This window comes from Pezoporus wallicus, unplaced genomic scaffold, assembly GCF_028554395.1.
Source record: "Pezoporus wallicus isolate ANWC-B61680 ecotype Strahan unplaced genomic scaffold, APGP_CSIRO_Pwel_v1 contig_12814, whole genome shotgun sequence".
NCBI classification, from domain to species: Eukaryota; Metazoa; Chordata; class Aves; order Psittaciformes; family Psittacidae; genus Pezoporus; species Pezoporus wallicus.
Window position 1 is genome coordinate 256,046 of NW_026640662.1, and position 71,514 is coordinate 327,559.

At 49.0% G+C, this 71,514-nt stretch overlaps 1 protein-coding gene and 1 long non-coding RNA gene across 2 annotated transcripts; one reads left to right on the plus strand and one right to left on the minus strand.

Annotated features, from left to right (window-relative positions):
• Nucleotides 1-7,412: 7,412 nt before the first annotated feature.
• Nucleotides 7,413-58,857, minus strand: LOC130604967 (uncharacterized). The gene is made up of 3 exons (XR_008973578.1): nucleotides 58,809-58,857; nucleotides 12,212-12,346; nucleotides 7,413-7,887 (listed from the first exon to the last, which is right to left on the minus strand). It is a non-coding gene; the product is annotated as an uncharacterized LOC130604967 (long non-coding RNA).
• Nucleotides 35,481-48,867, plus strand: WSCD1 (WSC domain containing 1). Its single transcript, XM_057419988.1, has 8 exons — nucleotides 35,481-36,135; nucleotides 38,045-38,159; nucleotides 38,564-38,748; nucleotides 40,957-41,078; nucleotides 45,288-45,453; nucleotides 46,273-46,437; nucleotides 47,076-47,276; nucleotides 48,475-48,867. The coding sequence occupies exons 1-8, from the start codon at nucleotides 35,727-35,729 to the stop codon at nucleotides 48,825-48,827; spliced, it is 1,716 nt and encodes a 571-aa protein (XP_057275971.1). The 5' UTR covers nucleotides 35,481-35,726; the 3' UTR covers nucleotides 48,828-48,867.
• Nucleotides 58,858-71,514: the final 12,657 nt, after the last annotated feature.

The following is a 71,514-nucleotide window of genomic DNA, read 5'->3' on the forward strand; positions in this document are numbered from 1 at the left end:
ATGTGAACCACATGAGTGTCCCCAGTGCCACTGCTGCCATGCACTGGCACAGGCAGGAGCTGCTATCCTGGCACTGAGGACATTCCCCACTGCACAGGGACAGCCACTGCCCCAGATGCAGGACACCCAGCACAGCTATGGCTATGCTGCGCTGTGCCTGCCATGACACCATGTGCACCAGAACCCACACAGCCCGGGTGCCAGCACTGGAACAGGAAACCCACAGCTCATCAGCCATGAAAAGCAATGTTTTTCTGCTGGAAAGTGATGTCTGGCTGGAAACAAGACTCTGGCTACTGCCGATGAAAACAATGGGTTTTGAAAAAACCCTCAAAACACAGAACCTTGAGTCTGTCAAATGGGTCTGGTTTGACTTCATCGAACAGGAGAACCAGAGGGGGCTGCCTTTGAAACAGCTTCTTACTTTGAAGTTGTGCTGTTAGTTATCATTCAGACCATTAGAGAGCACAAACCGGTACAAAGTAGTACCATGTGCTGTACAGATATCAATATTCATGTAAAATACAATCGAATGAGGCACTGATTTAGTCGAACAGAATGATTTTGCTGCAGCAGAGCAACACCGTTTAGAAACATTAATAGCTCAGTAAATCTGGGGGTTTGTTATTTTGTTCCAGTTTGGAACGTTTCAAGGCTGCAAAACCCCATGAACCCAACTCTCTAAACTTTGTTTAAACATTTAAAATTGAACTCCCGGTCACATCCTGAAATTACCATCAATGAATCCAGTCACTCTGGCATATTCGTCAGCTGTATGGGATACCAACCCAGGCTGTTCAAGGATATAACCAGCTGACAAAAACCATTCGGAAACCTCTCCACAGTCCTAGACTGATCTTCCCAATTATTAAGAATAAAGTCATAACCTGGGTGCCTCTTCCTGACATCAGACCTGAAAGGAACTGTAAGCAGTCAGCTGTTACCTTGGCTCACAGGGAGATGTCGGGAGATGCCTTGGCAAAGGAAAGCCAGTCTCTGCTCCCAGCTCTGCCCAGCACAGGCAGAAGAGCCACATCTCCCTGGTTCTCACTTTCACATCTATTAACATTCCAGTTTCCCAGCTGCTTGGCCTCCCTTCAAACCACAATCGCTTCAAAGCGGGGCCCATCCTCACAAGCTCCCTGTGATCTCGGTCAGGGATGGTCCCACTGCCCCAGGTTCACACCTCGCAGCAGGTTTGCTCACTTTTCTCTCCCTGTTCCACATTCCAACCCCATTTCTCGGGCAGCCCTACGTGACCTGCTGCGCTGAACTCCTCCCACCGCACAGGTGTCAGGATGCCAGCTCCTCAGCAGCCATCAGCAGTTCAGACCAACTTGCTTTTTGATCCAAACTTTATAAACCTTGAGTGCGTGTCCCTGGGGCTCCAAGCTCATCTCACGCTGCTCGCAGCTCACACTCCCGCCTGTCAGCCGAGCTCCCCGACGTGGATTCCTCAGATCCCATCCATCCCAGCGCTGGGGCCGGCAGCTGCTGACAGACAGAGCGGACCCGGCCCCGCTGCAGCTCCGCTCCCCACCAGCGGATGCGGCTCATTCCGCTGACAGAGACAATGCCCGCACTGGCGGCAGGCTCCTGGGCACGGCCTTAACTCCTAGTACAGATTTTTATGTACAGGGAATGCTAAGAAACACCAGGAAAGGAGGGGGAAACCCAAGTGCTCACTTGGATGGTTTGAAGCACGGTGGAGATTGATCGCAGCTCTCCAGTGCTGGAAACTCTACCCTATGAATACATAATCATCACAGTTAACTGCTGAACAAAACAGCTGTTCAGGCTCCCCATTGCACGCATTTATCATGGTGGCAATCCAGAGAACAGGATACTGCTTTACAGAGGGAGGTAAAAGTGATGCAGTTTGCAACACACACAGGCATTAAACAACCATAAAGCTCCCCCACCACACCGGCACCGCGCTGTAATGTATGTTGGCATTATGTCAGGAAAAGCAGTTTCCTAGATTCAGCCACATTAATGTTCATCCTAATGAACTCTCTGGAGGAACTGTCATAAATGACAGAATATCATAAAAGAGCTTCGCTCCCAATAAAGGCCAGAGATAGCACACACTGTGATTGTATTCACAGGGCGAGCTCTGATCAGTGATGTTTCGAGGCAGGGCAATGATACTTCTGGTTTATCAGTTATTCATTGGGTTAAGCTTGTCCCTTTCATCTCTGCAGTAGCATTTGAAGTAGGATTCATGGAAAAGAACTTTAAATATGTCCTCCAAAGTTATTAGAGATAATAATTGAAATAGTTCTTTGACTGACAATAAAGGCAATGGCTGAAATTATTCAAGCTTTTAAAAATCAGATAATAAACCAAGTTTTTCCCTACTGGTAATCAGCTCATTTGGCTGCAAAGATCTTTAATAAATTCAGCTTGATTAGCACCAGTCTGGTTCTAGAAGGTTACTCAGTGTTGTGTAGCTTTTTTTTGGTGGGGTTTGTGGGTTGTTTGGGTTTGGTTTTTCTGTTAACTGCATAGACAGTAGGGAGAAGGAAGAGATGGACAGCATGGCTGGACCTACTGACAGAGACATTATGGGTAGCTCAGCAAACATGGAAATCATGCTGGATTTCAGGGAAACCAGACTGGAAGGCTTCAGTGCACACCAGGTGTAAGCTGGATAAAAGCATCCACCAAGTCACTGTGCTTTTGCATGTCCTGCATCATCCCTACGGGACACATACAGAGTGCCAGCAGTTCATCCACACTTCTCTATTCCGGCAAACCCTGCCTATGTAGCAGCACAGCAATCACACCTTAAATGCTCACAATCACATTGCAGCCCTTCCTACCATCCTTTTTGCTGGGACATCCAACAGAAGAACACAATTCAGCAAGCAACTAATAAACATAACAGAAATCACCTATAGCTCACAGATCATTTCCTACTTCATCTTGGGAATGGCGGTACATGCCTTCCCACTCATAATGGATGCTGCCAGAGGACAGCTGCATTCACTGTAGTGGTTGCTCCTCAAGCACATCTTTCCCCTTCTCCTGTTTTGCTTTACTCCCTTTTCAGCACTTTCCTCCCTAACTTCTGCTACTTTTGGTATTTTCTCTCCCCCTCCAGCTTCCCAGCTAACAGCAAATGGAGTGCATGGGATTTCAAGTCACACTGTCATGCCAAAGACACTTGAACGACTGTAATTAATCCAAACCAGCTTCATCATTTCTTTTGGAAAAGAGCAATTTTATATGAATTGTAACTGCAGTCTAGTTACCAGAGAAACAGAGACTCAAGTTGAGATCCAAGTGCCAGCCCCGATGCGGCAGCCCTCTTCTCCCTGGTGCAGGATATAAGCCCACATAACAGAGTGTAGCAAAGAGCAGCCTGACACAGAATAACTTCATCATTTCCATGGCCAGCAGGGGACAAGCCACCAGATGTGCTGTGCTTCACACACACCAAAGCCAATAGCAGTGCTCTGGAACCAGCATGTGCTGGGGCCAATTAAACCCATCTTCTGCCTGTCTCTGACCAGCACCGTGCCAGCAGCGCCAGCAAAGTGAGGTGTGATTCCCACCTCCCTTTCCCAGCTCTGCCCCAGCTCCTCAGGAAAGCAAACACTGCTGCATTTTTACAGTCCCACTCCTTGCCCTCTGTTACTTTGCCTTCTCTGCTAACCCCTACACAAACGAGTGGCCAACACGAGCTAATAGGGCCCCCTGTGAGATTAAAGTAATTTAGCAAGTCGAAGCTATCCTGATCTAATAATCTCACCATCTCCATCATCCTGACAGCACACCCTCAGCAAGCCATTATATTCTAAAACGCAGTGGGGACAGGGGGTGGGAAGGCCTGTCACAGTCCCAATGAGTCAGTGCCACACTCACCTGCAGCTGCAATTGGGCATCGGGAAATTCCTCTGCTGCAGGTCTGAAAGGGAAAAAAAAGGCATAAATAAAGAAAAATCCATCACCACCATCCTCTGTGAGAGAACCCCAGTGCTCAGACATGCCGAGTAATTCATCATCTCCTCATAACATGCACCAGTCCCTTGCTCCTCACCAAAAATAAGCCCACCAAGAGCTGAACATACGGAAGGCAGTCCTGCCTCCATGGAGCACTTCCAACCCTTTCCTCCCCCCAGAACCCCTAACAATAACTATAAAGCAGCCACCCCAAGGACTCAAGCATGTTTCAGTCTTGGGAAGAAGATATATTAGATTGATGGCATAGTTATTAAAGAAGGTTTTCTCCTGTGGTTAGGAGGAAGAAAGCTCTGGAGGCAGTCCAGGGCTGAACCGTTCTAAAGCATTCAGGAGAGCTTTAGCTGATGTCACCCCCCATTCTGAAGCAGAGCCCCCATCAATACACACCAGCTTCCAGCTGCAGTCACCCAGACCTTCCCCAGCCACAGGAACCCAGCACAGAGACCAAGGGGGAGTCAACCCTGGCCTTTTATCCACCTCCTGCCCCACCTGGACCAATTACCCCAGACTGAACCCACCTGAGCCCCCCTCAGCCCCCAGAGCCGCATCACAGCTGTGGGGCCATGGAGGGGCTGCGGTCCCAGCAGAATACCCGGAGGCTCCAGGGGTGCAGGTAGCAGGGAATGACCCCCAGCCGGGCTCGGCTCTAAGCAGGATCCAGGCTGGATCCCACGTGTGCTGCGCTGGGCTGCAGGTTCATTCCATGTGCTGGCACCTGAGTGAGGAGCAGGGCCGGGTGCGGGGTCTCCAGGTTTGAAAGCAGATCTGAATGGGTTTAGGCTCCCCAAACACCACAACAGAAACACAAGCGCAGGCAAAACCCCGTAAGTGCTGCCTTGCCTTCCTCAGGGCTTGCTTCTCACAAATAAACCATCAATTCCTTCCAGAACTGGTCCTGAATCCATGCGTTTCTCTCTTTCAGTTGCTGCTTGAACAAATGCCATGGCCCAGAATACCCTCCATCTGCTGACTGCTTGCAGAAATTCTGGTCTGCTTTTCATTTACCATCCTAATTAAATGCCCTGCAGCCTCCCTCTCGCTTCTCACCTTTCCCTTGTTTATCAGCTCTTCCTTGCCACATTCGCTAATTATTGCAGGCATTTTTGTTTAAGGAAGATTTGCTCCTTTCCTGCCAATCTCCCCTTTCCACTTGACCCTGCAGCAAAGTTGCTTCTCAAAGTAAACACAATCTGCCTGGTCTGCCCATGTAAGAACAAAGACAGTAAGTGGGAAATGAATGGGCAATGGTACAATACATGGTGCAAGTTCTGCACCTCTACCCTCCCCTGAAGGGAGGAGCAGTCAGAGGAGAACAAAAGGAACAGTCCTCCTCCTCAGGTGCCCCGTGCTGCACAAGTATTGACTCCTGTGGGGAGGAAAGGAGCCGAGATGGAATATGAGCACTGTTTATGTGAAGCAGCAGATGGTGGAATTACATAATCAGAAATGTTATATATGTGTATATGTATTTATACACCAATTTCACTGCGGCTGTAGGAAATTACATCTCGGGGACACTGCCTATTGCTAGCTGTGGTGTGGGTCTACAAACTGTGTGACAAGTTGGGCATGTTCCTGGCTGCTGTGTCTCAAGAAGAAAAAAATGAGGGGCAGATTCCATCTCAAACCTTATCCCAGCCGGAGCAAAAAGGAAATAATCTGTGCTAAAACACATCAGAGAGAAAGTAAAGAAATTCCCATCACTTTGCTACATGAAGTGTTTGCAAGATGAGCATTCTGCAGCCGCAGCTAGAATCATCCATAGTGCTTCACAGTGATTTTCCCAGGAAGGACTTTGGACCAATGTCCCCAGCTCTGGAGGGGTTTGGGAAAGGGGCAGAGGGGCCTTTGCTGCAGCAGAACGCGCTGCATCCCCCGCACGTGCCCCGGCCTTCGCTGCAGCTTTGCTCTCCCACCCCTGCATCCCGCTCCCTTTCCAAGGGCTCCCGTCCATGAGCTCTCCAGTGCTGCAACCTGCTTGCAGCAAACCCCGCAGTGCCCTGCAGCAGGAGCACCGCGTGGTTGAATGCCCACTGCTGGAGGGGCGGCAGAGCCACAGCAGGAAAGGGCCCCAGGGTCCATCCAGGGAATTCCTTCCCACAGCTCCCCTGCTCCTAAAAGGTCTCTGTAGCACCAGAGCTACAAACCTCGTGAGGGCAAAACTTCCCAGCACTGACTGCTTTGTACTGAAAGTCCATAGCACAGCTGGTGAAGTCTAAATCTAAATGCCACTCAAAGCAATTAATGTGAAAACCCGCTTTGTCTGACCCTCCTTTTGGAGCATTTCAGGCTTTCAAAGCAGCACAGAAAGAGTACAGCCAGTCCTGCCTCTCCTCCCCGCCTCCGAGACTGAGAGGAGGAATTCTGCCTGGCCTGGCCACAAGCAGTTATTCACATACATAAATAAAGCTTACTCAGGAAGTGGTCTTGAAGGCACTTAGGATAATCCTAGCTGTAAGTACCAAGCTGGCTGCTCAGTGTTTGCCAGACTGGGCTTCAAAATAGCATTTGTTTAATTTGTAAGTGTACGGCTTTGATGGGCGACTCTCCGGGGTCAGGAGCAATAAAGGGCTGTGTGGATCCCAGTGTCGTGCTGAATGACCAGGGCACAGCTCACCACCCAGCTGGAGGCAACCGCCTTCACCTAGAGAGGAGAGAGAAAAACGCTGACCCGTGTTTCCAGAACAGCAAACTTCGACACTGGCGTTTGACCTGTTCCCCAAAACAGAGCAAGCTGAGCTTCACCACAATCATGTACATTAAAATGCGTGTGGTGGCTGAACGTTCGCTGCAGAGCTGGGCCGTGTTACCCGAAAGACACAGCCCCAGGTGCTCCCTGGGCCTTGAGCAAGAGTCACTTGCTCAAAACCAGCGCTGGGGCGTGAGGCCGAGCTGGCTGCCCCCATCCCCAGGAGGGCAATGCCAGGATAACCACCACCAAGGCTCCCGGGGACCCTCGCTCCTGCCCAGACCCCACCGGGAAGGTGCCTGACTCTGCCCAGACCCCTGGGCTGGGACCCCGGCCACACCAATATCCTACTGATGAGCTCCTCGTGTGGCAGTAACCGGCACCTCTGCAATGGGCTCTGTCCCACAGCACCACATCACACCGTGCCCGGTGCCATCCCCTGCGCATTGTGGCTCTGGGGGGAAACCCCGGCTGCAGGGCTTGGACCAGCACCTTCACATCACCAATGCCATCAGGAGCGGACTTCCCACCTGCTCTGTTTCAGCACACAAATAGTTAATACCACCGATCTTTTGAGGACAACTTGCCATTTTGAGAGGGAACCCAAACACCAGCTCTGGAAGCTGTACTGCGCTTGAAAATGGCTGTCGGCCTTTCAGTGCAGAAAGAAACAAGAGCAGGCTTTGAGCACTCCTTAATTTAAAATGTAATTTCCATCCTCTGCCTAGCACTCACGTGGGATTTATGCTATTAAATATTAAATACCAAGACCTTTATGCAATGAGGCAGCTTTATTGAATAAAATTATATCAAACAATGAAATCGCAGGCTTTGCAGATATTAACCATATAATGGGCCTCAGGACATGCTGCAGTGGTAGGACCCAGGGGAGAAGTGTCCTGCAGCCCGTGCCTGGCCTGGAATGCTCCTGGTCCAGGATATGTGGATAACCACACACCAGCGTGTGCCGGGGCCGGGCTCCTTCGCACAGCTGCACCAGTGCCCGTCGCTCCTCAAGTCAGCGAGACTCACATAAAATAAGATGTTTATGAAGTTCTGCTCATTTCCCACTTTGTGTAAAGTCCAACAGCAAATTACAGAGTCTGCTGTGGTGGTTTTTTCCCCTTACACTGCACCCCAGGGAATTACTTTGAATATTCTGCGTGAGGATGGTAATTGCATCGTGGAGCCTGGCTGTCAGAGTGACACGGTGTGATTTCATTCCACGTCTGGATGGGAATACAAGCACTTCTTGAGCGATTACCAAAATTGACTTCTAATTAACATTGGTGCCACTAAATCTCAATTCCCCAGGGCTTGCACATAAACAAGCACAGCAGAACCCCAAATACAGACAAGATAAATGTGCTGCACTAAATAAATGTTCACCAATTTTACTGTGTTTACAGTCTTCGGGAGGGAAGAGGAAACACTGCCCAGGGCTCAGTGGCTCAACTTCAGGGAATTCAGTTTTCCTTCTCCTTGGCCTCAGCCCTGGCCATCAGCTTCTCAAACCCAGTGCTTCCAAACCAGCCTGCAGAGGACCATGCAGCGCACCACCACCAAATGAAAACCAAGGGTGACGGGGCAGATGACCTCACTCGATCCATTTACGATGCCCTTCTAGGTCTGATTTTGCCATAGTCAGGAATAATTTAGGTAACAGATGTAAGTGATAATTTGGATACACTTAAAATATTTTATATGCTTTTTGAAGGAAACAATTTTCTGATGTAATTTCTATTTCAGTAAAAACTTCCAGTTTTGATAAATGTCAGAAACTGCCTTTGAAAGCACTCAAGAAAATTATTATTACTATTATTTTACATAAAGAAGTCTAAGCACAAGCAAGTGGAATTGTCTGCACTCCAGCGCCACAGACAGAATAATGTTACTTTGAGGGGAGTCCTTGACAGTTACAAGCATTTTGGCTGCTGCACCATAAAATTAATAGTATTGACATTTCATGTCCTGCAAAGCAGCTCGATCCCTCCTGCCAGTCAAGTGTCAGCTTGCTGCGGACAGGACGCCAGCGCCACTCCTCGAAGGGCTTAGTTCCACTCCAGGAAATTCCATCCAGCAACCCTTCTACATCTGTTGAATTCGGGATTTCCCACACGAGATTACTCATTCCTGCAGTAGCAGCACCCGCGGTGCCTTGTGAGCCCCTTCCCCTGTTGTCTGCCCTTTCTGTACTTCCAAAAGCACACAAACCTCTTAAAACCAAGAGGAGCTGTCAAAGTGAAGTGTGGCCTGGGAAGCATTAGGATACACAGAAAAGATGTACAGGCAACACTGACACGTAATAATGACAGCTTGATACTGTGGCTATTTTTCTACCAACGTTTTGATGTTTTCACTTAGGGTCGTTATAAATGACTTTTTCTGTCCCTAAACACCAGTCAGAGCTGCCACTAGTAATGTTCTGACCACAGGCAGGTGCAATAAAATTGTTGGAGGTGTTGACACTTAAAGATACAAGCAAATGAACATGATAAACTGCCAAGCACTACGAGCAAGAAACACAGTGCTCTTTCTTTGTAACGAATGGTTACTTTGCCCTTGGTTTTGTGTAGACAATGGCTTTTCAAATCACCTGGGAAAACTGCTGTCAGAGACACAAACCATCAGACCAACAGATCTCAGCTCTCCCCAGGACCCAGCACACGACCTGAGCACACGCTGCCTTCCCACTCTTGGAATCCTACAGCTTCACCCCATCCACCCAAAGAGGAAACGTTCATCGTGTGCCAGAACCGGGACTCAATGGCAGCACTGGGAGCCTTGTGCAGACCAGCAGGAGCAGCTCTCAGTCCCCACAGCCTGGTGGAGCCGGGGTGCCTGTGGGAGCCGCGTCCCCCCAGCTCCATCAGGACGCCCATGGGCTGATGCAGCTCTTGTCATCCCGCTTGGCTTTAGTGCAGGATAATTGGTTTCTGTTCCTTCTGGCTTTGTGTCACCACATCCACTCCAGCCAAAGACAATATTTATGTTATTTTAAGCTTTTGCTACTTAAAACGAACAAATAGCAGCAGAATGAAAACACTGCCATGCAGGAAGCACAACAGAGACTGGAAAGAGGCACTGCATTAAGATGCGCAGGATTTCAGAGTATCTCTCCCTTGGTAAAGCTGAAGACCTCATGGCTCGGTCTCGCTTCCAAGCTCCCCAAACACCCAACACCACAGAGGCAGAGCAAGAGGACACGGGACAGGGCCAACTCCCCTCCACCCCATCTCAGCAGCTTTGTCTGCTGAGACACCAAACCGTGGGCAAGCAGAGGGGCTGAGGCAGCTGCAGGTCCCTCACTGGAGGGTCATGCCCAGGACTGCAGAGGCGATGTTTTCTGGTCCTTCTTTGCTTTACAGAAGGCTTTTACTCAAGGCAGCCTTAGTTTTGCAGCACACTGCACTCAAGAAAAGGAGGAAGATGCTGTTCCTGACTAATATTTTTCCTGGGAATTCAGTGCAGCAAATTCCCTGGAAAAGTGAAAAACTGTAATGGGCAGTGCAAAATAATGTATTGGACCAGAAGTCGTTTGACAAAACTGTTCGATTTGAATTCAAAGAGAGGAAAAAGTATGTCTGGGCCTAAACGAGGCTGTTGACCATGAAGCAGACTTTGCTGTAACTGAAGTGAAAAGGCTAATTCATCAACCTCTAATGAGAATCTCATTGTCATTCATCTTTTATGTGAACATTCGCAGGCAAGAGCCTGGATGTCAGGGGAAAGCCCTGTAATTAACTTATCTCTGTTGTGTAAAAGGTAACAGATCTGAACGATGGGCTCTGTCCCAGCACAGCTGCCTCAGACAAAAACCAAGCAGATTTGTTAGGTCTGATTTCTGCTTTCGTGCTATGGAAAAATAGCTGCAGAAAAATCAGAGCCATGAAAAACACATGGCTTGGAAGGGCAGGAGGAGAAGCCCACCTCCAGGAAATCACATTGGCAAGAGCAACCGAAACCCTCAGAGTGGGGAGTATCATTTGTTTGCAATGGGAGAATTGTATCATCTAGCCTAAGGTATCAAGTTAGGATTAAGACCAAATAATGAAGGAAGTGATCAAAATAATATGCCACGGATAATTTGCCCTCAACATATTCAGCAGACACTGTCAAGGCTCCCTGCAGTTACAAAGTCCTGGCTCACTCGCTGTTGTGATTGCATTAATCAAGGTCCTTTATTTTTCTGGAAGTCCCAGAGGCACTGGAGGACCCGACACCCTGATTGCAGATACAATTAAAATGACTTCCTATGGCAGACAAACTAGAGGGATCAATTTTAAACACAGATATCACACTGAGGGACACAATGCTGACACGGATGCCCAGGCAGTGGTGATCTCCCATAAGATAAAGGTAACTCTGCTCAACTAAGACCATACAGTGGGCTCCCTATATCCTGGACCAGTGCAATGGAAGAGACTTTGGGTGAGAAATGTCACCAACGCTCACAGGAAAGCCAGAAGATTCAGAGGGAAGAAGAAAGGCCGTTCTCTGATAAAGGTTCTTTGCAGGTGGCCATTGTCCCTGGGCAATGGGGCCCTGGGAATGCTGGGGCTTACGTGCCCCTGCACTTGGGGCAACAGGAGACCACTGCTGACAGGGGTGCGCTGTGGCTTATGGCAGCTCAGCACCATGACGAGCCTCACTGCTCACCTCATCTTCATCCATCACTGGAGACAGAGTCAGCCAGCGGAGGATTAACAGTGATCCCATCGAGCGCAGGTTAAACCGCTCCCCTGGCAGGATGGGAGCTTTCCACTTCAGGCAGCACCAGACACAAACCGGCCAGCAGAGGTGTGATAAGGCAGGAGAGGTGGCTGGTGCCTGCTTTAGCATCACCAATTGCAGCAGTTACTCCTCCGTGGCAGGGAGAAGGATCCATCCATTTCCCAGAACAACTGCACAGAGCAAGAACCACACAAAAACACTTTCAGAGTGAAGGAGTTGATGTTCTCCTCATGTGTATGGGAATATTTGATGACAGAGACCTATCAAGTTGTCACTTGCATTGTCACTGTAACTCACTGGGTAAATGGGCTCACCTTTCAATCCTGTGAATGTTTTCAAAGATAAATTTATGAAGTTAAGTCCCACTTTTCTCTTTCCTCTTTCTTCTTCCTTTGCTAAAGCCTGTCACACATTTCAGTTAAAACACTCCAAATCCTCTCCTCCGCTTCCACACCAGTTTCACAAACCAGCTCATTTAACCAGACAATCACATGAAATAACCACCAACCAGACTTTACTTTTATTCTTTTCCCACAAAACGTCCCTGAGCTTGCAGCCTTACACCCTGCATCTTTCTGGGCCTCTCACCAGCCTGTGCCCTCCAAGTGAGCTGCTTTGGGACTGGCTTCTTACATGCGCATTTTTAATGCAGCAGGTGCTCTAATTCCTCTCAAAGAGGAGCTAATCCTTCCCCGGGGAAGTGAACATCCTCCTCCCTGTTTACGGTTGGCACTAGCAGCTTTTTCTTAAACCCTGTTTTAAATAATACAGCAGAGTTCTCATTAGTTCGCTTGGCAGAACAATTGTGTATGTCCTCACCTCAAACTGTCCCCACTCCTCGCTCCTCAACAGAGGCAGCAGTTCGGATGAGTCCATCTCAAAGGAAGCACAGAGGCAGCCAGGGAAGATCTCCAAGGCCATGACCACAAGTGTTGGAAACCTTCTCTGGAACCCCTAGAATGAGGCCAGAAGCAGAAGCCATCATGAACATAGAGTCCTGTTAAACTTCTCAATACTTGCCACAGAAAACACAAAAAATGGGTGATATAAATAACATTCTGTGAAAATGTCTTTAAGAACTGTGATTTGACATATATTTAAGATCATAAACTTCACTCTTTTTAAGGCTTTTGGTAAGACTTGTAATGAGAAAAGACAATTCTGAAGTCCTTGACATTAATAAGTCTATTGTAAAAAGGTCACCTTCCCCTAAGAATGTTTTATTATCAGTGAAGCAGAATAGCTCTGAATATGTAATGACTTTTATCTGATGATTGCCCTGTATTCTTTTCCAAAGAAAGCAAGCGTCAGATGTTGATAATTTACATATAAGTGTTGAAGGGTCTGGCAGCAGAAAAACAAACTGGTTCAGAGAAATTAATTATAAAGCAGCTACAGAAGAGACATGAAAATTAACTTCTCATCTTCATGTGTCTCTAGGAGGAATTAGAAAGCACCACAAGACTGACTGTCCTCCAGAACACTCCTGTACATCGCTCAGCTGGAGCGCAGCACCCGCAGCAGAGTCACTTCCCGTGTAAATCACTGCCAACACTGTTTCTCGTTTGCATTTGGGTTTTCCACTTTGGTGTAGAAACCACCACTTGCACTCAGCAGCACGAGGAGGGTTAGGAGGCACACCCAGAGGATGCACATGATTGTTGGTGACAACAGGAACGCAGAACAGCAGCCAAGACTGCCGGACACAGTGACCCGGTGTCAGTGTCCCCAGTAGCTTCCAGGCCAGGGCAGAGAAGCGGGATGAAAGCAGTGCAAGGCAGCGCGGTGGGGATGGGGGCAGCGCAGCGCGGTGGGGATGGGGACAGCGCAGCGCGGTGGGATGGGGACAGCGCAGCGGGGTGGGGATGGGGGCAGCGCAGCGCGGTGGGATGGGGACAGCGCAGCGCGGTGGGGATGGGGGCAGCGCAGCGCGGTGGGGATGGGGGCAGCGCAGCGCGGTGGGGATGGGGGCAGCGCAGCGCGGTGGGGATGGGGGCAGCGCAGCGCGGTGGGGATGGGGGCAGCGCAGCGCGGTGGGGATGGGGGCAGCGCAGCGCGGGGGGGATGGGGGCAGCGCAGCGCGGTGGGGATGGGGGCAGCGCAGCGCGGTGGGGATGGGGGCAGCGCAGCGCGGTGGGGATGGGGGCAGCGCAGCGCGGTGGGATGGGGGCAGCGCAGCGCGGTGGGGATGAGGGCAGCGCAGCGCGGTGGGATGGGGGCAGCGCAGCGCAGAGCGGGGGTCGCACCGGCACAGCACCGGAGAGCGGCCGCGGCAGGGACTGCCCCCGGAGCAGCCCCTCTTTTGCGGCTCAGTTCGGACAAGGAGGTTTCTCCAGGAGCTGCGGGCTCAGCAGCAGCTGCGCCGAAGGCTCTGTGTTGTTTTGAGTCATTAAATTACATTGCACTTAATTACTCCCAATCTACCACCAGTGAAGGTTTCCAACAAAAGCTGCCTCTGTTAAGAAACCTTTTTTATATCCTAATGATCTCATCTCGAGGATGCTTTTCAAGGAGCATTTACACAACATCACTCCCCGTTTGCCAGGGGACACAGTGGAAAGTAACTGTATTTTTAAAATATTTTCTTCAAGAAAAAAACTGGTTTTCTGAGGGTCCTCTCCAGGACAAAGGCTCTGCCTCGTCCACAGGCCCTGCCTCATCCAAAGGCGGTTTGTCTGGGGACCAATTAGCTGCTGAATTTCATCAGCAAGACAAAGCTGTGCCGATTCATCAGCATTTCAAAGGAAATGCCACGGGTCCATCAACAGAGAGTGGTTCTTAGCTGCAAACCGACAGCTCCTGACTCCACACTGAAAGTCATCCCATGATTCTGCAGGGGTGCAGGACTATGGATACGGTTGGATTTGGGAGGGTTTGCTCCATTTCACCCCAGCACTCGAAAATAACCAATGTACAGTTACTATTACCTGCTTAAGAACTTCTCCCCTGTACAGTCCTGTTTATCCTGGGAATATGCATTCCCAAGCTGGCTCAAAGATTTAGAGCCCAGCAATGTAATTCTTTGCTCAGAGAGGTTATAGCATCTCCAAACATCAGGCCCTTCAGGAAAGCTGATCCAAGCACCCAGAAAGAAGCAGATTTAATTGGCCAGGCATAGGGAGGCTTTGGCAGTGTGCGCCTCTCATAAGCGCGGTGGGGATGGGGGCAGTGCCTTCATGTGCCACAGTATTAGACAGGGGTGAGAGACCGAGAAAGGGAATGGAAAAGAGTCAGAGTGAGGGCAGGACAGCAGCAATGGAGACCATCCATTTCACCAAGAAGCTGGTGAGATCTGAACTGCAAACAGGATTTGGCTTACCAAGGAGAAGCAAGGACAAGGGCAATTTAGCCTGCAGTGACAGTGTGAAGACATAGGGCTCCTGCAGGTCTTCATGAGTCAGATTAGCTGGAGTTAAACTCCTGAGCTCTCAAGCATGTCCAGTGGCATTTGCACCCATTACAGGGCTGCTGACCTGCCTGCCCTCCAGTCCAGAGCTTAATGTGAAACAGGATGAGCCTTAATGTCCCTGCATCAGGAAATGGGTATTTAACCTAATTTTTCCAAATCCTAATTGCATCCTTATACTTCCTAATACTGAGCTAATAAATGAGACATTTCAGCTTTCACCCTGCCACATCATCACACCAGGAAAAAGACACATGACAGATTAGGCAACCATTAGATGTATTGTGCATTCTCAGCCAATGCAAGTCCAATGCCACATTTCGAAGATGGGTTTAGAAACCGATGTTCTGTGTGGGCTGGAGCAGTAGGGTGGGCTGATTAAACGAGAATTAACAGCAGCATTTGGGGCTGCTGCTTCTCTTTTATCAAGTGTGAGCTGGTTTGTGCTTTCTGCTTTCTCTCACCCGTGCATCATTTCGGATGGAAGAAATCCTGGTCCAGCAGCTGCATTCCCCTAACAGAGTTTGGGACCTTCCCTTCAGCTACAGGAAAGAATACAACAGACACCCCCATACCCTCATGTGGGGCTCAAGGTGTGCCTGGCACAGGCATGGAATGTGAGAATGCTGGCTGGCAGCAAGGGACGTGCAGCATTTTGTCTTGGTCTTTCTGTCTTACGAGGTCTTTCTGTCTTACGAGGAACAGCCCTGGCGGAGCACACACCTGCACAGCCCAGCTCCCAGCCGCACATTTCAGTCTGAGGCCAGGATGAACAGGCTGCAGTGGTGTGAATTGTTACACTAGTGTTAAAAATTCAGCAGAACTCATTATCCTGAATTTAATCGCTCCCTCTGAAATTCTGTCAGACTCATTATGTTGGTTCCCTCTTTGAGAGGGTTTAAGCTCCTCCAGAGAGCAGCTGTACAATAGCAATAATAATGATTAAATTGCTGTCTAAAGCTTCACTGGACATCAAAAATAAGTAGATTAAATTCACACTTACAGCCACTTTTTAAGGAAAATTATCATTGTACCAAACTGGTAGAGCTTATGATACGTCCTTATGGAGTCAGCTGAACACACGCTCAGGGAAGCTCAGTGTGAGCCTTCTGAACCCGAGACTTTGGGGGTGTGGATCACAGCACTGGTGGGAGGCCAGGCTGCAGAGAAGAGCAAAACTTGTATTTGCCAAAGATAAACCACCTGGGGAAGAGCTTCAAGGAAAGCTGAAGTGTCCAAGAGCCGCACTGGAGGCAGGAAGCATTTTTAGTCCAAGAGATGAAAATGGGATATTTTCTAAAGTCCTCCAGCAAAGCAAGTGCACAAAGGCTGTGCCTTGTACCAGGCCCACTCTACCCCCAGCAGCAGGAGGTCCCTCAGGACCCGTCCTGTACAGCTCCATCAGAGTGCACCTAGTCCCAGAGCTCCCATGGGCTGATGCGTTTTCAGATCAAGACGAAATCAGGCCCTGACCTGACAGATGCCTTTATCTTGAGGGGTTCCCAAGGAATTCCCCACATCCAGAGGCCAGAGGCATTGTGTGTGCATGAGCAACAGCCAGCAGGAAGGGAATGAAACAGTTTTACATCTGCCAGCTCTGTCAATGGGCCTAAGAAAATAATTGTTTCCCCCCTCAAAATACCCATACTTTCTGATCAGACACAAAAGCTGCCACCGCACACAGACACCCTAAAGCACAGCTAAAGACAATCCCCCTTTTCAGCAAAGGATACCATGGAGATTACTAAGATTTAATCATAGAATCATAGAATAGTTAGGGTTGGAAAGGACTTTAAGATCATCAAGTGGCAAATCCCCCTGCCATGGGCAGGGACGCCTCACGTATCTGAAACAAAACACACGTCAGAGTTGCCTTGAGGACAAGTAACGTAAGCACGTGCTCACTTTTTGAAGGGGAGAGGTTTAAATAAAGACATATATAGGTGAATATCATCAACCAAATTTGTAATTAATTCTAGCAACTCATTAACTGTGAGAATGAAATCACTGGAGCTTCACTAGTTTATGAGACTCATGGATGTGTGTCCATTTACTTAGTGATGTATGTAAATCACGCCACGGGTTTATTACATAGTACATTACTAATGCAGAGACACCGTCCATCAGAGCTGCAAAGAACCAGAACAGCATTTTAACTGAAATTCCACTTCAGCCCCCAGAAGTGAAGTGGGATGTAAATGACACATAAGCCTTGTGCTAGTTTCTCCTTAATTTATTGGTATTTCCACTGAGGCTCAGTAAAACAGCCATCTGCTGCCCTGGAAGTCACCCTTAAAGGAGTGGAGAACCTGAGGTAGGTCTGGTCCACGCAGTGCACTTGGTCTTTTGAAGCATGCTGGGAATGTCCCAGTGTGCATCCCTAAATAAACCAAAACTGAACTGAAAAGTTACTTTGAGTTATTATTAACAAGCACTGCACTATTTTAATTGGCCCCCTGGTGAGTACTGGCCTAAGAGCGGGGACAATAAATTGCTTTACTGAGTTAAATTCCTGGTTGGACTCCAGAAGTGAAGAAGCCACCACTGTGTGTAAATTTCCCTCAGACCCATGCGCAGAGCTGACAGCACCGGCTCTGTCAGGAGCTCTTCAGACACCTGCCAGTTACATCGGTGCCAAACCAGACAGCAGCCCCAGAGCTCACGCAGTGAAATGAAGTCATTCATCGCTTCCTGTTTGAAAGGAAGAGCTTGAGGAGCAAGGCTCATCAATTCAGTGCTCCAGAGAGCCCTGGGTTAGATGAAGAAGTTCAGATATCACCAAGAAAACCCAAACCAAAATAAAGGAACTAAGCTGCTGAGAGGAGAGGGACTGCACTGACACTGGGAGTCTGCTGAGTCAGCTTGAGGTGCACTGGAAGGCAGGAAGAGGAGGAACCACAGTGTTATTACAGGAAAAATTGCTATTGGAAATCGTATCCTTCCAGGAGATTTTAAGAGCTCTGACCTTGGCTGTGAAAATGCTATCAGAAGCAGTACTGTCAAATATCCTGGGATGCAGTGAGTAGCTGGAACCAAACCGGGATGAGGAGATGCTCCTCTCAGGTCAGTTTTTGAGCTCCCTAGGTTGGTTTCGACAAAGCTGAGTTTCAGGATGCTAGAACGTTAGACCAAAGACAACAGAACTGTTTCCTGATTAGGTTGAAAACAGAAGAAAAAGATTTTTTGCAGCTGATCCCAAGTATTCCATCTTTGATCCACAACACACACTAACCCTTACCTTTGCACCTGAACCAAAGCTCAGCTTTACACACAAGCCACTAACACCCCGGTTAGGTTGTCCTTATGTTCGTTGTCAACGTTTGTTGCTTCTCCAGCAGAAACCGGCACTCGAGGGCATTGCTGGCGCTGCACCTCACCGCCACCAGGGAGGAGCAGGCAACCTCAAGTGGCCTCAGCCGTCAAAACTAGCAGCAGTGATCCAGTGGTTGAGCTTGAGGCTGAAGTAGTCCAGGTTTTGTGTATCACTGATTTCTGGAAACCCTATTACTTTAGTCTCTACAAAGGGTGTTCCTTTGCGGGGGCAGTGAGAGCATCCTGCAGGAAAGCACCAGCTGCTGCAGGACAATGGGATACATGGGGAGCACAAACCAGCAAGATCCGCCCAGCCAGTCAATGGAGTGCAGCTTGTTGACACTGGCAAACCAAGCAGCCCCATAATTGCAACAAAACCTGAACTTGGTTAGTCTCAAATGGCACCGGGTTGTGTAATAGCTGCTGCTTTCTCTCCCTGACAACAGGGTCAAAACTTGTGCTGCAGCTTAATAACAGAACAGAACCATAAGTCATGTAAATATCCTCAGCCCATCAGCAGCACAAGGATGTTCAGAGCATTTTTCCCTTGAAGTACAAAGCACATTCCCAATTAGTGCTTAAAAGGAAATTTGAGTCCTTTGTTCATCAACTGAAACAAATTGGAAGACTTCTGAAGAAAAAAACCCATCCTACAATAATCTAATACCCAGTTAAGTGGTTAAGGTTAAAAGTGAGGAGAGGGGAAAAAGGCTGGAGAATAGGGCAGAGCGATACAGCTCAGTGTGATAATGGTCCCAGTGGAAATACATCTGTTGATAAAGTTAAGAATAAAGAAGTTGTTCAGGAGGAGGCTTTTCAACTGCCCAATCACCATCTTGCTGCGCTAAGATGATCCTGCTGTGTTTCCTGTATTTTCCCCACTTCAATTCCTTATTTATTCCCCATGCCCTTTAAACACAGGGAATAAATTCCTGTGGGATTCCGCAGAGTCCCTCTGGATGTACTGCACCTTGTGCTGGATCTGGGATTTCCAGCATCACTTGGAAGTCACACACAAAAAAAGGCATCAAGTCCTCCTAAAGAAAGCAATAACTGAGGCAAATCAACCTCCAAGCAAGCTCCATCAGTGCTGCTGCCACCCCCTATTCATCAGCAACAATGAGCACAGGCATTGCGATTCCACGCTGGTTTTATAAACAGAGTGCTGCCTTTTTAGTATGTCACATTTAGGCAAGAGAACAGATTCTGGCCATAAAAAAGTACCCTTGGAACCTGCTTTTATAGTTCTTTCTTGAAATATTTCTAAACAGCCCTCTCATCACATGCATTTAAACAACTCCAGCCTCAGGAGTATAATAACCTATAGCAAATATGCTGACTTTTCCAGAGCATAAATGCAAGTCTTGCTTGCAGGTCACAATTTAATGAGTTCACCGACAACAAAGCTCCCAAATGAAAATGGAATTAATGTACCGACGATGGGGAATCCAGCGTTTCCAGTGCATCTGCAGCGACACTCGCCTGCAACCACCACCTCTTCACATACTGATTTTAAGGTCAGCATCAGGCACAGCACCTTGATGGAAGTGTGTCCTCCTGCCCTCAGGTCTGCACCAACAGGGACCAGCCAGTCAGTAACTGGTAGGGAGGAAACATCCCATATTCTGCCTGAATAACTGGAACAAAAGAAAACTCAGATTCATGAATATTTAGCAAGTTCTCACACTCTTATTCACGACAGATGTATTTTGGTTTTGAAAGAATGTCAAAACCATTCACTGCAATTCTCTTGTGCAATTAGTGCAGTCCCTTCCTTGGAGCAGCCAGTTTTGTGGCTCCACCCCACACCTCCTTCCTGAGGGTTAGTTTGGGATTGGATACATTCAGAGAGGAAAATTGTATCCGTACAGTCATCCTTTATTTGGCTTTATTTCCACATTTGTCTTTGGTCTTTGAGGTTGTTTATGTCTGCTGTATATCTGCCATATGTTCAAGTATCTCTTAGGCACTGCTGCCATTATTTCTTTGGAATAACTACCAAGACAAAAGAATCATACGCAACCCAAAACATCACCTCAGGACAAGGGACAAGGGCTGTGACCAGAAGGTTACACCACAAGACAAGCCCTGCTGGTACCCAGAACAGGCTGGCTGCTGGGAAGAAGCGGATGCAGAGCTGGCACCAAGCACTGCCATGGCACTTCCCCATCTCTGAATGGGCAATGGGGAGCAGGAGGGCTCCAGGCTCTGTCCTGAGCCCCATCATTCCCCCTGCACCCCCAGGGGATCCCTGCTGCAGGGATGGGGGCCTTGAGCTGCCTCCTCCAAACCCAACACCTCCTCCTTAGGGGAGCCCATCCTGCCCCACTGCTGGGAATAGCGGCCGGAGCGCTGGAGAGGCTGTGCAAGGGACACGGGTATAGCAAGTACTCCGTAAGGGGATTTAATGCCTAGTGCTAAAACGCTTTAGCCATTCTGGAGGACAATATTTAAACAGATGCTGTTAGTGGTTGTATTTCAAAAGTCAATGGGGCTAAATAAATCTAACATTTAGTTCTACTAAAATGTTATGAGGCCAAGCTCTTTTTTCCTTAGGTGTTCAATTAAGCAAACCACATAGATCTCCCCCAGAATTTGAGTGCCATGAACAGGAAAGCTTTTTGGTTAAGCTTTCATCTCTTCATGTAAAGAACTAAATTGATGATTTTTAAATAATTTACATCCCAGAAGTAGTATTTAAAAAATGTCCCAAATGGAGCTAAAAGCATCGTAAATATAATTTCCTGCCAGATTATATGAAATGCTCTGATGAATGAATAGTTCTTAAAAGGACACTAAGTGTGGGCTTGGAAGGTCTGGCTCCAGCTCTCAGAGCGCGCCAGCTCTGAGCAGTGGCTGACTCCTGTGCTGCTGGTCTTGAGCAAGCCCCTGAGGTACCGAGTGTGAGCGGGCTCTTTCCGTTCCCAGATTTATTACATCCATGCTTATGTTTCACAGCCTCTGTCATGGGTGGAGACCAAGCGGGTGCTGCTTCCTCCAGCCCAGTTCCCACCAAGGCATTTCAGCACGAGAGGGTATTTCCTGGAAGCATCTATGGTTCTTTACATGCACAGCCCTGAAAGCCAGGATGAACTCAGCCAAGAGCTTGTGCTGGATGTCCCCTTGCCTCAGGAAATAATTCTGGCAGATGTTTGTAAACGTGTGAGTGGTGCTTACTCCTGTCAGGCAGCGCTACCTCCCAAAAGAGCACTGACGGGCTGGAGTTATACCTGCTTTTAATTGTGCTATGGAGCAGCATTTCTTGGTTTATGTATTGGCACTTTTTTGATGCACAGAAACTTTTATAGATTTGATGTTCATCACAGTGAAAGTCCAAATCAAATAAAAACCAATGAAAGGAAACTGCCAAGGAAATGTTTCTTCTCCAATTTATTCTAGAAAATCTCTTTTCCCTCATCCTATTTCACCTTCTTCAAGAGTTTCAGGCAGATTTCACAGCAAATGCATTACCAGGGCATCTCCTAAGAGTGGCAGAGGGCAAAGGCAATAAACAGAAGCTAAACTCTGTTCCCACTAACACTGCAGATCCACCACCTTCCCAAAGGGAGCCCCCGTCCTGCAGGATCAGGATGACGCACACTCACATCTCATCCCTAAAGTGGTCCCCAAAGGGCCAAGACGGGAGACTGAAAGGGCTGCACTCCCGGGCATGCGACACTGTCCCCTTTGTGGGACCAGATGTGAGGAAAGGAGCAGAAAAAAGGAAGCTGGAGCTGAAAGACTTTGTTGGAGCACGAGTGAAATGGAACCGAGCCAGGAGAACGACAGCACCAGGAGAACAACAGCACCTGGGGAACAACCCCACCTGGGAACAACCGCACCTGGGAAACAACCGCTCCCAAGGAACAACTGATGCTGAGGAAGAACCGTTCCTGGGGAGCAGCCGCTCCTTCCAGGCGCCACCGGGGGCTCAGCTGCAGCGGAACGTTCCAAACGTGGCTGCAGTTACCAGGCAACAGCCGAGCCCCAGCTCGCACCAGCAGTGGGGAGCTCCGGGGGGGGGGACCCCAACGCTGCACCCGGCGCTGGCTCCGGAGCCCAGCACAGCCCATGGAGCCGGCACCCTCCGCACGGAGCAGCGGCCCCTGCGCCAGGGACGAGCCGGGGCTCCGGACGTGGTGAGGATGGAAAGCACCCGGCGCGGTTCCATTGAGAGGGTCTGATGGAGCAACGGGGAGAAAGGAAAATCTGAAACCAGCCCAGCAGCTGCAGCAGAAGCGCTCCAGTTCAGTGTGGGCAGAACTACACTGATTTGGTGTATATTACTAAAACTAAGGGAAACAGCAAACAAACCCCTACATTAACGACAACAGTTCTCATACGCTTTGGACACACTGCAGTGCTTTGCAAGATTTTCTATGGCTCAAGGATCTAGCAGTGAAAGAAGAAACCAAATCCTCCTGGGACCAAGCATTTGAAGCCTGATTCTGTGAGCAGCTGAAAACCCACAACTGGGCCTAGAGCCCCACGGTGCTTCTTCATCCAGGAACTCCACACACCAAAAGCATTACACTTCTCCAATCCATGAGCTGTTTTGTTGCTTCCATTACTGTTCCAAATGAGAATTAGACACAACATGTGCTTAATTTAGGCTGTGAGTTGAGCTGGCAAAAATCTAAGCTTATATCCAAGCTGTGCAAAGAGCTGAGGGGTTTGTTTCCACCCATTTGGTGAAGGAACAGGCACTGAAATATCCCAGCCTCACACTGCCCCAACACCTCCAGCAGCAACCTGGTGGCCCTGCGCTGCTCCCCAGCTCTGAGCACGCAGAGACAGGGATTAGATGTTGTAGGAGACTGCTGAGGACGCCAGTACCAAAATGCCCATCTACATCTGCTCTGTTCAGCATGTAAACAATTAGAACTGAGGACATAAACCAGTTGTCCCCCAGTTTGGCATCCTGTCACGATGCTGACTAACGCACAGCCTTTCTGAGTGCACAGAACTGTTGTGGGTAACTGAGGACAGGAAGGTTCTGCTGCACTCCTCTCTTCCAGTTAATGGACTATCTCCTTACACAGATCTGCTTCACTCTTCGCATGCCACCAGGTAACTGTGCAAATGGTTTCTAAACTCATGAAACTCAGTTGGAGCAGTGCTGGGCACTGATTTCATTGTTTCGAGAGATTAACTTGGCACTTCCCATTTCTTTATCAGTCATCTTCCTACATCTCTCTCTGATGCTGCCCCTGTTCTTCCCCTGTGATCCCTGGATTCACCCCAGACTGATTGCCTTGTTTGTGGTTTGTGGAAGGACGGGGCAGCTCTTGCCATACAAAACCTATTTGGCCACCTCAGCAGTGCTGCCAGACAGCAACCTAATTCATGGGCTCCAAAAACAGCAAAATGATTGCCATGACTCAACTACTCCTCCTTTCAAAGCTGGAAGAGGTGGTGTTAAACGCAAGGCCAGCTTGCAAAGAGCACATTCAACCACTGCACCAGTGGGACACTTGTGCTGTTTTATGGGATGGGCAGACACTGGAAACATTCAATTCTTTATGGCTCAGGTGACTTTCTCTCCACTCAGGTTTATTACGGTCCACTAAAACCAAAGAACAAGACATTACTTGCACTTGCCAACAGACCAAGCCTTGAAGCAGAAAACAAAAGCAGACTTAATTGAAGACTTGAGCTGGTGCCACGCTCTGATTACTGCAGCGTAAGGTCTCCTCGTCCACCGTGCTGCTCCATATGGTCTGGCTGAGCAGCTCCAGTCAAGGACCCCTGGAGCTCTGGGTCTGAATGGGAGGAGGGGGTAACATCTCAAGAGCTCTGTGGTGTGGTGCAGGACCCTGCACACCTGAGACAGCAGTGACGCAAGGTGCTGGTGCCACCACAGGGACATTGGCCTCTTCAACAAACAGCTGCAGTTAAAACATAGCAGCCAAGAACATCGAAAGGCACCACTTGGAAAAATACCAGTACTTTCAGCTAAACGCATTTTCTGAGGCTGAAAAACACTCAAATAGGAAGGACAAAGATAGTAAGCTGATTTGGCCTAAGACTGTCCATCTCCCTTGAGCTCAGCACAAAGGGATCCCACAGACACACAATACCAGGAAGGAATATACATTCAAGTCACATTTGAAGGCAGTTGAATAACAGGAAACACTCTGCTGCATAGTGAGTGATTGCAAACACACAGTTTCCTGCTGGTCCATGTACCTTCACAGACCTCAGTGTGTACACACTCAGGGATCACGAGGGAAGGACAAAGGCAACATCACAAAGAGATGTAGAAAGAGAGAGAAACAGGGAACTGGAGGTGCCAAGCTATTGGGAATGAAAACTATTTAGTCCAGCTTCCTGCAGAGCACAGACCATCAAATGTCCCATATGGTGCATCACAGCAGTGTCTGTGGCTGTGCCATGCCAGAGACCATCTGTCATGACTAAGGTGGTGACCCTCCAAATCATAAACCACCTCAAAAACTGCAGGTATGTAGAACAGTTTCTGCACACATGCAATATGCTCAGTACGTTACTGACAAGAAGTGCTACAATATTCCTTAGGTCCAAATCTCTGAGTGGTGGTTTTAGCAAATTCACCTTTAGCAGCCACTTAGAAACAATCCCTTTGCATTGCCATCATCTCTTATCATCAGGACAAATGATACCCTCAAATCAGTTGAGTTTGTGTGAACTTACAAGCACAACGACCAGCAGAGATCAGCAAAAGATTGACTTTTACTGCAAACCTAACAGTAAATTCTACCCCAGCACTCATGTTCACATGCCTGTCCACTCTGCCCAGTGCCTGCAGCTGATTCCCCTGGATCCTACCCTGTCTACTGAGAGCACCCACCCATCTTGCTCCTTGTCAACAGGACAACAGAGCCCTGTTGTCACCCGATTTTTGCTCCACCAGTTGCATTTCTCTTCCCAGGGATGCTCACCACACCACCAGCACTTTGTGTGCAGCAGCATGTACAACTGCCATCTGTCCAGCTGGCACTTCTTCAAAAAGTATTTAAATATCTGTGGGACTTATAAAAGTGTAAATGAAACATGACAAAAACCGTAACACAACATAATGTACGCCTGCAGTGAGGGCGCATCAGCAAGTTCACAATGGGAAAACCCCTGCATGAGCACTGCACAATCTCCTGCCCATCCGTGAAGCCCCCTCCATACCCAGTGGCTCCAGAGCCAGCCTGCTCCCACCTGCAACGGCAGCTGCTGGCTGCAAAGCTTCTTCACTGACTTTAAATCAGACCCATCCCTGTCCTGTGCCAGCACCAGGTGTGTGCACTGCTTTTACCATGTAAAAAGCATCCTTCAAACTTGCATCTGAGCCATTTCCCTAATTTAATAGGAGCTGCAAGAGGCACTTCCTCTGGTCTTGTCAAGGCACAACTTCTCTTTGGACAACACACAAGAAAACAGTGCAAGTAAACCAAGAATCATGTCCTGTAGGTCTGGTCTGAAAACATACGAAACAAATCTCACACATCATTCTTCATAACCAGCACTCCTCCGGCTTCTACCCATACAGCCCATGGTACTTTCAACTTCCCAACAGCAGGGATTCTCAGAAGTCCCACTTGAGGGAGCGGGAGGTGGTGGCACAAGAGCTAACACAGATGGATGCTGAAGGCCCATTATTCTCCATTACCTTAAAGCTTTCCAGGTAGGTTTCTCAGCCCTCACCCTTAGGGATGACTTTCCTTTGCCACACTCAGACTGTGTTAGCACTTCCAACACAGGTCAGGTATTTCTCTTTAAGGCATTTAAACCACAACTGTGAGCCAGTATTAGAGGGGACTCTGCTGTCAGCCAAAGCTGCTTGCAAAGAGGGTTGGGGGGGGCGGGGTGTCAAGGATCTGGGCCTGAAAGGCTGTGAGCAGAAACACAAGGTCCTTTTCTCTGTCTGCCACAGCTGCAAATTGCTTCGCATGTCCTGTAGCCGGAAATGACCTGCATTTGTCTGCTTTTAAAGCAAAACACAAGCCAAAACATCCTCCAGAAAGGAAACTGCCAACCTCCAGTAGCCAGGCACAGCGCAGCTGCTTACACGGTCTGAGATGAAACACGCACGTAACTAATGCAATGCAAACACAAAAGTGGTAAAATTCATCCCTTGTTGCTGGCTCCAGCTAAAGACTGAACCTTTCCAGCATCACTGCACTGTTTTTTGTGAGGTGGTGAACAAGTGACATCCATCCGTGGCTCCTGTCTCTGAGTGCATTCCTAACTCAGCTCTGCTTCACAAATGTGACATCAGCCATGTGCAGAGACCTGAAACCACCAGCCCGGTCCCCATCCTCTGGAACTGAGTGGAGATGGGAAAGCCAAGTGCTGTTTGAGCAGCGTTGGCACCGCACTGGGAGGCTCAGGGCCCACTCGTGGGTCGTGCTGTGTGGGAGACACACATGAAGCAACACTCAAGCCCACAGGACTGCTGAGAGCATGATGTTCTGTGCAGCATGCAGAAGGGAAACAGGATCAGTCCCAATGTGGCATCCCCATTCCCTCTTTCCTCTTGGATCCAAACCTCTCGCAGCCAGGTAGGTGTTTGGTCTGACACTGCTGACCAGTGCTGCCTAGCATGGGAAGGAAAAGAGGGTCCCCAGAACCACAACTGATTTTGGCTCCAGGAGACGCACCTCCACAGGTTTCACTGAAATACACAAAGACCACGGGCTGCTTCAGAACCACACGCAGTGACAAACGTGCAGCCTACTCCCACTTACATGTAGATGCTTTAAGAATAATTATAAACTGATCAATCTCCGTGTGAGGCAGCAGGAAGGAGCCTGTATGTGCAGTGAGGGGGGCAGAGCAGAGCAGAGCAGGCAGCTCTGAGGACACCAGCAAACGGCCGTTCAGCTCTCACATTTATAAATCATTCACTTCTATCCACCTGTGCTCAGAATAACAATTTGCTGCCTGAAACCTGCGCGCTGGAGCCAGGAGGCTGCCAGGGACTCGCTTTCCTGGGACCCTCCAGACCTGTTGGGAAGGGGTCTGGGTCTCCAGAGGGATCTGCCCCTAGTGGGAAGAGGCACGGAGACACAAACACAGGAGCATCCGTTCAGCTGATCGCATTAGGTCTTCACGCCGCTGCTGCCGCCGCTTCGGTATCTGCCTCCGCAGCCCCCCGTGCGGTTAGACGAGCGCAGAGGCAGCGCGTTCCGGCGGCTCTGGAAACGTCTGTAGCTGCGGGAGCTGCGGAGCCGCTCCGCGGAGCAGCCGGAGGGAGAGGCTCCGCTTCCAGCGGCGGGAGCGTTATGAAACAGGAGCGTGGCGGCCGCGCCGGCGGGGGCTGAGCGCCGGCCGCTGGTGCAGGAGGCCATGGAGCGTCCCCGCACCGCCGCGGCGCAGCACCCCGGCACCCCGTGAGGCGCGGGGCCGGGCGGGGGCTCACGGGCACGGCAGCCGGAGGGACGCGGCGCGCTCGGAGGATTACGGCTGTGCGCGCTGCGAGCAGGATTAGCGGGGAGGGCAGCGGCCGCGGGAGCAGGGTTGACCGCGTTACGGCTTTCTGTGGTATTTCTGCGGGGTGTCTGGGACTTCACCTGGCTGCAGCCGGAGTGCCTCGGCCACAGCGAAAGGTGAGCATCCTTCCTCTTTTTCCTACACAGTTGCATTGTGTGTGTCTGCAAGCTGTTTGTCAGCTGGCCTTGGCACAAGTAAGAACCAGAGAACTTTTCGCAGAGGGTGAGGCATTAGCATTCATCGCAGCCTGACCGGCGGTCTGATTTGTTAACATTTATCCATGGATCTGAGCACACGGGGCTTAGCTGCATTATTTATAAAGATTGCAGCTCGCTCTCGAGATGCCCTTCCCCGAGCAGCCACAAAACATCACACTTGAAAAGTGGGGATGGATCATGCGAGTGTGTGTTGTGGCCCCAGCCTGGGGAGGCAGGCGAGAACGCTCGGCTCCTCCAACAGTTTCTGAAGCATCCTTGTGCTAAATAAATAGACCCCGGCAATTTTTAGTAGGTGGATGTTGCAGCATTTTGGATGCTGAGGGGTTTGTTAAAGACGTTTAAATACCTACGATCTAGTTACAGAGCTTCACGGTGTTTCAATTTCAGTAGATTTCCTTGCACACAGGAAAAGATCTCCTCTCTAGCTCCTATGGGCTGAGGCAAATACCAATATAGGGTCTGCGTTTTACGACAGTCTCTTACAAAACTTCAGCCTATTGCCACAGAACCACATTGGGGGGTTGGAAATTGCAGATAAAGCCTCATTTGCTGGGTGCTGGAGTTCTTAATACCAAAGGGATGTACATTATGCATGAATGGTTTATTATTGATCAAAATACTTTCTAGGTTCAAGAATGCTGCTTGCTGATAGGTCTCAGTTTATCAGTGAATGGTGACAGCAGATTGTGTGTTAGCTTTTGAGTGCAAACCTCTGTGTACAGAATGCACACATATACATGCATGTATACAGACAAAATGTAGGTATGTGTATGTCTGCCCCTTTTCCACACTGGCATGGAATCAGTTCTCCTGATTACTACTTTATCACTGAGCTAGGTAAAAAGTATGGGATCAATGGAAGAAATCCCCTATTGCTGTGGTGTGCTCGGTCACAAGCTGTCACTGGACACTTCCCAAGTCATCATGCTGTCTCACAACAACCCTTTTGGACCAGTTCCTCCTGCAGGCCCCTCTGCATCCCTCACCATAGGCAACTGCATTCACCAACACAGTTATTGACTAGATTTACACCTACCCATGCTAGAAAATTGGTCTCCAAAAAGCGGAGCATCCAGTGAAAGTGCTGCAGTGACCAAATCCACACAAGTCAGCACTGAGTCTCCAGCCTCAGGCTGCAGCTCTGCTCTGTGGCACTGCCTTTCACTTCCAAAGCTGAATTATTTATCAGCTGTAAAGCCTGGATATCATATACATTTGTAACTTCTGTATTTTCAACTTGATTTGACTAGTTTATGGATCACAGAGTTTTTCTCCATCTTTTTACTATCTATGCATAAAGATGTTTTTCTGCTTTATCGCAGTTCAACATTATTGAACAGTTTTAACACAATACCAGCATCAAAGATAACTTTGCAATCTGACTACATCTGGTAGCAAGTGCACTTGTACCCAGCAACAGGAAGCTTGCCAGGAAGCCCTCTCAAGCTGCAATGTTTGCCACTACAGCATGTAGTGAAATTGCTTCTACCTCATCTCTAGTTTGCTGGCAGACCTTAAAGTGGTGCTTAAAGTAACACTCAAAGCAGCATTGTGTCAGGAAGGAGTCACTCATGAGGGGGGCATGTGCATAGTCAGCACAGATCCATCCTCCAGCAAGTGAATCTCTTAAGTTGGAAGAAGTGCTTGTTGCTTCTGAAAGCCCAGAGTAAGGCCACATCTTTTGGGAGGGAAGCTGGCGTGACACATCAGAGCTTCTGTGCTGGGACAGGCTGCAGGTCCCTTCGCTAATGTCTCACCAGTCTCCTCATTACTTACTGAAAAGCCCTAGACCAAAAGCGCCATTTTGATGGAAGAGAAGTGGAGGAGTTAGTTTCTAGAAATACCTACAAAGCAAGTTATTCTCTAAGTCAGACGATTGGAGGTAACTTGGGAAGAGGTGGGAAGGAGCCCTTGTTCTGTATTTAAATACAAACCCTCCACAAGTTCTGCAGCAGCAGACCTGAGTGATGTGGTGCGCTTTGCATGGAGGATGCAGGATGAGCACTAGCAAAGCACAGGCACCAGCTCATCCTCAGCCTCACATGACTGAACTAGACATTCCTGCCTTGGAACAGAGGAGAAAAGCAACCTCAGCTTACCACATGCCTTGCAGGAAGGGCTGGGATGGGAGAACTGGAGCACAACGGAGCAGGTCCTCCCAGGCTTCCTCTGCAGGGTTATCCAAGCAGGAATGCCTGCCCAGGGTGCTTCTACCTCTCCACCTCAAGCCAAACACTCTGGGAAGGTTGGGCAGCTGGATTCTAGATGGGTCCCACATGAGCACTGCATTGTAACTCCCAGAAAGGTCAATGAGCAGGTTATATTCCATAGGCCTTATCTCATTGTAAAGTACACATTTAAGTTGGTGAAGGGAATCTGTATAACTCTTAATGTACCTCTTCATCAAATATTTCCTCTCTTTTTTGGTAAAAGAATTTCCTACAAAGGGCAATGGAATTACAAACTCACTTCTTATTCTTCCCTTCGCATGAATTCCTGAATTATAGTTAACTTAGTGAGATGATTTCACATGACACTTCCTTAAGGAGCTAGAAAAAGTAACAATGGACTTTAACCAAAATCCATCCGAATCAACCTGTATCTGAGTGGGTTTTGGCTTAAGACAGTGGAGAACTAGGATGTTTTTTCTAAGCTGTACTTCTAGCATGTGTTGCTTTCCACACAAGCGAACTTCTCTGTCAGTTCCACCTGAGGCATGAGGGGAGAGCTCAGCTTTTTTAACCCCTTTCTCAAAATTCAGGAGACTGTTCTGGCCACATGTGAAAGCACCACAGGTTCTGAGTGCTTTTAGCGATGGGAACAAGGCGAGCTGCGAACATCTGACAGCATCCCAACGCTCAATCTGCAGCTTCTCCAGAGTTTTTCTGCCTACGTGCTTTCACGCAGAGTGATGCTGGCCTTGACTTTCCAAACAGCCTCAAGAAACTGGGTGCGTGTATCCAAAAGAAAGGCCACAAGCCAGACTCCTGCTATGTCCCAACTGACTCCATTTGTCCTCAAAGACAGCTGATGAAAGGAAGGAGAAATGTGGAAGAGGGATGGATTTTTCTAAACCCGGTGCTCAGGAGTCCAATTCCCTTCCGTTTACAACAGCAAACACAGCTTTGCTTCCGAGCCAAGGCCTCGGAATCTGCAAAATCCTGCTGGTCTTTAGACAAGATCAGCTGTTGATGAGCTGGAGCATCAATGCAGTACTGACCCAAGAATCTGCACTGAGCAGCCTCTCAAGGGGCAGTCTCAAATGAGCAATTCCTTCACCTGCAAGTTGGGGCTATTTAGTGTCTTCAGACTTCCTCAGCCTTTGTAGCATCACTGAAAGCATTCAGCCTTCCCTTAAAAATTCCATAACTATTCCTGTAGCTAGGAGAGTAGAATTGCCAAGAACTTTACAAATTTTCCTCTATTTCTCTTTACAAATATAGCAATAAGTACAGGTATAAATCTGGTGTTATATATGTAATGCAAGAAAAATAAGGATTAAAAGAAAACCAGCCCTGAAAATGGGAGACACCTCGGGTCTGGCAGCCAATCCTGTCTGTGTGCTTCCCAACACCGTGCATGTCCTCACCAGGGCACCAGGGGAGGGGAACACTGATTGCACAGTGCTCCGAAACAGGCAGCACATGCAGATGGGTCCCTCCTCTGCCTCCTGCCAAAGAGCTCCACACAGCCATGTCAGTGGCTCCCTACCTGCTAACCACATCCTTGCTATGAAATACTGGTAGAGCTCGACAGGATCCATTACCCCTCACCAGGCACAGCCGCTGCTGCTGCCGGGCACACTCAGGAGCTGGGGCTACATGCCAGCCAGAGCCCATTGCAGAGGATGCCACCGCAGTCCCCTCAAGGCCTGCTGCCCCTGCCGCCGCACTGCTCTGGGTAGGGCCCCACAGGAACAGGTCCTGAGCAACGTGGCTGCAGAGAAGCAAAGCAGCTTTTCTGGGGGTGCTGGTGGGAGACACCTTGACCGAGCACTGCAGGTTCGTGCAAGTCCTCTGGGAGAGCATCCCTCACACTGCACCAGCACTGACTGAACAAACACCCACCCGCAGCACTGCCCAGGAGGGTCCCCAGTGTGGGGACAGGGCTCCAAAACCAGGCTACAGCTGCAAAGCCACTGGTGATCAGGTCACACCAGATCTAGAGGGATCCCTCTTGTAAGATGCTGGCTGCCCCAGGGACAAACACAGCATTGCCCAGTTTAGGAAACAGATGGGAACAGATTCATAGTGTGAGACTGGGATTTCAGGCAAGATGCATTTCTCAGCACTGCGTTCAGTCCTGCTGGCACATACAGGGGAAAAAAACCCTCAAAACTACTTTTGTCTAATGACGTTTCCAGCCACAAACACCTCAAAATGCTGTTCAAACAACTGCATGGTTATCTGACTTCTGAACAGTCAAAAATTCACCTGTCACCTGTAAAGCGAATAGATCGGTATTTCATAAAATCAGATCACTCAAGGCTCTTCTGAACCCCATCAAGTTCATGCCCTCAATAACCGGATAATCCCCCATTTTAAAAAATCATAGGCATCAGACACACAAGGGCTGGTGACCCACGCAAGGGGTCCTTTCCTTGCTGAAGGCTCAGCACCATTGCAGCATTAACCCTTTCACTGTTCCGTCCACCCAGAGGTCCTCTCCACTGTTTATCAGTTCTCATTTCCCATCTCAAATCCTTTCAATTACTGTTTTATGATTTCACTGAAGAGCTCAACTCTCAATTAATATGGTCCTAAAAGCCCTTTGGCTGGAAGAACTGATAAATAGGAACAGAAGACTCTTAATTTTCCTCCATTTCACTTCATTTTAAAATGAAACATGTATGAAAAAGACAAATGATACATTTTCTATTACCAGACACTAGTTCATATCCTCCTTACTCTTTCCTTTTTAATATCATCATCAAAAGTGGTGTACTTCAATTCTTTTAGGCATACTTTGATGATACTGCAATAATCAGTTTATAGAAAATTCAAATGACATTTCTTTATGTCAGCAGCACTCTGCTATTTCCCCACTAAAAAGCAACGTTTAATTTCCGAGTTGCACATTTGCAGCAGTTGCTGTGGGCGGAGAGTCTGCTTATTTATTTGCTTGGGTTTTACTACAATGTACTGTCATGGCAACTGTACTGAGGGCGAATGCATCTGGAGGTAATTTATATATGTCACATTGACTGCAGTGGCGCTGGCTCGTACCATTTAAACTTTCTCAGGCACTGGGCAAGGGCAGCGTTAGCCCTGTGAGACCGAGAAGCAGCTGCCCTTAGTAACTAACTAGATAATTAAGCCATGCAGAGCGACAGGAGCAGTGCCAGATGATGCTTGGTGCTTGGAAGCAGAGCTTGCTGCATACTTCAGCCCCGGCCAGTGTCTCGGGCAGCGACTCTCGCTCTGCTGGGGCACAGCAGGTTTTCACCCTGCTCATGTGGGAGGCAGCACATCGCACCCTGCACGGGCGCCTTTGGGCAGGCGGTGCCCAGACCCGGCAGGGGATGATGCAGCTTCCCCCGTTCCACATCACTGCAAACGTGGAGAAACTCGACTGAAAGCTGCTGAAAACTCAAGCCCACAGTGCATTAAAAGGGACTAAATTGGGGCAGTGCTGCAGTTTCCTCATCATGTGCCTGACCTCCGCCACACGGCTTTGATGGTCCCTCTCCAGCCAAGCCACCACTCGGCATCGCTGATGAGAGGCTCCCGCTGCCGCAGCACTGCCTTAATGCAAATGGCTTGGACACACTTGGGAACTTTGGCTCCAAGTGTTTCTTGATATTGTACCTCGCTCACTTTGTGGGTAAACCAAAAGAGCTGCGAAACCCTGAATTACAGCTGGGCAAGGATGACTGCGAGGCTGATGAATTTATCAGGCCTCACCTTGCTGCTAGGGGGAAATCTTCAACCTTTTGAATACCTGTGTGATTGCAGCCATTACCATCTCCCCGGAGGCTTTGCAGCAGTGTTTCCTTGGGCGCCATCCCTTTGCACTGTAGATGTGCTCAATGCAAGCAGTGTACGGCTGCCTCCTCCACTGGCTAAGCCTCACCTCAGAATCCTGCGGGATGCAGGGAGCAGCAGTTTCCCTGCCAGAATCCCAAATGGCCAACACACACACGCATCTTTTACATTAGACAGCCTGTTTTGGGCATAGCTCAGGTTTGCAGTAGCCCCATGTTAGGAACAACGAGTGAATCAAACCATACCTATGCTTATAGACTGTATTTCTGCAGATAAATTAAAGCAGTAACAATCTGCAGTATCTAATTATGGCCAATCTGCCTTTCATCTGCCTGGGTACTTTTGACCCCTTTACTGTAATTCTTGAGCGCTCACAACGTTGATCAGAGATTTTCAATAATTTAACTTTAAGGGTCAGCTCCTCAGCTGTGTAAATCAATGCATTTTCCTTGGCTCTGGAGCTGAGCAGAAGGGAGGGCTCTTTCCTGGTACGGCTGAGAAACTGGTCTTCAGGTACTGCAGCAGTTTTGGCTTGGAAGTTCTGAGCTTTGGTTATGGTCACTGCTTAAGGCAGAAAGAAGTTGCAAAACTAAATGAAAAAGAAGGGAGAAGGGAATGGGTGGAGACTTGGTGCCTCTGTTTAAGAAAGAGGCATCAGTGAACATCCACAGAATTGAACTCAGATACACAGTGAAACAAGACACACAGTGAGCAGCTGCTCCTCTGCCAGGACTGTGGATATCAAGAGCGTGCCCCAAGTGCCAGTTAAGCAAAATCCATAATATTTTCTTTCCTGGAAAACACTGCATCTTTTCTCAGCACTTGTCTGGCTCCACAGAGAGGCGACTGACAGGGAAAACAGGAACTTATGGGGAGATGCCAGCTTTTATTTGCTACAGGAGGTTAAAGGTTCCCTGAAGCACAAAGGAGCTTTTCTTGCCCAGACAATCCCATCGCGGTGCACATCAGCACGACTGAAGCCTGCGAAGCTCAGAGCAGTCAGGAGAGATCTGGTGAAACTTGAAAGGAAATTTTTCCAAACATTCCCTGGCTTTTACCCACACTTCCCTGTTTGGCCACAGCACAGAAACCCACTGAAAACCAGCCGTATCCCCGGTGTCTGTTAAAGTGACAAGCTCAGCCCTGCGGCAATCCCCAAACCCCTTCCAGCACAAAGCCTGACTTTATTGTGCTGCGCAGAGATTAATAATTCTTATCATATCTATTGTGAGTTGATGCAATTTCTCCCCCCCACCCCGCCCCCCCCAACTGCTGTTTCCTTCTGATCTGCATGTGTAGCTTAGCTACTTATAGCTGAAAGGAAGGAATCTGATAATACCTTCCTAAAAAGGTGCCCGTACTGCGGCTGCCTGTTCCCGTGGCCGAGAATGGAGATGTTGGCTATTGGCAAAAGAAAAGAACTTTTTTCCCAACATCCCAAGAGAATTAACCTCATCATTGAGGTATTTCTTGTGCATTCCAAATTAAAAGAAAACAAAAAAAAGGAGGGGGGAAAAAAAGCTGAGGATCTGAAACCAGCTTCTGCTTAATCAATCATTCCCATTGGATTGTTGCTTTTAAAGTGCATCATTACAAACAACAGATGGAGGAGCAGCTAGAACAAGGGCGGGTGGGGGACTGTCACCCCTGGTGATGGGCATTTTCTGCTCGGATGGAACCAACTTCCCTGCTGCCGTTTCAGGTCTGAGCGGCGGCTGCTGGGCAGCTCCTGGAGCACAACGATGGCTTCACCCCGGGCACCTGCGGAGCCCCTCGGCTTGGCGGGCGCCTGAGCCCGGCCCCAGGCTGCTCCCTGCGCTGCGGGAAGAAGGCTTTTCCCTGGGAGAAGGCACCTTAGCGATGGGCTGAACTTACGGGAGGAACCAGCGCCCGGCCAGGCGGAGATTGAGGGGCCCGTTGGGAGGCGTGAAGGGCCTGGTTTCAGTAAGGGCATGGCCAAAGCTTTCTTCAGGCTACAGAAGTTTCTCCGTCGGACCCAGTTTCTGCTCCTCTTCCTCACAGCAGCTTACCTGATGGCCGGCAGCCTCCTGCTGCTGCAGCGGACCCGCCTCATTATCCAGCAAGGCTCTCGTGGGACCTCCGCCAGCCAGGCCCTGGCAGTGCTGGACGGGATGGCCGGGGCTGGGATCGTGGACCCGCGCCCTGCTCCCAGGCTGCTGGTGGGCATGGATGCGCTGCAGGATGCGGCCCCGGGCCAGCGGCACAGCCCGCGGTGGCTCGTGTCCCGCAACTCCGAGCTCAGGCAGCTGAGGCGAAGGTGGTTTCACAGGTTCATCAGCGACCAGGAGCCCATGCAGACAGCGGGGTTCAGAGCGATGAAGCACACTGCTGAACACACAGGTAAGGATGCACCCTGCCCCTGCGCTCATGGACCGCTCCTCTTCCTGTTCCAGTGCTTCATCACCCTTTTGGCAAATAAATTGTTCCTCAGCTCCATCTAAACCTGCCCTGGTGCAGCTTGAGGCCGTTTCCTCTTGTCCCATCCCTTGTTCCTTGGGAGCAGAGCCCAGCCCCTCCTGGCTCCATCCTCCTGTCAGGCAGTTGCAGGGAGCCATCAGGTCCCCCCTGAGCCTTCTCTTCTCCATCTGAACCCCCCAGTCCCTCAGCCGTTCCCCATCACCCCTGTGCTCCAGGCTCTGCACCAGCTCCATTCCCTCCTATGGCCCCACTCCAATACCTCAATGTCTCTCCTGCAGTGAGGGATCCAGAACTGGACACAGGATCCAAGGTGCAGCCTCATCAGTGCTGAGGGCTCAGGGTGGGGACCACGTCTTTCCCTGCCAGGGAGGCTGGCAAGTTCCATCAGTGCATCAAATGAAAACAGGAATTTGTTAAGTAAAAAATTAACATTTTCTGTTAGGAGTGCTTCCACGTATGGGGTGTTTCATACTGCTGCCCTGGCCTGGTTATGCCATTGCACAGGATGCAGAGGGACAGGAACTGAATCACCGATATGATGTTCTGCTCTAAGACCCCGAGTCTCTCACAGGACGTGATTTGGGATACCCCTGGGGTCTGGTGCTGTGGGAGGGATGCAGGGAGAGCACCCTCTGGCTCCTGACATGGCTCTTGGGCCCCACACACCGAGTTCCTCTGCTGCTGGTTTGAATCCAAGGGCCCAAATCCGAAGCCCCCAGTGAAATGCAGAACATCCTCACTGTAGGCGACCCCCAGCCCACCAGCAGTGTGCTCAGGGTGTGCATCACAGCCTGTGAGCTCTCCAATTGCACGTTCACAAATTACCAATGTGCAGGTCTTTGAATCTGCCCTTGTTTTGGTAATATTTTAGTGTTTGATTTGTTATTCCAGGCTCCAGAATCTCTATTAGAGTGCCTTAAAGTTTCCTTTTTTTGCAGATTATTTTATTGATAATATAATACTTTTTAGTTTTTTCATCATATATTCTCTTCCTGTCCAAGCTCATGTTATTTAACGTTCCTGTGTTGTCATCTCAATGCTTCTAAAATCAAATTTCCTTTTTCCTTCATATTTTAATGATAAAATGTACTTATATACACACAATTGCTGTATAATAGCAGGACTCCACATCATCCTTCCAATCGTATATTAAAAATGGCCTGGATTTTTATACTGTTTTGTTCATGACAACAAAAAAAAGGCTTCACATAGGATGCAGTCTAAGAGAAATATTTATCTTTCATATGCTAAGCAAAGCAAGACATTTTAAGAGATTCGTTTGCACCAGGGAGAAGGAGATAGTTGGATGCGATAACCAGCCAGTGCTGCCTAGTTAAGACTGAAGTTATCTTTCCATTATAGCTTTAATATAACTCTATGTACCCAAAGAAAATTGATTTTCTTAATATTTCTTTCTCATCATCTCATTATCAATGTGAGATTTTCAATAAAACTTGGGAGGAATCCAGCAAGATTTCTCCAGGTCTTTACCGCTTTGAAGAACACCTCCTCCTTCACTGCAGAGACTCACAGGGCACTGCCACGGAAGGGAGGGAGCAGGAGCTGCAGCTCGAGGTGGCCACAGCCTGGCTCTCAGCCTGCTTGAAGGAGCTGGAGGAAGGGAAAAGGCTGGTTTGCCTTCGGCTCATTTCCATTGGACACCCCTGCAATAGCACCAGTGAAGCTCAGCACCAGCAGCCAGGCCTGCAGGGTGGGCAGGTCGTGATGTGTGCCCCTGTGCGGCTTCTGGCAGCGAGTGCCGCTGGATGGATTTGTCCCTTTTCCCTGTGTCCATCCCACGCACGTTGTCCAACTCTGCTCTTGCGCACAGGTACCTACGTGGGATGCTTCAGCGATGAATCGAGGGAGAGGACGCTGAAGGGAGCTGTGTTTTATGACTTGAGAAAAATGACAGTATCCCACTGTCAGGAAGCTTGTGCCGAGAGGTGAGCAGGAACTTCTCAGGGCAAGTTTGCTCTTCTCTGAGTTTGAAATGGGAAAAGCATGCACACATTAAACACACAGCATGTGTGAAAACTGTGATTATCTCACACCTTCAGGCATGCCGTAGCTCTGCTGCCTTGCTTAAGTAGACTGTTTCACTGCTGCCTAGTCTCTTTATCATAGCACGGCTACTGACAGTAGTTTCCTGCTGTCCTGGTCAAGAACCACTGTTCTGTTAGATGGTCTCTGTGGTCTGTGGCGCATTGGAACGCACGTGGTGCCTGTCCCCAGGGCCGGCTGCGTCTCTGGAGCAGGGTGGCAGAAGCATATGCCTGCACGGGGACAGGTATGGACTCAAGAGCAGCCAGAATGCCTGTACCAGCGGTGCCTGCGTTTGTTCCCGCAGGGCTTACACCTACGCGGGGCTGGCGTACGGAGCAGAGTGCTACTGCGGGAACAAGCTCCCCGTGACCGCCTCCAAACCCGAGGAGTGCAACAGCGAGTGCAAGGGGGAGAAGGGCTCGGCCTGCGGAGGGGTGAACCGGCTCTCGGTCTACAGGGTGGAGGAGCTGCGGGCAGGAGCCAGGCGACGTAAGTGGGTGTTTATGTGACCGGGGGCAGGCGGCCTCTGCCAGGAGTGGTGCTGGCCCAAGCTAAGCCCAGAAATGATCCGAAACAAAGGACTGCAGCAGGACAGTAATTAGATAGTAAGCAGAGGAGGATAGTAAGTAGGAGGGACACCAATCTCTTTCCTAGGCAAGAAATATGAGATCAGAGTTTTGCTCTTCCAAGAACTTCTGTCCTAGTTGTGGTTGGGATTTCTGTTTCATCTTGAGATGACAGTGCTTACCCTACTTGTCATTCAGTCAGGTACTGTGGGAGATACAGCAGATAAACCTTTGGGCCAACACAAAGCACATAAAATACCTAACAGCTGAGCTGTCTTTACTTTTGGCAAGCTCACAAGATCTTACTATGTTATTTGCTGAGAAGAAGCACCAAGACCTTAGGTTGTGCCAGTATTGATGGTACTTCATTTCTTCTTAAAGACAAGTCAAGGTTTGTACAATAATCCACCCAGCTACATATAAATTATATATCAAAGGTACATAGACCTAAATTGCTCGTGTCAGGCTGACAGGCACATTGGCAGGTTTCCCAGGACATGCATCACTGTTTAAATCTTAAGCATAAAATATATATACATCTTTCACAGAAAAAGGGTGGCATTTATTTTTCTCCTAAGTGTTAATGAATTAGTCATCAAATTAGTCTAGCCTGCAGCTAGATTTGTATTTTGGTTGCCCTTAGTAATACCTGATATTTGACTGTTTGAAGAATCCCACTGACAAGCCCACAAGCTAGCTGAGAGGCCAACAGAAGCATTAATCACAATGAACAAGCACACTGGGAGGTAACTCTGACACCATCACAGCACCTGCGATGTGCACGATGCCATGCAGAGAACAGAGCTCATGTAAGGCTCCTGCTTGCACAGAGCACATCCAGTAGCATCTCCACTTAAACCTTCCCTGGGTTTGGCAGCTCCTGGTTCCATGAGCACCACAAACTGCACAGCTCCCATGCCAGGACTGTGCCCCATGTCACGTTAAATACGGGGAAGCTCAAAGCCTGAAGCCAATGCCCCTTCGCTCATGATGGAGAATCTGGGCCCTTCTGCCAGGAAATCCTTGCACAACCAAAATTCCCTTCAACACCGCATCTCTCCAGTCACCCAACTCATTTCCCACATCAGTTCTAGTGAGTGTTCTTTAAGGTAGCAAGTGGGTGCAGACCAGGAGAAGACCCAAATTCCCTCCTCAGTCCTCCTTCCTCCCTGTTGAGTCATGCTAAGTAGAGTTAGCACAGAGTGATGAAATAAAAGCATTTTCCACCTTTGTAAAGCCAAAACCAAGCCCTAGGAGTCAGAGACCCACTGAACACGCAGGCTCTTTTCTAAGCAGCCACACCACACCGTTTCCTCCGTTACCATCAGTTCATCTGTGCTGATGTGCAACCTCACTGGGGCAGGGAGTTCCCATACAGCTCTGGGTATCACCTGGTTCTGCCCAGGAACGTTGCTCTCTCAAGCAGGAGGGGATTGGTGCTGCTGCTTGTAACGAGCATTAGGGCCAAACCCTGACTTCAACCACAGCAATGCAGGACACGGGGCAGTTCTGCCAAGCTCCGCGGCACTGCCGCAGGAGCAGGACAGAGCAGAGGCCGATGCTGAAGACCTGAAGCAAGCCCTTCTCCCCCAGCAGCTCACAAAGCCTAGTTCAGATTTCCAAGGCTGCAGCAAACACCCTTGGTCTCAAAAGAAAGTGAGTGGGAAGAGAAGGGAGAGCTCAGCCGGAGCAGATGTGCAGGAAGGTGGCTCCCTGGCGGGGGCTCAGGATTCATTTAAATTCCATTCCTTTTCTGGTGCAGATCATGGGAAGCTTTGTAGATTTGTATCGGGGCTTTTAAGTCTTTCAGGGGAAAGCATGTCATGAAAAGAAGCCTGGGACCTGCAAACAATAGCAATGCCCTCCGCTGGTGGAATGCAATCTAAACCCTTTGCTGCAGCCCAGCTTTCGGTGGTTTGTACAAAGCCAAAGGCATGTGCTCCTTTCAATACCACAGGATTTGCAGCACAGTTTTCTAGTGTCTATCGTGGTTTCTTGGATTCTACAGCATTTGGAATATACAATTTATTTTATTATTTTTAGCTTCTGAACCTAATATTGTTCTTTGTGAAAGAGGCAGGATACTACGGACATTGTTTTCTCAAGAGAAACCTATTTCATATCCCTGCAGGAAGGAATGTTATCTATCGAGGATGTTTTAGAGCTCCAGCAAATTTAACAGACACCTTTCCAGCCTCTTTGATACAGCCCAATTTGACGGTGGAGATGTGCTCTGAATTTTGCTCCAAGAAAGTAAGAACAGTTCTCATTTCACATTCTTTCTTTTTGTTATTTTAAATTTTAATCTACTAAGGGAATAACAGAGATTAATGCTTTAGAGCTTTGAATTTGTAAATGAGTTTCTAAAGCACAAAGCTCATCACAGTAAATAGCCAGTGATGTATCTGGTCCAGCTGCTCTCCCAAGTGGGGCTGGTGGGACGGAAAGTCAGAGTGATGCCACTAAATATCACACACAGAAAAGCCGTTCTAAGCAAGGAGTATCAGCCATGAGGAAATTGATGCCATTTCCATGTCACACTCAAACCAAGCCCAGAGCCAGATCTGATCCCAGGGGATGCCTCGGTGGCCCCAGTGGCCTCCGGAGAGCAATGGGGAGCCCCTGTGGCTCCAGGGCAGGGAGAGGCAATCCCAGCGCCCTCCTCCTGGTGCAGCCCTGAGCTCCCCACAGGCAGCAGCATGCATGGCCACAGAAAACAGGAGGATCTAATGTGAGGCATCTACACCCAGTTTTTACACCAGTATGTAACTGTGTTGGCTGGGAACGTGAGACACTCAGATAAGCACACTGAAAGCAGATGGACTGTCTTGGTACTTTAATACAAATGTGTGTATTTCCACACCAGAATTTATACCATTTTCACTATAACCTATGTAATTTAGATCCAATTTATTTTAATTTAAAATGGAACCATTGTAGAACTTCATGTCAATATATAAGGCTACCAGAAGGCAAATAAGGTCAGTTGTGTGTCAGCTTTTGGACAGAAAGCGAGGACATACCAACATCTGCTGCCCTAGGGCACTCTCTTGGCCTGAAGCAGCGCCTTTGCTCATCCTCCACACTTATCACAGAGTAAGATTGTGGATGTAAGAACTGAAGGAGTTTGATGGACATGGGGATCTTCACAGGAGGGAACGTTCAGCTCAGAGCAGCCTCTGCTTCGGTGGCTGTTGTGGTTGGTTCCCTTCCTCCCCATCCCATAGGGCTTATTTTCTAGTTCAGAGGAGGGTTCACTGCGTGGTCAGATTCAGCCTGCAGCCACATCCAGCCTCATGCACTAAACTGAATGTTTATTACTTTGTCTTCTAGCATCACAAAACTGATTAAAACTATTAAGGCATGAACAACAAATCTTAATTAGTAGGTAAAGTGGGAAAGCTTTTCCCAGTCAACATACCCTCCATAGCAGCTCACCAATGTTTTACACATGCATGATGGGATTAGCTCTGTGCAGCCGGTTGCAGTGATTCACCCACATACCCTGTGTATTAACACACATGCACCCCCATGCATGTAAATGCATGGATGTCAGGACATCAGGAGCAATTATATCCAAAGTTCTGCTGTTAATCTATTGTGTAATGGTAGGAAGAAATCTTGATCTTTGTGTCAGTTTGCCCACATGTAACAATTATATCAATATTTACTTATGAAGTGCAATTGATGATTTTCAATCTGGGAGAATGGCATGAAATAGCTGGAGAAGCTCAAACACAAGGTCAGTGTTTTTTAGCACAATTGTGCCATTTTGGTGCGGGGAGATGTCTATTCTGAATTAATGAGGTAGAGCTCCTTCAAGGTTTTCTGGCCATGCAGCCAAAAAGTAAAAGCGTCTGAATGACTGAAAAGGATACAAAAAAGACCACAACTAAAACAGTACCATTTCAGCCCGACTTTCAAACAGGACTTGGCTAGAGGAGAGCAGCAGGATGGAGGAAACCGTCCATCTCTGTAGAACAGCTCGTGCCTTTCCAGAGCTGGAATCAATGCCTATTTGCTTGATGAAGCTTGTGTGAGAAAGCCATGAGCAAACCAGATATTCCAAAGGATTATCTGAACAGACTCCTGCAGAGAGGGCATGGAGAGGGCTGCAGAAATGATAGCATGAAGAGGAAAAGGTACTGAAGGAAGGTGAAGAAAAGGTTTGGTACCTCTCTCATTTATTCCTTCCCTAAAGTGGAGCAGGTAACACATCACCCCTGTGCCCACAGCCCTGCTGGACCCCATGGCACCCTTTGGAAGGTGACTTGGAAAGTATTCCCCTACAGGGCTGACAAGGTCTCCCTCCACTTCAGCAGCAGCAACTGCACATCCACAAGTCCAGTTATTATGCATTGGTTTGTGCTTTAACTCTAGAAACCAAAAGGCCCTGATGTGACACTACAAGCGTTTGTCCCAACTTTGGATCCTTTCCTTGCAAAATAACATGGACAGCTTCCTAGCCAGTAGCAACACACTCCTGAAATTAGGAACCCCAGTATTTCAGTGACTTTGCACACTTGGACGTTACCGACCCCATGGTGCTTTTACTTTTCCTTGTAAAGCAATACACAGAGCACAATGATTTGCTAATTTCAAAACCAGACCTGCTGGTTTGAATTCCAGATGTAGCTACGTGCCATTATTTACCCATAAACAAAAGACTCCTGGGACTTGGATCAAAATCCCAGGAGAATGTGGAATTCACGCAGAGGGTTTCCAGAGCTCCATTTAGATATTGTCATTATTTCCTTAACACAATAAACCAAGGAGCAGTGGGCCAGAGCCTCGGGCAGCGCAGGCACTCACGCTTCATTCAAGTGACCGTGCTGCCACCCCTGGGCCTGGGCGGCACTGCGCGGACCGGCGCTTCTGCAGGCACCGGAGCCCGGGGCAGCGCTTGGAGAGGTCTCTGCAAAGCCTCTCGCTCGCAGGTGCCTCTGCACAGGTACATTCCTATGCCAGGCTGTGTGTGAGGGCCGGGACATTTATTAATTTCTCAAGCTGAGAAAGGCTGCTTCCTCGCAAAGGGAAAATTCCCGACTGCAGGCAGAAACAGCCCTGGTTTGCTCCTGGATCAAATCTGTAGTTTCTGACAACATCGTACCTCATTTGCCAAGCAAATGCTGGCTGTTTGGGCGCACATGTGTTGTGTTTGACTCCTTATCAGAGGATGAACATGCGGGAAAGAGCAAGAGATAAGCTGCTCAGCAGTCCTGTCACACACTCCCAGGCTCCAAAAGACTTAAAAGGCAAAAAGTGTTGATATGGAAGTGGAATGGAACGCTCTGCACTTCAAGTAACCCCAAACTTCCTTCAGGTGTCCCCACAGACCTGCCCTGGGGACCCTGGAAACCCAGGGAAAAACATCCCCAGTCCCCTGGTAGAGAGGAGAGAACTGAACTTGAGGGCAGTTCCAGCACAGAAGTGCACCTTTCCTAGTGAGACACAAGCAACCCCTGATTTCTTCAGCAAATGATCAGCACGTTTCCCTTAAAGTTCCCTAAGCTCCCATCAGCGCCAGCCCAGCCCCACTGCCACAGCACCTCCTCGGGAATTACCTCCTTGCAATGAACACTACCTGTGAGTACTGTGTGGTTGCACACCTTACACCCTGCCCACGTACCTGTCATTTGCAGCACTCAGCCTGGATTTCAGGCGAGGTTTCCCTACCTAGAAGCAAGGTAGAGCCTCCCTCCAGCAGCAGGCACCGCAGGTCCCCTCTGCCTCTTCTGGCACAGCCCCGCGCTCACCCTCAGTGGGGTCCCTCTGAACACATGTGCCAAAAATGTCTTGGTACCACATTTCTAAGTGGCTTTTTCAGAAGCATTCACAGCAGCTCTCAAAGCCTCTGCCAGCCCTTCCGTGCATGTTCAGTTTTTGCTAGCTGGGAAGAAGTCACACTGAGACATGTACTTCTTTATGTTTTTTTTCTGGTTTTAAAATGGCATTAGTCAGTGGGTCTGAATTCCCTCTTTGCTTTAATTCTTTAAGGGCAAGCTTCCTCTACACAAACTCTGGTAAAAGCTGCATAAGGCAAACCTGTTAACAGTAGAGTGCTCAGTTTGAGGGAATGCAAGTGGAAGTTTAAAAGATGATCCAATTCAAAATGGGTGAAAATAAGAACCACTTTTCCTACACTGAACTCTTGCAGATGGAATTTCATACTAGAGGCTACAGGACTATTATAAAATTATGGGTTATGAATAATTAAGAAAATCAGAATATTTTGACTTCTCATGCTTTACGAGGTTTGTGTCTGAGAACCACTCTTAAAGCAATTGCAATATGAAAAGCACTAGAAGCATAAGACGCATGAGCTTTGCAACGATATATCAAACATCGTTTTGATCTTGACAGTGGCCTTGTGAAGATGTATTTCTCTTTGCATAGCAGCAGCATTCCCCGCTGGCTGTTGATGTGGCATTTACACACTGCTCTGTTTTCCCCCTTCTGCAGGAGTTTCCCTTGGCAGTGCTCCGAGCACGGGAGTGCTACTGCGGCTATGCCACCGGGCGCTTCTCGCTGCACAACGGGGCAGATGCGCTGCTCTGCAGCGGGCTGCACAACGCCAGCAGCACGGCCAAGGGACAGTACTGCCTGGTCTATCAGACCCCAGTGCAAGGTAGGAGCACCCACCCCACCGGGGCAGCCAGCGCTGCTGGGCATGGCCCCTGCACCCCTCAGCAGTGGTAGGGCTGATCTCTGTTCAGAGGCTCGTTGAGGAATGGAGAGCATAATGCATAGTTCATAATTTATTTCCTGGCTTCTTGTTGAATTGTCAGAGGGTCAGGACTGGCTCTCGTCCTACCCTTGCTTCTGGGGGCAGGCTAAGAAATAAGGCTTTACAAAATAAAGAAATAAGGATTTACAAAAGCATGGTAGGCTGTCATAAAGTACCTCTAAAGTATGGAGACCAGTGCCCAGCCCCCATGGAGATGGACACAATAGGGCTCATCACTACCTTGGACCCTTCGGAGAGGACAAAGAGAGACAGGACATTAGGAGACACAGCTAGAGGTTTAACTGAAGCAGCTCCTTCCAGTAGGAGGGGTTTCTCCTGCGTTATAAAACTGCAGTTTCCAGGTGTAATGGCATATTCAGGTTTCATTGAAAAGCCAACCTGCCAGGCAAATAGCCCCTAACAAACAGGCATCAAGGGGCTTTTATCACAACTTGCTGGCAAGTACAATGGGTTGCCGCAGATCTTTCAAAAAAGCATTGCCTAACACAAAACCAGCAAAACCTCTTCCGAGGATAATCTCTCTGGCCTCTCACGGCTGAATTAATTTGGGGAAGTAGCTGACTCACAACTGGACTCAAATTGATATCCTATATTTGCAAGAGAGAAAAGAAAGAAGCAATAAACGCTGTAATCAAGAGCTGTCAGGGAAATTATTAAAAAGCCACAGTGCTAACAATGAAATATCTTCTGTACTCGCAGACACCCGCTGCACCGACAGGAAATTCTTAACCACCAAATCCAAAGTGTTTGTTGCTTTGTCGAGCTTTCCTGGGGCTGGGAATACGTGGGCTCGCCATTTGATAGAGCATGCCACAGGATACTACACGGGAAGCTATTACTTCGATGGAGCCCTGTACAACAAAGGTACTGCGTCCCCAGGGATGGGGCACACAAAGCCCCTCTGAGGCACGGAGCTTTGCTTGCTCTGGCATCCTCCTGCTGGGACCCAGCGGGTGCTGCCCTGCTCAGCACACTGGCAGAATTCAAACCCGTGCCTGGAGCGAGGCATCGCTCACGGTGCTGGCAGCAGTAGGGGTGGCTCCAACAGCTCCACAGGCAGCTGCTTTCACAGACCACAGCCAAAATGTGCAGGTCACCTGCACTGGTGCTGCTGAGCACACACACGTGCACAGCTCCCATCTGAAAGACTGGTCCAAAAGACCAGCTGACTAAAATGCCAACTAAACCGAGCCTTGTGTAGCACAGGAAACAGCATTTTAAAGTGTTCCTGACTGTGCTGGCAGGGCAGCAACCTGCATGGGCACGATAATCAGCAAGCACGAGCAGTGGCCCTGTGCAAAGCAGCCCCTGTGCAGTGAGGTGCTGCCTGCTTCTCCCCAGCGGAGGAAAGCCATGCTCCCACGCACACCCAGCTCAGACATGGGTTTGACAGGCTGGTCCTCCCACTGCAGTTTTACACCACTGTAGAGAGTGATTTAGCATGTGAAAGGTACAGGCACATCATCAAGCAGAAAAGCCAACAATCCTGTCTTGTAAAACAGGTTTTAAAGGAGAAAAAGACCACTGGAGGAGTAGAAGGACCATCTGTGTGAAAACACACGAGAGTGGCAAGACAGAGATTGAAATGTTCGACTCAGCGATCCTGCTGATCCGGAACCCGTACAAGTCTCTGATGGCGGAGTTCAACAGGAAGTATGCGGGGCACCTGGGCTATGCCACCGACCGCAACTGGAAAAGCAAAGGTAAAACATCACCCCGGGGGGGCACTGCTGCTTCGGACACAGCTTCAAACCCAGCACACTGGGGAGAGGGAGCTCACCGGGACCAAGCGAGCCCTGCAAACAGTGGGACTCGAGTCCCACCGCAGCCGAGCGTAGTCCCCAGAGTGCTCGGACCTGCACTTGGGGAGTGCCTGGGGTCTCGCTGCACATCCAGCACCAAACCTGTGCCCACAGGCGTGCAGCAACACTGCTGCCATCGTGCTGTTTGGCAGAGAAAACATGTCCACGTCCAACATCCCTGCGTACAGCCCATTTGCCAAGCTATGTGAGGTGAAGAGCATTTGCCCCTGCAGCATGTAATAAACATGAGAAGTCTTATTTAAGATTGGAGGATTCAATGGAGCATGACATTTCCTGAAGGAAATTTTACAGCGCTGCACAGGTGCTACGGCACTGCAGATAAAGAAGGATAATAGCAATAAGGGGACTTGAGATTCAGTGTTCCTTGAACACACAAAAAGAGTTCAGAATATGCCTGCCACGCTTCATGCGTTTGACTGGCAAGCTGATAGCGTGACTGTGATTTCCCCACTGAACACACTGCTGCATTCAGACAGCAGCAGAGGAGGGATTCCACTTGCATATCTCCTCATGCATATTTTAGGCATTACAGCTGTGCCTTGGCAAGCCTCACAGCACAGGGCTGAGGGAGGCTGGGGAAGTGTTCTCTCTCACAGCACATTTCTTTCCCAAGATCATGTATTACCTTTCATCACTCACAACTCAAAACCTATTCATCAAACCCAGACAAAACAGCCCTTAGTAAAAAGTCCAGAGGGAATGGCTTTCCCATAACAATTTGTAGTTTGCTGTACATTTCAGCCACAAGTGCTCTTTGTCCAGCCCAAAAGCTTTAGCTAGGACTACTAGATTATCATAAACAGCAAATAGAGACTGAGGTGTCATTAATGGTAGGCAGAGGTAGGAAAATCACTCGGTAAATCCTGTCCCTGTGATCGTGGTGGGCGACCCGAGGTCCCTCCCATGTGCCAGGCACAGATGAATCTTCCGAATGCATCCTATTCCCCAGTGCACGCCCATGCAGCACCACCAGACCGTGCCCAGCAACGCCAGTCCTGCTGCACAGGTAAGGCTGGGAACGCGGCTGCCGCGCAGCATGGCTAACGCTGTCTCCTCTCCCTGGTTTCCCGGTGCGCAGAGTGGCCGGATTTCGTGAACAGCTACGCGTCCTGGTGGGCCTCCCACGTCCTCGACTGGCTCAAGTACGGGAAGCGCCTGCTCGTCATCCACTACGAGGACCTGAAGCAGAGCCTCATCCCCAAGCTGAAGGAAATGGTGGAGTTCCTGAACATGACGGTGACAGAGGACAGACTGCTCTGTGTGGAGAACAACAGGGAAGGGAACTTCAAGCGGTCTGGTGCTAAGCAAAAGGATTTTGAGCCATTCACACAGGAAATGAAAGATCTTATCAACAGGTACATCCTGACAGTGGACGAAGCCCTGAGGGGAAGAAACTTCACAGGGCTGCCCAGAGAGTACGTGCCGAGATGATGACCTGGTGGTGCTCAGTGCTGAGCTTACAAACAACATCATTTTTCTCAAAAATACAAAACTAAAACAACCCCACAAAAATAGTAATAAAACAGGAACAGAGCTTGATAGCCGTTAAAGATACTTGTGGAGCCTGCTGAGCAGTGCAAATTCTCCCACTCAAGGGTGTTCTTCAGAGCACTAAGTGCTCCAGAAGGCAAGCAATGAAGGATGGAAATTGGGTTATAAACCAGGGCGAAAAGCTTTTAGTGTCTACCTGCGTGTGCCCCTCCTGCACCAGCAGCTCAGAACCTCACCGGGAGCACCCCTACTTCTGCTGCGGGCATCCTGCCCTGCTGCCGTCACAGACCTGCCAGGGGCCACGTGGGCTCCTACAGCACCGCATGGGACAGGGATGCATGGAAAGGGGGAGGGAAAAGGCACCTGGACACTGATGGACGGTTCCCATCGGAGCAGTTAAGGAGGTCACCTTCTTCCAGTCCAGCCCACGAGCTTCCCCCCGGGGTTTGCTGGTTGGGTCACCTGCCATGGCAGAGGCAGAGGTGCAGGGGGAAAAAGTGTCCATGTGCTGGGCAGGGGGGGCTTCAGGACCCACCCCAGGCTCCCCTGCATGGCCAGGGCCATGTGAGCCCCACAGGGAGGTGGCAGCCGCAGTGTGCCCCCGTGAAGAGGGGACCTGGGACCTGCAGGACAGAACCTCAGCATGGCCAGAGGTGGGCTGGGTATTGCCGGTCCCAGAGAGACCCCAGGGGCATGGATGAGGCCTCAGAGGGGTGGCAGAGGAGGGATTGTGTCCGTGCTGGAGGCTCAGCACAGGTTTCGGCACCTCCATCTCTGTCACCAGAGCCACAGTGAGTCTGCGACAGCCATGTGTGGTTGGTCTGTGGTCCCCTGTGGTTCACTTCACCCTGTGCTGTGCTGCAGCAGAGGTTGGCAGATTGGATGCCTGCAGGCAGCTGCCACCGGAGCGGCTCGGAGATGGTGAAACCACGCAGCTGGAGAGGCTGCCCTGCTGCGAGATGCTTCTGTTCGTGTGAAATAAAGGATTCCTTGAAAACTTAAGTGAAAATATTAGTTTTAATAAAGCAACAAGTTTCTATAAAGGGAGCTGGGCTTCCTCTGCGTGTGTATCATTGGTGTTTTGACCATCCATTCATTTCTTCTAATGTTCATTCAGAACAGAGAGGGACAAGACCTTGTGCAAACTGAGCCAGTACAGATGCTGGACCAAATTTTACTGCGACGCCTCTGCTTCATACCAGGTCAGGAGTGAGACTAGCAATAGCTCTGCTAAAATCAGCCAAATGAAGTTGCATTTAGGACTGTCAGTTGGTGAATGTTCAGTTTTACTGAATTATTTCTCCCCCTGCATCCATGTTAATGAAACATAGGGGCAGATGGAGAAAACTACTAAAGAATAAAAACACTTCCCTGTGAGGCAGGTTTCCTACACTCAACAAGCTCTGCGCTTATCACACTGAGCTTTAATTAAGCAGGATGTTTTAGTCAAAAGAAAGAAGCTATCATGTCATTAAAAGCCATGTTGATGTTCACTCCACTCACATTTCCCTTAGTTTGTACCCAACGGCAGCATATTAGAAACAGGAACATGCGTGCAATGCCCTCAAGCTGTCAGTTTTCTCCAGGAAGTTAAAGCGATGATGAGTCATGAGCAGAACAAGAAGGAAGCAGAGAAGCTGCATTTGAAAAGAGAAGAGTTTAACATTTGAATTTTCCAAAGGGAACAAGGCTGAAGTCCCGGAAAACTTTTACATGTAGGTGGGAGACTTCTCCCTACAGAGAGACTGGGTCAGTGTCTCAGAGATCTACTTGATCCTGAAGTGCACTTACACTCATCTATGGGGGGGAAGAAGGTAAGCTGTAGTAGGAACAGAGGGCATAATAGGCCAGAAAATGGGTTTGCTTCCTGGAAACACTGCAAAATAAAGCCTTTACAGCAGTACCAAAAAAGCACAGACGTCATCCCCAGCCTCCATACACAGTTCAGCCATTCTGCACTGCTTTATTAATTTTCCATTAAACTCATTTTCACTAAAACCTATTATTCACTGCTAAGACCAAGCTACTACTCTACTACAACAACATTAACCTCCATAAAATAATTAAGGGATGGATTATCAGCATGAGACCTTACGTGCCACCTCTCTGGAACCTAATGTGTCTTTCAATGGCCTGGAATATAATGAGATGTTCAAATATAGAAAGATGAGTTACTGCTTTCCTCAGTTGCGGCATTTATTCAGCCAGAAAGACCCAACTTCTCAACTGCATTACTTATAATTTACTTTTGACCCCGGTAGTTATGAGCAATCTTTAAGGAACCAGCCCTTTGAATCTCCTTTTTATATTGGCATCCAACAGATTTCCAGATGTACAAATTGTAATGGACTCTAAATCAGCTCTTCCCCTTTGAACCACAGCCTCTCATAGGAAGGCATTTTTTACCCTTCTTCATACTCAGACCAGCAAACCCCTCTCTCAGCATTTGCTCCTGTTCCTTACAGCATCTATTTACCTTCAGTTACTGGTTCTCGGGTCAGCGGTTTCCCCTGTCGCAGTACTCAGCCCAGACACGGTAGCCAGGCACAACCCACAGGCCTAGTCAGGGGCACTACAATGCTATTTTGGTGACAAATACAGGAACTCACACACACCTCATCATTCATAGCTGCATAATTTTGACCAAGCCATCTGCAATAGCAGCATAGAGAAGAATGGCTGCTCTTAAGCCCCATGAAATGGTGTCAAGCACTCCCATAAATGAAGAGAGATACGATTAAAGTGCATTATTAAAATGAAATGTTTAATGCAACAGTTCGGGTGGTGTGATAGGCCCAAGATTCTTAAATGAAATCAATTCTAATTGATGCTACCATTGCATCAGGCCAGTTCCTCTGCCCCACACCACAGGGCTGCATCCCTCCTCTCGGTCTGGAGCCAGCCTGTGCTCTCCCTGCCTGGGGAGGGTGGCCACAGGCACCAGGGTGGCGCCTGCCCACCTGGGGACACCAGGTGGGACTTTTCTGAGGTTCTAGGCTCACCAAAGCCTCGGCTGAGCAGCTCCAGTCCTGCTCCATGTGCCTGTTGCTGCTGCTGCCGCCTTCCAGCAGTGCCACCCATGGAGCCCTAAAGCTTCCGGCAGCAGATGTGATGCAGTTGCAGGCTGTTACGGTTACTGAAAAGGAGACACATTTTCTCCTGGGGACCATAGGGCAGAGATCTCTCAAGGTCACTTCTGCATCAGTGGGGTGCGTCAGAAGCAATCCTGCGCAGCTGGAGCAGCTCCTGCGGATACGCACTGACTGGATTACAAGCAATTATCCTGAAACCACTGCAGAGGCAGAACAAACGATCCCAGCCTTTGGATTTCTAAGATACGTCGAATGTCTGCATTAACCTATAATGCCTCTAAAATAAAGCATTAAGCACTGCCTAACAAAATCACACAGCTCATTTCATAGAAGCAAATTCATGTCACAATGGATAAAAAATACAGAGAGGGAAATGATTAAAAGGAAACACCTTGCTAATGACAAGAACATTTCTCTGACAAGTAGGGTTATAAAGGAGGGTGCGAAGTAAAACTGCACCCTTCATGAAGCACCAAATACACTGGAAACGAAACCAAATCTTCCACACTGGCTTCCCCGTTAAAGTGATGCTCTGGAAAACTGCCAGGTACTCGTAGGTATGTGTGTGTGTGACCGCACGGGTGCCTGGCACCACGACCTCAGCTCATCCAACCTCCAGTTCCTGGAGCCCACTGGGGAGCGCACAGCACCACACAGAGCACCCAGCACCACGCAGAGCACAGCGCAGCCGCTGTGCTCCCACGTGGGAGTTTGTGTGGTAGAACACTGTGCAGAACGTTTGTTTCCATCAAAACTGTATTTCTTTCATAGTCACTCGTCTAAATGGATTCTGCTGTGCCTGTTTTATGCCTCTCTCCATTCCAGCAGAGGCTAAATTAAGCTTTGAAGTTCAGTGAGAAATCCTAATGGCATAAAATTTCAGTGCCATTTCCCCAACTCCAGGGAATTAAAGAAAGGGGGAGAGAGAGAGGAAAGAAACCCCTCTTCTCCTTAAGTGTTTTCTACAGCTTGATTCTGAAATGACAGACTTTGAAAACAACCTTATGGCCTCACTTCATGCATTATTCATATATACTAAACCATGTAAATATAGTATTCAAAGGTTAAAATAAAACTCCTTTCCTGTACAGCCTACAATTATTTAATAGTAGGACACAGCAACTTACATCATTAATATTAAACAGCAGACAGTGGAAAAAAATGACCCAAAATGAGCATGTGCTTTTCTCCTCCGTATGTAACATCTACACATTGCCCAGAAAACTGGCAGGCTACAAACGTGCAGAAGGCTTTCCAGAAAGGAGGCACAAATTAAGCGCTTTAATTTTGAGTACAACTGCGTAGCTGCCAGTTTCCCCTTGACTAAGTATGGGGTCTGTCAAAATATCTATTTGCAAGGATTTTCCTGGCATGGCAATAGTCTTAGGGGATCAAGTACCAGCCGTATCTCAGTTTTCAGGAATAATAATGACAATTTAGTCCCAATCGGATGATAAATTAAGAGCTTGTATTCAATTACTACAACAATAAATAGGATGTACCTGGAGGGTACCCGGTATACATGAGCCTGGACTAATTTAAGCCTGTGTCCCCCAACTGCAGAACTCGTGTACAACTGCGTGCCACGGGAGAGCCTGCAGGTGCTGTGCAGTTCAGACAAATCCTTGCCCAAGGAGCAGGTCTGCTGATGGAGAAATCTTTTTTCAATTATTAGTGTGTCTTATCATAAACAGACACCCACATTTCAGGTCTTTCCCCTTCCCCAGAAAACTCCCCTGGTGTAAGCCGAACTCAGCCCAGCCCCTGGCCCCAGCACAGTGCAAGGAGGGGTAGGAGGACCAGAGGGATGCTCCCTGAAGAACATACGTGCATTGCAGGCAGCCTATTACATTACTTGTTTTATGGCACATTCACTACCAAGAAGGTCAATCTGGTATAGATTAGAAAGAACTGCCTTTCCTCCTCAAGGTACAGGGAAGTTAACGTTGAAGGATGAAATTTACTTTCAAACCAAATGGCAGCACCAGCCCTTTCATTTTCCAGTCTGCTAAGGTCAATTTCGAATGTTTAAGTTGAGCTGTATTAGCTCAGAAGGCCAATAAAGATCCATTTGCAAGACTGTTTCTCCTGTAACATCAGGATCCTCAGCACAAGAGAGCATCTCCCACAGCATCTCAGCTGCAAGAGGCATTTCAACAACAGCTCAAATCATCCCATCTATTGCTGCTACCTTGAGACTGCAAGTTTTCCTGTGCACAGCACCACTCACAGCACCCTCCAGTGTCACCGAGTTCACCACTGCAGATGGGCACTAACATGTACAGCATCGGGCACGTTATAAGGTCAGGCAGCCCACCTGGATCTGCTTAACCCAGTGCAGCTGCTCTCCATTCAGCCCCTTGCAGTTAAGCCAGGGGTCCCTGTAGTGCCCCATGCAGCAGAAAATGCCTTGAAGCATCAGCAGCGTGACATAGACAGGAGGATGAAAAGGTTTCTGTGAAGGCACTCGCTTGTCATTGCCTCAGCGAGAAGAGTTTACTATGAGATTACATTAAAATTAACTATGACTAATTCCCAAGTTCCAGTATGAAATTTAATGGGCATTTTCTAACCCATTTTGTCTATAGCAACTCTGTTCTCAGGTCCTGACCATCTCCAGCATGCGTACAAGAAAAACACCCAAAAGGGACAGTAACAGCTTGTGATTAAAACGTTCATGGCCTGCACAAAGTATGTGTGGTGAACACGTGTAAAACTGCCAAATGTGAGAGTCCATGTTTCTGCTATACACAGGCAAGCTGTGAGAGAGAGGAACAAAGTAATAATGACAGGCTGCACAACTTACCGAGTCCCCAAAGACCCTGGAACGGCTGTGGGTGGAGCAATTCCCAACATTGGATCACTATACAGTAGGAAAAGGCATGAAGATTTCATGGAAACTGGAAGAAATTGCATTCTCAAATGCGACTGTAACAAAAAGAACCACCCATGAGGGCAGATCAGTCCTCTTTGAACCTGGCGACACCAACCAAAAACTGCTCGAAACCCAAAACACCTCCGCAAATTCTGTGCTCTCTTGGCAATGTCAAAGGTACCATTTCACTCACCACTGTCACCATTAAATGTCCTTGCTGAAGGAGAAAACAAGCCCAAGCTTTGACCATGCATGCATTACTTCTAATGTTCATGCAGAAGAGAGAGCGACAAGACCTTCTGCCTTTGACAACTCTTTACCAGCTGCGAACAGGATTAATCCTAATTGCCAGGGACAGAAATCCTGTTAGGCTCTCCAGCCCAGCAATTTGATAGGGCAGGATATTCCCCTGGGCTGCTAGGTTATTATCTAGTGCTTCGTTTAGTGTGCCTGTGAGGTTTTTGTGGATGTCCCTAACTAGCACCTAAGCAACTCTCGAGTTAATTACATTGCTAAGAAAGATCAATAAATATCATGGACCCTTCAGTTCTCCCAATTCAGGTCACTCAGACACACTAGGCCAGTGGGACGCTATCAGATACTAGTTGCCAACAAGAACATCCTGCATCCTCTTCCTGCCCTGGCAAAAACTGCTTATGGAAAAAGGCCATGGCCAAAGCATCCCAAATTAAGAAAATACCCTGGGGAGAAGGGTAGGGGGAAACCAAAATAAACAGAGTGGCAAAACAGCATCTGTGGAAAAAGATTTGGATTAGTTCCAAGTTAGCTTTACCATCTCAGTTTACGGTTGTCTGGTTTTTAAGCAACTGAAGGTGAAGCAACACCCTTTCTGGGCCCATTTTCTTCCTCAGACTAATTACATTCATTCACACACAAATGGTCCTTTCATCTCTCATTTTAAATGGCAGCAATATGAGAGTAAAGAGATTAAAATCTCAAATTTCTTCTGGGACAGGAAACAGAATCTTCTGCTGGCATCGACAGCATCTACAGTTCAGATTAGGCTCTGAGCTCTTTTAAACATCAGGGTGCATTACAAACACTTGTACAACCTCTACCTTCTCTCCAGGCACAGCAAAATTCTTTTCAATGTACTTTCTGCATTGACCAAGGTCTGTTCATTTTTATCTGCCATTGCTGTTAATACATGGCCAGTCAGAATTAGAACAAAGATGTGAACTGCACACTGATGTTCTCTGGAGTCGCACAAGGAGCACTCTTGGTTTATAGGATAACCACAGCCCAGAATCAGCACACTTCTGTCAAGTTAGAAAAGCCAAAACACTTCATTTTAGCACACCCCGAGAGATACATGCCAAGTGTGAACATGGCCAAGCTGCAAATGGCTAAAGCATTAGCATATATGCAAAATAACTTTAATCGGAACCATGCAGCGTGGAACTTCCAAAACAACTTGTTTCCACAGCATTTTAGGAGACCAATATTGCTATTTGCTCTCAACTAATGTTCAAATCTAGAAATAGGCCTGCACCAACAGTATTGAGAAGTAAAAGTCACACAGTATCAGAACAACAATGGCCAGCCCTGCCTGGTTTATCTGTCCTAGGAGCACAATAAACCTTAAATGAAATAAAATAAAAAGAGCAGAATGAAAAATGAGAATGGCTTTTATTTAACTAATCTAAGAATTAATTAAGATAAAGATTTGCTGTCAGCTGTGAGCATCAGACACACACAACATTATTCTAATAGCGGCTTATTACATTATTTTTCTGCTAGAATGCAGTATTGATTGGAAATCCTTGGGATGGAACAAATTGAATATTTGAGCAAATTTAACAACTGTTTACTTACAAACGCAGACACCGACCATTCATTTGAAATGAGCTTACAGCCAAGCTCAAGACACTGACAAAGAGGGGCCAACGCAGCCACAGGTCAGAGCCCGGGCTGTGTCACCATGCATGGCACAGCCATCTGAACCAGCAGTGTGCCACTGGCACTGCACCCGCTGCACCTTGCGCTCAGATTTCTGGATTCCACGGCCACAACTCAATCGGTGCCGAGGGCTCAGGGCTTTTGCTTGTCCTCATTCAGTAAAACACTGCCCAAGAAGCTTGCAGAAGGAAAAAAAACCAACCACGCACGCAGCAGGAGACGAAAATTCCCTGCACCTCTCAGCACACAACATGAAACATGTCAGCCCTGACCCCGAGAACCGTCCTTTGCTGCAGCAGCACGGCTTGGCCTACATGTCTGCTTTGATCAGTATTACTAAGAGCACAGAACAGCCTTCCTACTTCCAGCGGGGCTGCCTCCAGGTCTGAAAGAGTCAGTGCATGTATTTCAATTGGAAACAATAGCACACACACTCTCTATAAATACTTTCCATTGTGTCAGCATATGCAGAAAGCTCAGGGGGCAGCTCAAGCCTCTGCTAGTGCCCGTGTTCAAACTGCTCCTGCTTTCTGAGGTTTTCATTCTGTATTATTTATGTTGATTTAAATTTTACTCATACTACCAAGCCTGGTTGCAGACCTCTAACTTAAACAAGTACCTGCAAGGTAGAAGGGGGTGGAAATTAACAGAACAATACCTCAATATACTGATTGCCTTATTTTACATGAGCTATACCCAAACACACATTTTGCTTCAAACAGCACAAAGACCTGAAGAGTGGCTTCTTTTTGCCCAAAGCAGACAGAAAACTTTCTCCCCATTTCAACCTCACTGTTGAACCTGGATATCACAGCGGCACCGGAGCCCCCATCACAGCCCTGCACTGCACGGGTGCAGAGGCTGGTCTCTGCCCTCCGGCTCCCTCACCATCAGGGCTTGGTTTGTAGGCGATAGCACGGCAAAGAGGAAATGTGAGGAAAGGCAGAGGTGAGACAGTGGTGCCCCAGCACCCACTTCCAGTACGGAAGAAGCCATTAACGTGACCACATCCACCAAGCTGCAATGCCCTTGGTCGCTGTCACAGCAGGTTTGCAACCAGCAGCTCTGTGCATTCCCAAGGATTTAGGAAGTACAGGAAGTACAAAAAGAGAAGAGCAAGAGGGTTTTCCGTAGCAATTTGCCTCAGCGCAGGCTTTAAACCCCCAATTTATCTCTGTCATTGCCAACATTTATCTTAATCTGTTGCTCTGTCCCTTCCTCACCGTTAAGAATCCCAGAAGGATACGGAGCTGATATACATAAAGAACTGCATTTCAATTAGCGCAGGCTCATGCTAATTTCTCCACACACACCTAAACCACTTTAGCTCGCTCTCTTCTCACTGCTGAGCCCCTGGAGAAAATGCTTCTCCATATTTATTTTGCCTGCAAGTTGGTATTTATCACCCTCCGTGGCTGTGTCAACGCCAGGCAGGTTTGCAAGCAACGCCTCCATCTTCCACCTTCCCAGAAGTAAATAGTGCCATTAAAATGAGCAGCAATTTAAATATTATCATGAGGTTTCCAGATTTAAACAATGTCCCAGCTGCACAGCGCCTTGCTCTTGTTTGGATCAGCGCTTTAAAGAGAACACACAATATTAACTGAACACACACGTTCCATGCTTTCAGCAGAGCACCATGCACAGGGCACATGAAAAGCACAGGTTTTTCTGAAGAGCTGACATCGGTGGCACACTTAAGCAGAGCCACGGGTGCGTTCTTAGCAAAGACAGGATGAGCCGGTAACACCAGAGCAGCTGCCAAGGAAGGGGCTGCAGCAGGGGTTGCCAGGGACCCCTCTGCTCCCACAAAGCCAGCAACACCAAGCTTCTCCACACTGCTAGCAAGGACCCGTGTCCTACCAACCCAGCAGCTACAGCCAAGAACTCACCCAACACAGCACGTGCAGGAACAGCTAAATTCCCAAGCACAAACCACCCCTTGACAGTCACTGGGAGCTTTGTTGCACTGCCCTTGTTAATCTGAGCCTTTGCTCGGGATGAACAACAAAGGAATGAGAACATTTTACTTACTGAGTCAAGCCAAGACCCGACAAACACACAGGAGCCAGCAGTCCTGAGGTCCTCCTGCTGCTGAGGACCCTGAGCCAGCCCCAGGATCATCTTATCACCTCCTCCATCCACCCCAGCGCAGCTGCACAGGGTTAGCACCTCGTTAAGCAGAGGGCCTGCCCTGGCTGGGAGGGTCACTGGGGTTGTTCTCATCCCTGCAGCACAGCTGATGCACCAGAGCACAGGGGAACCATGCCCAAAGTGAGTAATTCAGTTAACCCTGACTAAAAAGAGAAAGAGAAATACCCCTCCCTGATGAAGGAGCAAAGGCAGGAGTGGGAACTTTCTGGCATGGTGCTACTAAGGATAACTCCTGCTGGTACTGGGCTTTGTTAAACCAGTGTCTTGTGGTTGTAGCTCAAGCACTTGTATCACTTCATTTTGTTTTCTTCCCTACCTCCATAGCCGTGATGTGTCCTGCCAAGGGGCAAGGGGAGATACTCTGGGATGGGCACTGATGCCTGAGGAACCTGACACATCCAGGCTTCTGGCTATAGGGGAGCTGAAATCATGGGGTCTGTGATGAGGGTCTGCCAGGGAAGAGAGGAGGAATTACTCCATGCTGGTGTTGCTCAAGCACAGTGGAAATCACCAGGCCCTTGCTGACCTGGAGACTGAACCCAAATACAGCTCTTGGTTTCAGCCAGTTTTGTTACAGTAGTGGAAACAAAGAGAGCACTGGTCTCCAGAAGAAAACAAACCGAGTCAGTCAATGAGGCCAAGCAGAGCTTTCTCTCCTGGCTTTATTTTCTCCCAAATTAAAAACAGCCTTTTGAATTTTTTTTTTTTTTTTTGTCACTGAACAATGTTTTCTAAGAAGTCAGTCCAGAAATAACTGCACTGTGTCTGACAAGCTGAAAGATAGGGGACCCTTCAGGCTCTCCAGCATCAGTACACACTTTGCATCCCTCTTGTGTGCTGCTAATTCATCAATCCCCTGTATCTGCACTGCATTCAAATTTCGTTCCTGCTGGTTTCCCCATAAGGTAGTGCTTTCTACCTTCTGAGCTTCTGCTTACTGACTAAAATAAAGCAAATAAGACTGTACAAAAAGACCATGCTTGTCCTCTTCAGCTTCAAAAATCATGTTTCTACCTTGAAACCAGAATTCACCACATCATTGACAAAGCCACTCTAAAGGAATTATACTTTTCCTTTGCGAAATCCTTATTTTTATACCTCGTAATTCTTATGGCAATGTGAAAAGGCATGAAAAGTCTCAGGACAGCCTGGTGTTTCCTTTGGCAAGACCTGGGAGCAGAGCCCATGCAGCCCCGGCTGCAGGGTGCCGCCGGGGCTGCTGGAACGTGCCATACACGGCGCTGCCGCAGGGGTTTGTGTTTGTCCTGGTACAAACCAGATTTACATCACCTTCTCCTCCCACTGACCACCACACAGAAGCCTATGGACTGCTCCCAGAGCGCGAGTTACACACACACATAACCTCTGCAAGATGGTCTTCATTACCCACATGCCCATTAGTCCCTTTCTGTACAGTGCTTAGACTTGGGGTAATACTGCCAGGAGCCCTCCTGTCAACACCTGAATTAAATCACTTTTAACAAAAGCTATAAATGGTTTTTAAGAGTCATGAGCATGTCTCCAGCAATCGATAAAACAATACTGTATTAACCATGGAAAGGCTCCAAACACAGAAGATGATCAGGCTGGATTCCCTACGCATCAGGCACTTGCACTTTGAGCATCCTGTGGTCTGCAAACAGGCTTTGGGAAGAAGCCAGAAAGCTCACAAAAGGATGACTCCATTAGTCCAAAGGTAACATGAAGGCACCATATAGTCCATATTCATCAAGGTATGTGAAAGGACGCAGCCAACAGCTGTTAAAGGGTAAATGGGGCATTTGGAAATAGATTTGAAGAATACTCCTGAGAAAAAAGTCTCCAGCTTGAGAGCTGCACCAAGACATTAATGGAACTAAGCTAACCTAACAGCCATTAAGAGGCAACATCAAAGAAGCAGTGACACAGCCTGACCTTCCTAGGACCGAAAATGGTCTCCTTGGTTTCCTCTGAATTTGATTTTAAACTAAAAGCCCATTGTTAGCTCCCTTTCAGCTTCTCCCGGTTTTTTGTTCTCCAGATTCTGCATCTTGCCATTTTAAACTTTTCTTGGCTTTTCCCTTCTATCCCAGTGCACTTTTCACACTGAATCCTAACAGCAGCTTCTGCAAAGGAACGGTCTGATGCAGAAGTCGAAAGGCTGCAGAACAGGGGCTGGAGTCGCACCCTGCAAGTCTATAGGCAAGAGAGACAAAGCGCGTTTAAAGGATGACACAGAGGCTGGGGTCACTGGCTCCAACCCCCCATCTTGTGAACGCCTCCCCAGCAGCAAGGGGCTGCAGGACAAGACCAGGATCCACCAGAGGTGCTGGAATTCTGCAAAGCAGGAAAACGTGTCAGGCAGCCCGGCACAGCCTGGCTGGGATTTGCCAAGCAGGGGCAAAAAAGGGTCTGAATCCTGCAGGGATCTAAAAAGCCAACCCCTCACCTTTGCAAGCCATGAAACAAGGGCAGACTTTCCACCTACAGAACAAGGTTTTACAAACAGCCCTGCGTGCTCTGTGGTGCTGGATGCTTCCCACACAGTCCCTGGGGCTATGGGACCATCACCGCTCCCTGCTTGCCCATTTCCTCCCTGTTCCCAGCAGTGTCCAGGAGCTCGGTTCCCATCAGGAGAGCACCCACAAAGGGCCCCATGCAGACGACAGGAGGTTACAGAGAAGGGCCGCTGCCCCGTGCTGCTTTGAGGACACCAGCCCCAGGACCCCAAAGGTCTGGCTGCTGCTCCCAGAGCAGGGGCCAGGGCCGGGGTCACCGGCAGCTCCCAGGAGCAGGCTCTGCCTGCAGCTCTGCTCCGGGAAACCCGCGCCACGTTGCTGGTGACAAGCAGGAGAATCACCCTCATTGTCAGAGAGCAACCTCTGAGGCACAGCAAGAGCTTTACCCCCAGCCACAGCTGGCAGTAAGGGAGAGGAGAGCGGTGGGGGGGAATCCCATCCTCTGCAAGGTGTCATTGCTTTGGCAGCACAGTGTGCAAGGGCAGATGTGGTCTCCGTGGCATGCAGGGCCCCCGGAGCAGCAGGCAGCAGCAAGTCTTCATCAAGAGTCTCTGCAGGCCAAAACCCCTTTTTCTAAATCTGTCTCTAGGAGTGAATCTCATGAACCAGGGCACAGAATCACCTCCTGGGGAGCAAATTAAACAGCAACCTGCTCAACCCCTGAAATGGGTCTGTTTGGGTTGGGTTTCCATCCTTTTGTTGTTCTTCTGCTTCATGGGCTTTGTAGCAAAAGGAAGTGAAAGGGAAGATGGGGAAGCAGCAACGCTGCTGCTGAGAACATCTCCCTTGAAAGCTGCTGCGTAGAAAGACATACCCCATTTGTGAACCCCGGAAGGTGTTGGTGAAGACAAAACTACATTTGTTATGGCAAAGATCAGGCATGTTCAGAGATAAAACTTCTGCTCCTTTCTGTTGGGAAGATGAGTAAATCTGTGCATAGACCCCTCAAAGACCCGCTTCCCAAGAAACCCTTCCGGTCATCCAGGCTGTTGAATGCAAATCCAAAAAGGGACCACAGAGCAACAATTTGATTTGGGACAAGGCTAAAAAGTGGGTACTTAAATTATCATCAAATGGTGCTTAAAGAGACCAGATTTTAAAGAAAAAGCATGCCAGTAAGTGTGGAGAGCTTTTGTTGCTTTCAAGACCAGATAAAAAGCATCTAATTTTCTGCTCTCAACGCCACTGAATTCACCCAAATTTTGCTATAAAGTTATATGGCCCAGGAGTCTGTCATCCTGCTGTTCCAGTGCTGTCAAGGACCATTTCTTGAGCTGGTAAAAGTCAGCATCATTCTCTCGACTTCAAACAGATTTCTTTTGGTTTATCAACTGCTGAGGATCATCTCCTTCAGCCATTTCAGGATAATAAAAAGGTTGTTTAAAAAACCCATTACGAGTGATAAACAGTCCATGCAAGGAAACGTTAAAACAGATTTCTGAGTGCAAGTTGTAAGTCTGAAGAGATGCCTCAATGATAGTTTTATATTGCTATTTGTGCAATAAAACAGACAAGGGAGTCATGAAACGGCTTGGGTTCGGGTACACAAAAGGGCAAGTAGAGGGGAAAGTGCTGCACTGACGGAGCATTGGTTTCAGAGGCTTTTCAGGATAATGAGATTAGCAAGAGAAATGTGGTGTCACAGCAGTTACAGGCACTACCTCCTCCAGAAGGGCCAACCAGAAGGAAGTGGAGGACCTACTTGTCGGCTCTCTGTGAAACAGCCATGAGAATTAAAGAGGCTGCATTAACTTATGTCATTAGACATGCCAGATGTCATACGCAATAATGTTATGGAGGAACATAAACCAAATATTCATGGAAATGACATGTGCTCATGCGCTTTGTGCAATATCCCATCCAAACCCACCAGAGCAGTTAAACCCAAATGCCATCACTGATGAGAGAGACAGATGGTGATTTTCATTTTGCAAGGATGTTGGCAACAGGCAAGGTTCAAAGACGTGGTTTTCCTTGAGCTTTAGAAAAACATCCACACGCAGTAAGGTTAAACTGTTTTTTCTGCTTGTGGCTTTGCCCCACGCGATACCCATGTTACTGCAGAACAAGCTGTCTGCATCCTGTGAGCTGAGTTTTGAGCTCCCCATGCTTCTGTTAAAGGCTCAGCCCCCCTCGTTTCTCTGCTCTGGACAAAACCAGCCCTGATTTTCAGCTAGCAGACTTGAGCTAGGTTTGTCCATCCGGACCAGGGCAGCTCTAGCACAGGGACCCACCTTTCAGCCTCACCACGGGATGCAGCTTTACAGCAAAAAGCCTCATATGATAAAACTAACGCCTGTTACTAACTGCAGGTTTCTAGCTCCATTAGGAGTAATAGCGTAACAACTGCCAAAACAGCTCCCAGACTTCAGCAAGGAGAATTTGTAACCACCGTGAAGGAGGAAGCATCAATAATTGTGCTGGTTTAATACCCAGCACAGACAAGGTCACCCTCACATTTGTGTTTTGGCCAGTCACAGTGACGGCAATGAGAAGGTCTTGGCACCCCGCACCGTGAAACAGCTCAGCATCATCAGCTCAACAGAGCCTAGCTGGGCTTTCACAAGCAACAAACCCCCCACTAAACCCCACCAGAGGAGGTGAACAAATACTGCAGTGGTTTGGGCCAAGTGCGAGCCCCGAGGACCTTAGCGATGGAGAGAGGAGAGGTAAAACCCCACAGAGCTGGGGGTGCCAGCTCAGGCTGGCCAAGGTGATCCCAGCACCTGCAAAATCAGAGGCCGTCAGGAGGTCTGACAGGCCTGAGGCAAACCCTGCGCTCCGCAGGACCCGGCCAAGCGTGCCCAAGGCCAAATTCCCAGGTAACGCGGGTCAGCCCGGGTCTGGCAGAAGCACACCGGCTTCTGGGAACCTCCCTGCACAGACGATGCCGGAGAGGCCTCGGACGTGGTCCCAGTGCCAGGAGCCCTCTCTGGCCGCACAAAGGCCTTGTTCCCTGTTCCTGTCTCGGTCCCCGCACGCGCCGGGCTCCTCCCTCCACGGCTCCCACCTGCACCTTCCCTGGGCCCTGCACTGAAAACCCACTGGGAGCCGCCGCGCCCGGCCCCGGCCCGGCTCAGCCCAGCCCAGCCCAGCCCGGCTCAGCTCAGCTCAGCCCAGCCCAGCCCAGCTCAGCCCGGCCCAGCCCGGCTTAGCCCGGCTCAGACCAGCTCAGCCCAGCCCAGCCCAGCCCAGCCCAGCTCAGCTCAGCCCAGCCCAGCCCAGCCCAGCCCAGCCCAGCCCAGCCCAGCCCAGCCCAGCCCAGCCCAGCCCAGCTCAGCCCAGCCCAGCCCAGACCAGCCCAGACCAGATCAGCCCAGCTCAGCCCAGCCCAGCCCAGCTCAGCCCGGCCCCGGCCCGGCTCAGCCCAGCCCAGCCCAGCCCAGCCCGGCTCAGCTCAGCTCAGCCCAGCTCAGCTCAGCCCAGCTCAGCCCAGCCCAGCCCGGCTTAGCCCGGCTCAGCCCAGCTCAGCCCAGCCCAGCCCAGCTCAGCCCAGCCCAGCCCAGCCCAGCCCAGCTCAGCCCAGCCCGGCCCAGCCCAGCCCGGCCCAGCCCAGCCCGGCTCAGCCCAGCCCGGCTCAGCCCAGCCCGGCCCAGCCGCCGCGGCTCCCTCGATGCGGCACCGCCCGCTCGGTGCTCACGGGGCCAGGCGCGCCCGCGGGCGGTTCGAGCGCGCTGTGCCCGGCGCCAGGCGCGGGGCGAGGCGGGGGCAGCGCGGCCGAAGGAGCGGGGCCGTGGGAAGGCGCGCGGGAAGCGGCTCCGCCGCGGAGCTCCTCTGCCCCCGGCACAGAGACCCGGGTCCCGCCGCCCGCGCCGCCCCTCCTGGCGCTGCGGCCCAGAGGCAGGCCCAGCGTTAGCCGTGTGCGGGAGGCGCTGTGTCAGGGAGCTCAGGCGTTCCGTAAAATGCAGTTACGAGCCGACCTGGCCTCCGCTGAAAATTATTTACTCACCTTGGGTAAAAGACCAGAGTAATATTTTAAAGTTTGTTTCTGTTTTGTTTCAGCTACCACAGATTTATCAACAGTTTTGCACTTTCTAAGACTCCAGAGCTCTTGCATTATTCAGAGGCGATCCTTTCTGTAATCATTCTTTACAGTGAATAGGTAGCATATCAGGTTACCCTCAACGGGAAAAAAACAGCGTGTGTACAAGAGCTGATGTACCAGCAGAGCACGTGCCCCACTAGGGCCGTGGAATACTCGTGGTCACCGGAGATGCAGCTGGGTAAGGCTTACCCTACACCCAGCTCTGTAATATCAGATAGACTTAACGCAAGAGAAGAATTAGCAGGCTTAATAGGGAATCAAAGTAAGGTTAATAGCCCCTGGGGGCAGGAATCACTCAAAGGGTTTTGACCCATTTGCTCCTGATCTGGAGCATCCAGAGACACGATGGCAGGGGAGGAGCAGGGCTCAGCCAGTCACCACCCCCTCCACATCACCCCACAGACACAGCCTGATGGCTGCTTTACACTGAGGCAACTGGATCACCTTGACTGCAAGAAGGGGCCCTAATGAGCACAGAAGTGATATTTGCAAACTCCCAAATGTCTCTTTGTGTTCCAGAACAAGGGCAACTGCAATATAAATAAGAAAAAAATCTTTGAGGTAAAGAGCAAGAGAAGTTATTTTACCCAACACAATGAGACTCCTTTTATATTTAGTCCTTTCTCAGCTCTGTAAATTACAATAATTGGAAGGGGAAAATAAAAAAGGTCAAAGCTATTAGATGATTTATTTCAGTAACAGCTTCTGACTTGTTGCAGCCTGATAAAAAGAAGAAAAAAAGCAACCCAGGGGCCCTTTCTCACCGCCTTCTGTCGGTGTAATTCCTGCACATATTCTCCATTAACATCTCACTTTCAAGGTCCTTTCCAACACAAACTGTTCCATGGATTCTGTAACTCTCAGCTTACCACCATCAGTGAAAAATAACTTACTTTTGCTTTGTCAGAGAAGACTCAGAGCTGTTGCTCAGCAATCAGTTCAAAATCCCCTGTGCCTTGTGAAGATACACATACCAGAGGCATGCCCCATGAGGTAAAGCGGCAGCAACTCTGCCAGAGGGAGTCGGGAATGCCACCATCACTGGAAAAGCAACCAAATATCTGTCACCTTATTCTTTATTGAAAATATTTTGCCTTCCCTATCTTCCATACAATTAAATTTATTACGGTGAATTGGCATGCAAAATTACCCTCTTCATATACATTGTTGTTAAATTACTCTATAATTAGTACTAACACATTGTACTTATAGCATTTACTATGCTTGATGGTTCCATCAGTGTAACCTCACTGTGATGTAGAGCAGTAAGGATAACAATTAAAATGTTATTACTCACTTTTAAAGAGCCACCATCAAGTTCTACCCACATTTACAAGCATCGATTCAATCATGTTTCACCACATCCATAAACTCTATTAATACTTCCATACAGCCCTTTTGCACCATTTTCCCTGTGTATGGGAACAGAAAAGGCCTTCCCACCCTCTTAGGCAGGGCTGGGAGGCAAAGGGTCTGGGGCCTCCCATGGAGCAAAGGTGTGGGGCTGTCAGGAGCCCATAGTTTCATCAGTCCTTCATGCAAGTAGGATTTGGGATTCTAAGTCCTTTAGGCCCTCTCACAAATCCTGGCCATGAGCCTCCCTTGGGGTTGCTCCACCTCTCAGTTCCCAGAGTCAGGGACCCAACAGAACAGAGAAGTGATTCCTCTGTTGGAATTATATCCCATCACACAGGCCTATTCCCTGCGCACTGTCTTAGAGCCAGGGCCAAGATTTAGTCCTTGGTTACAAGGAATATTTATACATCTACTTCACACAAACTGAGTGCAGGACCCACCATAAAGAGGCAGCTTAACACTAAAATTACTTTTAGAAATGAAGTCATGCATTTCTCATATGGAAAAGGAAACCCCTCTGAATACTAAAAGCATTCACAAGCAGTGCTTCAGACTTGCAGTCTGGAGCAGAGGAGCAGGGAGGGGGGGTACAAGCGACCTCCATTCTGACAGTCACATCATTCTGCAGCTCAGAAGTTATTGGAACGTTTCAGAGCATAATGCCCCACAATTTGCATTCCAGGTACCTCCGCACCCACCGAAGGATTGCTAAAGGTTGCATAGCTCAGCTTTAGAGCTTGTGCCCTTTTCTCACATTAGCTCTCCTGTCAAGCTCTGATGAGATCATATCTTTGACACAGAGCGAAATTATGGTAACATTCATGTGTGATCTTATTCAGTACAACTCCTATTTCCATAGGATTAGAAAAGGAAGGGAAGTCCCATTAAACTCTATTAAAGCAGGTGATATTCAGCCTGCAGCTATGGGAATACATTTGAGCACTACATATCACATCCTGTGAAAAGGAAGTAGAAAATGAAAATTCAAAAGCAGCAACAAAGATCTAAGCAATCCTGTGATACAATCCCAGCTGCAGTTTAGTGCTGATTGTAATTCTAGGTTTCTAGACATAAGTGAAGGGAACCAGATGAAGTCTGGGGGACATGTATAATTTAAAAGGGTGTCTATAGCAGCTGAGGATCTGGCCTTATTTGTGAGAGGCAGGGTTTGAACACTGTATTTTGCCTACGATTTGGCAGGGGCCAGAACACAGTCAATTATCCTCCCACTTCCTTAGGGGAGGGCGGGATACACCAGGAAGGGGTAGGGTCTGCATGGATGGGGAGCAGGGCTTCCGCTCACATGCAGCATGTCCTTGCCAGCAGCTCTGACTCCTGCTCCAGACACTGGAAATCCATGGTAAATAAAAAGCCCAGCCAGAACCCCCTCCAGAGCACATGGTCCCTGATAGCATAAATCAGAGCTGACCTACTCAGCTGATCCCAGCCCTGGAAGGGAGGAGGTGATGCCAGGCCAGACCCTGCTGCAGCTCCCCAGCTCTTCACAGCTCTGCAAAACACCAGGGGTTGGCTCCTGCTGTTTTTGGTAATTGCAGGTGCTGATCAGCCCCATCACTGACCTCTAATAGGCCCAAGATCCCTCTTTAAATGGCCATGCAGCTAAAATAGTATTGGTTTTAATCCCAGTTTCTGTAAAATAGAGCCTCATAGGTGGACCTCTGCAATGGGGATGGGCCTGGGTGTCGAGGGCAAGGCCAGCATCTCCATGTCCATGCCTGGCGGGTGGCACAGCAGGGCTCTGCCAGGTCACACCAGCCAAGCTCTGGCTGCTGCTGGCTGCTGAGGAGGAGGTCGGGCAGCCCCATGGAGCAGATCAGATTCAGCATCCAGTGGGAACTCGGACGGCTCCTCCCGGAATCCCCAGCCACGGTGAGTGCTGGAGAGCGACGTGCTTGAGAAGAGCCTTCCTCAGCACCTCGCAGTGAAACAACACTTGTGCAGGCAGAAAACATGTAATTTACCACTTGTGCACAGAAGCGGGAGGCAGGCTCTCCCTGTCCCCTGCATTCTTGCTATTCGCCTGCCGCTTCACACAGCCCCTCCACCCCTGATTCAGGCTCTGCGTTCCCCATGCCCAGATCCTCACTGCCACGCAGTAATTGCAGGGTTGGAAATGAAAACATTACTCAGCTCTCCATGACTGATGCCTCTCGAGAATGGAAAACAAGAAGCCAAACTCCCTCCGCCTGCACACAGACACGTGGTGACTTCGAGGTGGTCTTGTCTTTGAAGAGCCCAGTGCTGGCTGAGGTCTGCTGTGGACAGGGGCTCAGGGCAGCTCCTGCGTGGAGCCCGTGATCAGATTTGCTGAAAAAACACACTGACATCTGCATGAGGACAGCTGTGAGGGCAAAGCACGAGCAAAGGGGGACCCTGATGTGACCGCATGCACGGAAAAGGCAAGACAGCAGACACATTGCCTTACTTTAAACCCCTTCAAACCTGTGGGTGGGGAATTCATGCTCTTGAGAAAGAGCCCATGGAAAAGGACAAGGGAAAGTCTAAAAAGAGTGGGGTGTTACACAGAAACATTTCAGAGAGGAAAATGTCGCAATATCCACGATTTCCAAGCCTCGCACTGAGCAGGGTTAACCTTGCTGTGTATGGCCAGCACAAGGTGGGACTTGCTTTTCTTAGACCTTTATAAACCTGAAGTGGCTCATTTTGAATGCCTGAGGAGAAGTCAATCCCCACTTCTGAAGAGCAGAGTCCACAGACACAGGCGCACACACAGAAGACTTGGTCTCAGTTTCTGCAAACCTTGGGGCAAAAAAACAGCCCCACTCCATTGAGGGCTCCTTGTCCTGTGGGGCCAGGAGTGCAGCTGAACTCGCTCCTGCCCGTCCCCACAACCACCCCACTGCCCGAGCAGCACATGGGAGTCGCGGCACAGCCCTGCTGCTGTCCTGGCATCCCTTCTCCCAGATACCGGCTCCGTTACATGCACATCTCAACGAGGCCCTGATTCAGCAGACTCTGCGTGTTGGAACACAAATCGTCCTGGTGGCCAGAGTTAAGCTGAGCTGGGGACAGGGACAGATTTACTTGTGGGGCAACAGTGCAGGGAGGAGCAGGTCTCTTGTCATGGGGTGTTAAATGGGCTCGATAAAAGTGGAGCCATCAGCCCATATATTTGCTGTGCTCAATGTCAGCCCTCATTGATCCCTGGCTGCTCGCAAGGTTGGAGTTTTGCATATTCAGTTATCAGGGGAGAACACTTAAAACAAAAGCCAGAAATAGAGTAAGGACAAGAAAACTGCTGATAGATCAAACCAAGGCAGATCTAAGAGCCACTCACTCTATATATTCCCAGATGTTCACTATGCATTTATAGAGATAGCACTTTAATATGAAAAGTTGACTCCATTTAGAAAACAGCCACCAGTACTTTATAAGTTTCATAACCTGTCTTCTTGTGAAAAGGTCTATAAATCTTCAGTCTGGAGGAAGACAGACCAGGTGAGAGCCATACCTAGACACAGAACAGCAATTCTGCTTCATTACTATTGCAAATGTGTGCCCTCTCTTGGAGGGAGGGCAGAGTAATTTAAGCCTTATTCTTTCACTGCTCACCCATATTATCAGAAATTGTCTCGCCCAGTATTAAGGAGTGAAGATTCTTTTCCAAACCAGAGCCAGTGGGCAAAGTGTTTTAAACATGTACACCTGAGACAGGGAAGAAAGGATGACAATAACAATTGGGTACGTGTTGCTGTCAGAAGTAACTGCAAGGAGAACCACAGACAGTCTCTTTTTCCTCTGGATTGACAGCCTCGGAGCAATAAACAGGAGAAGCATCCCCATTAATTTCTGCTTGCAGAGATCAATACTGCAATGCCAGCGATCCAGTTCCTTTCCTCTCCCGATGCACTGCAGGGCTGGGCACAACCCTGGCGCTGGGGACAGTGGCACTGTGCTCCAGCCCCTCGGGTGGTCACTCCCTGCTGCACAGGAGACAGGTCACTGCTGTCCGGGGGGTGCAGCAGCCAGCCCTGTCATGACAATGTCCTGACACAGACGTGTTGTGCGGTGCAGTGCAGCGCCGCTGCCCTTCCCACGGGCTGCCCTCTGCTCACATTTACATCGGCTTCATTCTCAGCTCACCCCTTTGGAGCTTTGCTCCTTCTGAGCCAGCACAGGAATATAAAATAAAGGCCAGTAAATACAGGGCTGAATGAGGAGCAGTCACCCTCCCATCCTGCAGTCCTGTTGGCCCCACAGGAGGCACATACAGGAGCAGCAACTGCTCCAATACCTCCCTAGGGGAAGGAAGCAGATATTGCTCTGGTCTGGGAAGAAACAGAGGGATGTGTTTCCGTAACGGGAGTCACTTTGGCCATGGTCATGGAAAAGGTCACTGTTTTTGTGTCAGGACACACAAAACCTCTTCCCTTTCTAACTCATCACCCCCAAATTGCCATTTTGCTCATTCTATGTAGAAAATTTGTGTGCTGAACGTGGCTCACAGTTCTTTGACCTATTAAGCTCTGTCCCACTTCAGGTGGTGCCGGGAGCCTGCACAGCCAAGGCACAGACACTTGCACATGTCCACCTCTTTGTTTTGCTCATTACATTAATTGAACCTGATGTGGTGGAAGTTGCAGGAGGTGAATTCATCACACTCCATGTGAAGGCTGCTGCTCAAACTGGAACTGATCTGCTTTCA

Bases quoted from the DNA above. Each gene is read 5' to 3' on its own strand.
- WSCD1 (XM_057419988.1), top strand. From the start codon at position 35,727: ATGGCCAAAGCTTTCTTCAGGCTACAGAAGTTTCTCCGTCGGACCCAG. The intron at 36,136-38,044 runs GTAAGGATGCAC...TCTTGCGCACAG, and splicing joins GCACACTGCTGAACACACAG to GTACCTACGTGGGATGCTTC. The intron at 38,749-40,956 runs GTAAGTGGGTGT...ATATCCCTGCAG, and splicing joins GCGGGCAGGAGCCAGGCGAC to GAAGGAATGTTATCTATCGA.